General features: G+C 32.8%; 3 protein-coding genes and 7 pseudogenes across 7 annotated transcripts in view; 4 read left to right on the top strand and 6 right to left on the bottom strand.

Annotated features, from left to right (window-relative positions):
- Nucleotides 1-17,323: 17,323 nt before the first annotated feature.
- LOC111312598 (subtilisin-like protease SBT3 pseudogene) lies at nucleotides 17,324-20,057 on the bottom strand (annotated as a pseudogene). The gene has a single exon (XR_016346036.1). The product of XR_016346036.1 is annotated as a subtilisin-like protease SBT3 pseudogene (transcript).
- Nucleotides 20,058-38,548: 18,491 nt separating this feature from the next.
- Nucleotides 38,549-41,078, bottom strand: LOC149520583 (subtilisin-like protease SBT3 pseudogene; annotated as a pseudogene). The gene has a single exon (XR_016346029.1). The product of XR_016346029.1 is annotated as a subtilisin-like protease SBT3 pseudogene (transcript).
- A 1,364-nt stretch (nucleotides 41,079-42,442) lies between these two features.
- On the bottom strand, nucleotides 42,443-44,888 carry LOC111312597 (uncharacterized; annotated as a pseudogene).
- On the bottom strand, nucleotides 43,953-49,717 carry LOC111310836 (subtilisin-like protease SBT3 pseudogene; annotated as a pseudogene). The gene has a single exon (XR_016330117.1). The product of XR_016330117.1 is annotated as a subtilisin-like protease SBT3 pseudogene (transcript).
- Nucleotides 49,718-50,921: 1,204 nt separating this feature from the next.
- LOC149520582 (subtilisin-like protease SBT1.9) lies at nucleotides 50,922-52,870 on the top strand. The gene is made up of 3 exons (XM_089748016.1): nucleotides 50,922-51,054; nucleotides 52,225-52,352; nucleotides 52,409-52,870. The coding sequence occupies exons 1-3, from the start codon at nucleotides 50,922-50,924 to the stop codon at nucleotides 52,868-52,870; spliced, it is 723 nt and encodes a 240-aa protein (XP_089604142.1).
- Nucleotides 52,871-52,878: 8 nt separating this feature from the next.
- LOC111310835 (subtilisin-like protease) lies at nucleotides 52,879-54,348 on the top strand. Its single transcript, XM_089747991.1, has 2 exons — nucleotides 52,879-53,729; nucleotides 53,838-54,348. Exons 1-2 carry the CDS (start codon nucleotides 52,879-52,881, stop codon nucleotides 54,346-54,348), a joined length of 1,362 nt encoding a protein of 453 aa, XP_089604117.1.
- Nucleotides 54,349-56,368: 2,020 nt separating this feature from the next.
- On the top strand, nucleotides 56,369-58,627 carry LOC111311365 (subtilisin-like protease SBT3 pseudogene; annotated as a pseudogene).
- A 2,359-nt stretch (nucleotides 58,628-60,986) lies between these two features.
- LOC111311364 (subtilisin-like protease SBT1.7 pseudogene) lies at nucleotides 60,987-63,143 on the top strand (annotated as a pseudogene).
- Nucleotides 63,144-65,274: 2,131 nt separating this feature from the next.
- Nucleotides 65,275-68,563, bottom strand: LOC111312595 (putative serine/threonine-protein kinase At1g01540). Its single transcript, XM_022913006.2, has 7 exons — nucleotides 67,689-68,563; nucleotides 67,412-67,516; nucleotides 67,129-67,251; nucleotides 66,848-67,018; nucleotides 66,625-66,754; nucleotides 66,310-66,519; nucleotides 65,275-65,740 (listed from the first exon to the last, which is right to left on the bottom strand). Exons 1-7 carry the CDS (start codon nucleotides 68,357-68,359, stop codon nucleotides 65,564-65,566), a joined length of 1,587 nt encoding a protein of 528 aa, XP_022768741.2. The 5' UTR covers nucleotides 68,360-68,563; the 3' UTR covers nucleotides 65,275-65,563.
- A 3,006-nt stretch (nucleotides 68,564-71,569) lies between these two features.
- LOC111310834 (transcription factor bHLH95-like) overlaps nucleotides 71,570-72,089 on the bottom strand; it is a 4,305-nt pseudogene continuing 3,785 nt past the window's right edge. Inside the window, exon 2 of the transcript XR_016346002.1 lies at nucleotides 71,570-72,089. This exon is cut by the window's right edge and continues 321 nt beyond it. The product of XR_016346002.1 is annotated as a transcription factor bHLH95-like (transcript).

Raw genomic sequence — 72,089 nt, 5'->3', positions numbered from 1 at the left:
GGGAAAAATAACAATGTTTAGAAATCCCACAAATTGCAATTGAGAGATATACACTAATACTTAATTCTATTATTATATATCATTCTGGTATTTAGAAATAAAAGTAGTGAATTTTGAATTAAAGTAGTCAAATATTTGATGATATTTTTCAAACTCGAAATTTTTATGTTCATTCGAACTTATTATTAGTTAATTTCTGGTTATATTAATCTAACTATTAAAAGATACTACTTGTTTCCCAAGTTAAAGAAAAAGAGGCATTAGAAGACTATGCTGCACAAATTTTCACTTGGTAAAAAGCATAATTATTCGGTGCAAAGTAAATTCCGTACTCAAAGACTAGATTTTATTGATACCTTTCATTTCATGCCTCTTCTTTTTTGGGATAGCAAAGACTAGATTTATCTTCTTTTGACTGTTTTATTTTCATATGGTATATCAGTTACTATTTCCCAATGCAATTTCAAATGTCAGTAAACCAAAATGTAACAAGTACCCACAAGAAAATTAAAATGTTTTGCATGTGAGTATGTGACCATGAAAATATATGTACATTTTGCCAAAACAAATGGCAAGAAGCAAATGTCAGCTTCAAGTCCCTATATTCAATTATAATGTGAAATGCTTCCTCATGTCTGAGAAAAAAAAACCACCTTCTAAAACGTGCTATTGCTTGCTCAATGTCTCTCTCTTTTCTCTTCTCCAAAAACTTTCTTAATTCTTCCCTCAATTGTTCACACCTTCACCAGGGCCTTCTGCAACTGCAAACAACTGCAAAACTGCACAATTTTTTTTGCAGTGGCTGACATGGGGACAGTCTTTTTTGTTTATTTTTGTTGATGGTTCTGTGCATGTTGCCATTCTCGTGATTCCTGTTTTGTTCTTATCCTTGATAACATATTACTAGTACTATTTATTACAATTCATGACTCTTCTTCCTCTTGTTACATACACCTTTCTGGGAATATAATTTCCTGTGATACTATTTCCAAACTGACCAAAAACACTAGATTTTTCCCCGACGAGAATAATAGAGTTATAGTACTTTGGTCTCTGGTACTCATCTTTTTTTAATCAAAGGATCAAATTTTACAAACCATAATTAGTTCAATGTTAAGTAGAAATTATGGCAGATTAATTACCTCCTTTGATTAACCTAATCATGTAATTAATCCATAGGGGTGAAACATGAGATATTGAAATATGGTGGGTCCATTAAGAAATACAAAAATGGGTCCTATCTCATTGATGAAAATGAGCAGTTTATGGACAAGGAACAGGTTACAGAAGCAAAGAAACAGTTTTTGAAAGGTGATGAAAAAGAAGGTGAAAACCACAAAAAAAAAAAGGGCTTTTTTTTTTTTTAATTTCTACCGGGAAATCGATTTTGTTTGCATTAAGACATTCATCATATGTAAGAGACGTGATAGGGCCCCACGAATAGTATGGAAATCTAGAGAAGAAAGGCTGATCTTTTACTCTTTTTCTCTCCAAACAAGTTGTCAGCAACTTAGACACAGATCCTACCGAGCCCACCTCCATCACTACCAAAATCTCTCACACACACACACACACACATTTCCCTCTCTCTTTCTCTTCCCTTTATACTTCCACTCTACAGTTTGAGGAGCCAAGAAGATTCTATTCCAATTTCTAAAACGCAGTGAAAGTGAACCCCACTTCCTCCCCTCTCTCACATGACCACCGCCGATTCCCTTTCCAAAATACTATATATATTTTCCTTTTCTTCTTCTAGGAGATAAATGATTGTGATAAACAATACAAATATATACAACAAGGTTTCCAATATATTTAAATATATAGCTTTGAATATGGGAATTTCAACGAAAGACAACTTGAAACACAGAGCGAATATGGATAAAACTAGTAATAATTATTTTAAGGGAAATGAAAAGGGGTTGATGACTCTTAAGTGTTGGGATAAATAAAATTTCGGGGTTCGGGTGTATTATTTTATTTGATCTTCTTCCAACTCTTTTTTTTTTTTTTTTCTATTTCTAAAGTGAAAAAAGAAAAAAAAGAAAGAATCAAACTCTGTTTTCTATACGACAACGACAAGCTACAAGGTTCTTTCTTCTGTCTCTTCTTGCACTCTCTTTTGTCTGCTTCACTGTCTGTTTTCCTCAGCAGAAGCGAGGGAGAGAGAGATTGAAGACATTAAGACAAACCCCATTTGCCATTTTGCATTTGCATAAATTAATACTATATATTACATGTTAGAAACTGATCAGGTATATTAAAAAATAGCACTATATATATATATATATATATATATATATATATGCACAACAGCATCAAATCTGTGAATTGTAGATAATGAGTGGTCAAAGAAAAGGTTGAACTTAAAACCTGTCCAAAGGCCAGGATGGATTTTGAATTGAAACAAAAAACTACCTATAAAATTGGGGGAAAGGAAAAGAAAAAAAATGGGATTGAAATGGGGGTTTCTGAAGGGGGTCACGAGGGGATATGGAACCCCACGAGGAAATGGTAGAGAATGATATAAATGGAGAGGACAAGATAGGCAATTGTCTTTTTAGTGCAGATATATAGGCAGGGATTTGTCCTTAATGTTCATTTGGGTGATTGACACCTCTGTCCTTCTAGATTACACAACTCTTCCAAATTTGCACCAGACTAAGAGAGAGGGTATACCTTTCCTGCTGCTGCTCTAATAATAATGCATGCAAATATGTAGAACGTGCTATTCTTTTTGCCCGAATTACCCTTCCCCTCTTAACCGTGTTAAATCTCATAGTAAATTAAATAAACTAGGATTGAGTTCAAACTGTTGGATATTTTCGATATGTTGATGAAAGTACATTTTATTTGATAAAAGAATTACTAACAATCTCTCATTATTAAAGGGAAAAATGATATTGCCATCTTGATATAGATGCACATGCATGCGCACTTCAAGAATCAACAAACTATTGGGTTTACAAAAAGAATGTGTAAGTTCTTATTTGTCCCCAATTGCAATTGCTTGATTCTTGTACTTTCGGCAATCGATGCTAACAGGTTGCAGCTAGCAAATGCCTTTTATTCCATTAATCCTTTTAGTCATTCAGACTCTTGGGTTTACTTCATTTATGCCTTTAAGTTTGATGACTTTCTAGAAAGCCAGCGATCATCTCGGCAATTAAGTTCACAAGTTTCTAGAAACTAAAGCTTATTTCAATATAAAATCCCTTCTTGTTTCACAATTTTCTTTTTTCATTATCAATACCAAACAAAAACAATAAACGCGAAGTTAATCATTAATATGGATGAGAAAATTCTTTAAATATTGCTTTTATATGTTGAATGCTTGTGGTCCATCATGGTCTCCATTTTCCCACAAAGGAGAACTTGCCTAACAAGTAACAACATAGCCATTTTGTGTTCTTTCCACAAAAAAGTTTCAAGATATATTTATATTTGGAGGCTTTAATATTAATTTTATTATGTTGATGATTGTGCTTCAAATTTAATTTGTAGGATTTCAAAATGGACTGAGACAATGACCAAGATGAAGAGAAAAGAAAGTTGTTTTTATGTGATTGATGATTAGATATAAAGGAATCTGTTTATGAAAGGTATTAGAATAATGGAGGATTAGGTTCCCATGCAAAAGTTGTGTTTTCCCTCTAAATAAAGACGTTAAAAAGTAGCTTCCTTCACGACTAATATCGCTTTAGCAATGGGTCCGAAAGGGGGTTTCCCTATCGAAATTTTAGACTTGCATGGCATGTTGTTTCTTATCACTAAAAGAAAGCTCATTTTAACAAAACACTTTATAGAGTTACATTAAAAGGAGAGAAGAACAAGAGATGTCTTTCCTCCCATTATCTTTCCTTTTTCTTTTCTTTTTCCTCCTTTTTCTCCCCTTCTTTTTCTTCATTCCTTTGTTAAAGACATGAAAAATTCAACTTCTTCTACGTGAAAAGGCTATCCCCCTACTATAAACGTGTGAAACTTTGTCATGTACAAAGGTAATATAGATTGATACGTAAGTATATTCTACATAAATGATGAAGATCAGAATTTACTCATAAAGAACTTCAATTCCCCCACACAAGAAAGAATTTGAAGACTTTTTTTTATGAAGGAATTCCAACTCTAAGAATAATAAAAAAAAAATTATAGATGTTGAAATTTGAATATGCTAAATGTCACATTTTAAAGATGAATACATAAAATAACTGAATTAATCTGGCTATAGTTTGATGTGATATGAGGGTGTTGTCCTTGAATTCCACTAGTGAAAAAATTTTGCTTTAAATCAGTGCCATGATGGAAACATGGCCGACCTTGCATGTCAAGTATGGGCCCAAATTAATTAAGTTTTTAAAACAAAAAGACATTACTAACATTAACATATAAATCTATGTATGACCTAAACATGATTAGCCAGAAAAAGCTTTAGTACCTTAATGTCAAAAAAGAGAGTAAGAAGAAGGGAAAGGAATGGTGGGTTTTTTTGTATAATTTCGGATAGAAGAGGGGAACATAAAGGCTGTTGGATCACATGCACATCACATTCTTTTTCTTCTTCCTCTATTCTCTTCTTTTTATACTGTGGCTGATGAACGTTAAAGAAAAGGTGATTAACAAAAAAAAAAAAAAGGACACACAATTCAAGACTGCTGCTACTCCTTGCTCCTCCTCAATCCAAGGGATTCTTTGTGTTGATCAACACAAATTCTGGGTCCCCCCATCATCTTCATCATCATTTCATGCATATATATGAAAGTCCCACACCTTTCACTTTCTATTTTACTCTTGGCAAAGCATTTGCTTAAAAGTGCCATTTTTTTCTGTTCACAGCCAATAATTTAGGATATAGAACTTGGCAAAATTCTGGATTCTCGCCCTCATCGAAATTCGACTTGAATTATTGTAATTTGATCGGATGATGACCAACCGGTTTCTGGGAAAATGCAGTCATATACCCTCGAATCATTTTTCGTGTTGGGTTGATCCGGGCAGTCCAGTTCCCTATCAGTTTCTTTTCATATTTACCACAGTATTATTCTTTTATTACTACACATATTTTTCATCATAATCATACAAATATTATTGCCACCTAATTATCCACTATGCCAGTCAATCATGTCGACCAAAAAGCTTGCAAGTCACTCTGGTCTTGATCATTCCATGAAAACTGACCATCCATAGATGAAAATGATATACCTGCATTACCCACTGTAGTTCGACTGTCGCGCGCGCCCCTCGCAACGTTGGCCGGAAATTGCTTCAAAAACCAACACTAATTACTATTTGTTGATTTTTTTTTTTATAGACAATATTATAAGTAACATTGTTTTATGATGGTATTTTTGAAAAATAAATGAATAAATTGATTTTTTTTTTAAGTTAGAAAAATTAATGCAAGAAAAAAAATAATTATATATACATATGTATGTTTGTTTTTATGTATATATAACTTTTTTTATTGCAATGTTGGAAACTCACATTCGATTTACAAGAATTTTATCTTTTTTTATTTGAGGATCTCATCCCTCGATAAGCTTCGCAAGCATGAATTCGCATCTGTACATTTATATATATATTATGTAACAAAGGCTAACAAATTGCTAATTTATTGGAGGTGCTACAGAAATTAAGTTTTTGCTAATTTAAATAATTAAATTCTCAATATATTCTAGGTTTTAAAATGTCTAAATAAACTACCTGGAAGGTGGAAGTTTATACTCACTTGGTAACTAGATTAATCTGGGACATATAATTACTAAATTTATTTAATTGAATTCTACAATAAAATTGATTAACTGGCTTCCCAAAGTGACCAATTTAAAAGCTCATCAACTTGATCAAAAGAACTGGCTGCCAGTCATTAATTATTAGAGAGGTGACATTTTCAAGGCTAGCAAGTGGCTCCCGCGGATGAGATCAAGGAAACTAAAAGGATAATAACAGTTGCTAGAAGTCCTCCGATGAAAGCTATATTGGAAGAATATTGGACAAGGACGTTAATTTAAGGTAGTTTCCTCCCCCTAGGACCACCGTTGCCAAACTGTGGCCAACAAGCAATAGAAGGGGATAAGACTTTTCTTTTTCATTGATTCATTTCATGTACGGAACCAAGAAGGTCCATTTCCCACGTACTAAGTAGGAAAATAAGGCAATATTTACAATCGTATGGGAAGTTGGATCTTGAATGGTGGAGCTAAGAAGTAAAGTTGCTATTTGGATGACTGAAGCAGAGATGCTTCTGTAACTAAACCTCAAATTTTGGCTGTATACATAAATTCAGCAACATGGGTATTTGCTGAGGCTGTTTCAAAGCTGATATAGTGACATTTATAATTTGTAAAACCAAGATAGAAAATTTTATCTTTTTTAATCACAGAAGCTATGTATTCATTTCTTTTCTATATTTAAAGTTATCTGAAGTTAAATTCTGATAACTAGAATTATCGTTTAGTACTTTATCAATAAATTATTCAACTGATGTCGGATTCTGTTTTCATTAATCGTTAGTATATAATAGCAGAGGAAACAATCTAGTAGTAAACTATAACTGATGTAATAATTAGATTATAATATGGGGAAGCGGTGAAGAGTTGCACATGGTACAAAAACAATGCATTTTTTCAGGGAAACGAGGAAAGACAACACTTGAAACTATGCAAATGCAAATATTCCATTTACATTAGGGGACCCCTTAAGGAACTAAGCAGAGAGTAACTAAGGTGGAGCGCCTAGTACCCTAGGCAGATGCTGAGGGTATCACAAGATACATGTTCAGTTTAAAAAATGGAATAACTTTGACAGTGTGAGATCACATTGGAGTCCCCCTCCCCCCCCCCCCCCCCCCCAAAAAAAAAAAAAAAATATATATATATATATATATATATATATATAAAATTCACGGATGTACAAACATCTGATGAGAAAAAAGTGAAAGGCAAAAAAGAGAAAAACAAAGTGGAGGTAAGCCCCATTAGAGATAACCAAAGACCCCACAAAGAAAAAAAAAAGAGATAAAAAAACAGCTTTATAGGGAATAAGGAGGAGGTTGGATGATTGAACTGGACTGAGAAAAAGTGAGAATGGAATGGAAAAAAAAAGGTAAAGGGGGGGGGGGGGGCAATGACAGGACTGAGATCGACTGGGATTTGCGGTGGGAGGTGGAAGTGGAAGTGGAGGTGGAAATGGGATAATGATAATCATAATAATAATAACAACAATAATGGATAGCAGATCATAGTTATAATCATGGGGGAAGCATATTCACTTTCCTCTTTGTCATCACTTTCTAAGGCATGATTAGAAAAAAGTTCATCAATCTTCTACCCCTCCCTTAAAGAAAATCATTCTCTTCCTTCCCCTCCACTTTTGTCCAATTATTCTACACCAAATTATAAAAAAAAAAAAAAATTTGTTTCCCAAGACTTCTACATATACTAAATAGAATATTAGTGGAGAAAAAGTTTGGGGTTTACTACTATTATTTTAAGATGTTTGTACTTTGTACTCCATCGACTTTGCAATTGATTTCTCAGCTCAGCTCTTTGAATTTTGAAATGAGGGGGCTCAGCTTGATATGTTTGGTGTCTATCTGCATGGGCCTTGGTAAAGGTGACAATGGCTGTTCAACTACTAGAGTACTTGATATAAACTTGTTCACAACTGCTCATTTGAACACCAATCATAACGCTGAATGGTTGGATTAGAGTAACAGGTTTCAGACAGAAACAGCAATATTTCTTTGGCTTGTATCTCACTCTCTCCCCCTTTTCTCCATAATGTCTTGCGGTGCTCACTTTTTCTCAGTTTGATTAGGCATAGGAAGCCATCTTGTCTGAGTCATATATGGGGTCAGACCTTATATATATTCAAGTAGAATTTGATGCTTGTTTGAAAACAAATGTTATCTAATACTTTACTTCTAAGATAAAACCTTCAGAAATGATGAAGATATTAACGTATAATAAATAGTAAAGCAGGCAACATCAATTTTTTAAAAAGAGGTTCCCTATATCAAATCCTTCTTTTTCAAAATGCTAAAAAGATTATCAAAAAGACAATCGGTGCGTTTGTCGTTTGTCAGCAAGTGAAAATCACATTTTACATTTTTTTTTTTTTTTGCATTAAATGTATAATGACTGAATTTTATGTACTCAATGCGATATCCAAATTTGTTTACAATTTACTACCATAGGCTAAAGCCCTCTATATTGCATTATTTTGGGTTGACTTAAGCCGTGGAGAAACAAGAAAAAGATACATGGAATGGAATTGGTGGCAAATTGGTAATGAAGGATGTGATATCCAATCTTGGAAGTTCTCGAAACTTCACTGAAACGTGGCCTACTTCTTGAAGAAAGGGCTTTTCCATGGGTTAGCCCAGCCAAGGGGCCGATCTATATTACCTCAAAACCGTAGAAACCCACCTATTCAAAAGCAGCTTTTAAGATTGCATGACTGGCTAAAGGTTAAGCAGCGAAGTACAGGGTTCAAACATGGATGCCCCAAAATCTCGACTGTGCAAGCTAAAAAAATCAAGGTCAAGTTTGCAACTAATATGAAGTGACTCAATATTTTTGAGTTTTTGCAGTTCATGGCTAGTGGTTTGATTTAGGGAGTACAATATAGTGATGTCGAAAGGCATGTTCGGCGTATTCAACTTTGCTCTATCACTCACAATCGTTTTACAGTACTTGATGGTCAATCATATTCCTATGATCCTATCAGCGCAATGCTTTCTTATTTTGGCTTAGGATGGAGAGATCAAATTCAAGAAGAGACGTCTCCAAAGAAAGGAAAGATGCAAACTTTAAGAGTCGTGCAAGCCAGGCTATAACAAAAGGCGTCATCCTATGGAGAAATTAATGAGAGTTTTACTCAAAGCCTAAAGAAAGACAAAAGAAAAGAACCCCACTGTAAATACTGTCTATATTTTCATGTCTGAAACAGTACTTTTCTACCTTAACTGTTGTTGAAGAGGAAGTCTTTAGTGCTAAATCCTACGATCTCATATTCTTTTGAAACTTTCAGAATGTAAATAAAAGATATATATAGTCACATTCTAGAGCTGACAAAAGGAAAAAGAAGAAGAAAATATCAATTAGAATTGGTATTTTTGAGCCTTATCATACTCAAATGAATTTCAATAATTAAATACTTTTTTTTTTTTTAATTTTTCACTTATAGATATGAAAAATAAGAATAAATTTTCAATTTCTTAGTTATCTTTCAATCTTCTAAGACGACAAAATTCTATTGGAAATACTATATAAATACCATAACGGCAGGGATCTTAACTTTGTCAACGAGGGGTCTACAATAAACCATGTGAGCTCATGTGGAAGGATACCTACTCGACGAATGTCTCTTGACACATCAATAGTTCTGCCCCTTTTTCTATCTTCATTTTTCTTTTTTTTTTGGATAATAAGATTTTGACAGATATTTTTGTTACTTTATGGTTAGACTTTAGATTAGTTAGATCGTTGGATGCCTTCATTTATGCTTCGATGCCTTCATTTATGCTAAAGAAACCTTGTAGATCCTATCAATTTATTGAATGTTAGTGATAGTAATCAAGATTCAAATTCACAATCTCAAATATAACCAAAAAAAAAAATGGTGATCCCTCACTCCCCACTTTTTTTTTAGATGTTTAAAATTTAATTCCAAATGGAAGATCCAAGAAAATAGATGTTAGATGATTATTATTATTATCCGCGAAAACTTGTCAGGGTTCCTTTCGAGTCTTGACAAAATCCTCGGCTCTTGAGAGTAGGGAATAACTCTTGGGCTTAGAAAAGCTTGAAATCCGGAAACTTCTAAGTTCCAATGGCCAATGGGCTTCAAAGAATGTGTACTGCTAGCCTTCCAAGAGGACCTTGTCGAGATCATCCTTTTGGGCCCAAAACATGTATTTTCGTCCGAAAATATCATTATCAATAGAAGATTGGCTTCCTAACCTGAAAAATAATACCTTTCAACCTGGATTCTCTGAATACTTGAATGGGCCTAACACCATTCTCATCCCTTACATCCATATTCTATGACATTTGCCAGCCGAGTCCATCATATACTAACAAACCTAAAATTCCCCTTTGCCCAGTCAGGCACATTTCGATTAGCTTATATCTGTGGAGGATTATCCGGTTGACCGGATCGGATAAAATAAAATCCACAATGCTTGGAAGAGGGAAATCTCTACGTTTCATCTCATAATCTTAACTGACATGTTGATGAAATAAAAGTTGCAGGTTTTGGGGCATCTATCCTGTTAAACTGAAATCTTTTGCGCTTTCCCTTTTCGACTCTTGAACATGAAAGCATGGGCTTCAAATTATCAACGGAAAGCCCAAGAACGTGGAAAAAAGTTTTCCTGCCCATAGCTGAAATTTGGCGTTTCTATTGCAGCATTCAACACGAACAATAATGCCCTTCCTTTCCATTTTTAAATTCCTTTTTCTGGTCAAGATAGATATGTGGAATTGGGTTCGATAGCATGCTGTTTGTTTACATATAAGAAAACAATAATGTACTTCAAAATTACTAAACAATAATCAATATTTTATCCAGAACAAGAAAACAATAATTTCCTCCATAATCATTGATATATATCCACACAATTGAGTCCTTGGGTTCTGGAAATAGTGTAAAAAAAAGTGCTTCAAACTATTGACCCGGATCTATTCTAAAAAAATCTGAGGCATTTCAAATTATTTGTTGATAGGGACAGACTCAGAAAAAACCTCTAAAATTATTTCGATTTTGGACCTTGAAAATATAATTATTTCAAATCTTTTGTATAAAGTAGCCAATTAAGGATAATGATTCAAAATAAGGTGACACATAAAGAGTTAGGGGGCATTGATTGGCCTAAATGTCTTCCGGGAATTTGGAAATCAATAAATGCCTATCTTCACTCCTATATAAGCTATAATGCAAATTAATGAAAAAGGAAAAATGAACTAAGATCCAATGACGACGTTTGAAAAGATTTTATTTGTTGAATTTCAGTATAGATCAGTATATTTTCTACATATGAAACTCTTAGATTGAGAGAGAATCCAATTCATCCACTCCAAACAAAGAGACATATAGGAGGATTTCCGATTCTGAAAATAAATTCCAGGAAGTTCGCATAAATGAAATATCTTAATAGAAAGGAAAGGCAGCCCTGGATGTGGTCAGTTATAAAAGTAACTGATCGAAAATTTTTTCTACAATTATTGTTCTTGATCATTAATAATGATTAATGTGTTATAACAAAGGTGGTTGTGATATCCTAATCGCTTGTGGTTGAATGAAATATCCATTATTCGATTTTATATATGGCAGCTACAACATATTCACATTCATATCCCTCCTTCTGAAAGAAAAGGATTGAAAGAGTAAATTCGGCCACCTCGTCTCTCCTTTCGTGTATTTTCCATGGACAATTTTGTGTAGGTCACTTCATAACAAAAGATATTTTGTATATTTCTGGCGTGAGAATATAAACATAGGGAAACTTTTCTCTGTTAGTATGATTTTAAATGCTTTATGTCGAAATTATTTGTCTGAAATGTTAGCTTAAAGAAGGGAAAAGAACTCTCAACAATTTCGTGGAGATCTCCCAACAATTTGTTTCTTAGACTCGTAATTGTAGACATGGGACCCAAGTGAAAAAAGAGGATGCAAAAATTGCTCTTTTGTTAGGATACGTGGGTCCAGTTCCATGTCATTGGTTTAGGTCAATTAAAAGACTTAAATGGTTTTTTGTTTTTGACTTAAAGAGCTCTATTTAAATAAAATCTTAAACAATAAAAAGGATTGTGTAATAGAGAAATAGACAATAGTGTCGAAACCAAGAGGAAGAAGAAAAGCCAGAAAAAATAGAAAAAAAAAAAAAAAAAAGAAAAAGGAGAGTTGATTGAAAAAAAGTGATACGTAGTTCAATTGAGTTTAAATTTTATCAATAGGTTTGTAATTCAGAGTTTTACATTCTGAACGATAAATATTGAATTTGAAGCTCTCTAGAAACAAATTCAAAATATATTTATTGAGTTATTTATTTTGTGAGATTTCTCTAATTGTCTATCTAATTGTTAATTAGCTCCAGTTTTGGCTAAAGAAAAATTTTGTATATTTATTATTTGATAATGGAGAGTTTTCTGGTGATCCATGATTTTTTCTTTTTACACTAGAGAATTTTTTACATAAATCTTGGAGTGTTTTATTTTTTTTATATTTTTTTATTATTGATTGTTGTCTATTATTGTGAGTTTATTCTGATATATTACTTTTGCGTTGTTATGTTTATTGCTTCAGATCTAACAAGTGGTATCAGAGTAAAGATTATTTTGAGATATTGATACAAAAGCAACTTAAGACAGAAGTAAATTTTATTTGAAAACATAAAGGGTGATACAGTTTCTATAATAAAATTGATAGCATTAAATTATTCAATTTGAAAGCATATGGTGGAGGATCATCTATATTACAAAGATTTGTATAAGTTGATATTGGGTGATTTGACTAAACTAGCAGATATGAAAGATAAAAACTGAAAGAAGTTAGTTAAAAAGGCACTAGCTACAATAAAAAAATGAGTTGATATCAGTGTGTTCTATTATGTAATGCAGGAGATAGATGCCTACATTATTTGAAAAAAATTGACAACATTATATGAGAGAAAGTTTGTTAAAAAGTTTACAATTTTACAGTACAGGGATGGACGATCGATTACAAAACACTTAAGTGATTTTCAAGATATATTTAATCAGATGACTACTATAGAGCTTAAGATGGATGATGAAATGAAGGTGTTATTTTTTTTGGGTTCATTGCCAGACAGCTAGAATACTTTAGTTGTGACTGTTCTTAATTTAGCTTCTAATTATAAAGTGACATTGGAGATGGTAAAGAATAGTATGCTTAATGAATAAGTAAGGTGAAAAGATTTAGACCCTGGGAATCAAGCTTTGATTATAAAGAACAGGGACAAAAACATCGACAAAGGTCAGAACTCAAAAAATTGTAGTAAGTCTAAATATAGATCCAAGTTTAAAGATAAAGTGAAGTATTTTCATTGTGGTAAAATATGTCATATAAAGCAATACTATAAAATCTTGAAGTAAGAGCAAAAAGTTGAAAAAAGTAAGAGTTTAGATGATGGTAATATTGCAACAGTGAATTCAAATACTGATTTAGTTACTTTAATTTGTACACATGATGATTATAATCATATTGGTAATCCCAACATTTAATGGATGGTTGACACAGGAGTGGCATATTATTATGTTCCTAAGAAGGAGTTATTTACAACTTATAAAGTATGAGACTTTGGTTACATTAAGATGATAAATAAGAGTGTGTCATAGATTGTTAGGATTTGTGATATTATTGTACAAACTAGTACAAGTTGCATGCTAATTTTAAGGGATGTTAGACATGTTTCGAATATGAGAATGAACTTGTTTGCTATTAATGTCCTTGATAAGGAAGGATATGAAAGTCGACGAAAGAATGGGTAGTGAAAGCTTTTCAAAGGATCTATGATAATTGTAAGAGAAAACTATGCTACATAATGTTTAAGACGTGGATATAATTGAATGCAAACCATATAAATGTTATTGAGGATGAGATACAAGTTTTGGTAATGAAATGACAACTAGATAAATACAAGTTTTGGTAAGACAGTCTCTCATTCTCTTGACTAAAGATATATTTCTTGATTCATGTGATCATTATTTGTTTGACAAGCATCATAGAGTTTCTTTTCATAAGAGCTTTTAGAGAAAAAATAGATTGAAATTGATTCATTCTAACGTATGTGATCTCATTGAGGTTGAGTAATTAGGTGATAGTAGGTATTTTATTACTTTTATTGATGATATTTCATGTAAAACTTGGGTGTATATATTAAAAAATAAAAGCTAAGTATTGCAGTATTTTTAAAAATTTTATCCCACGATGGAAATGATGATAAGGCTTCTCTTAAAGTATATTTAGACCAATAATGGTAAGGCATACACATCGAAAGATTTTGAATAGTATTGTTCAAAGCATGAGATCAGACATGAGATGATAAAACCTGAAACATCGCAGTATAATGGTATAGTAGAAAGGATGAATTGCACTATTATGAAAAAAGTCAAATGTATGTTGAGGATGAAAAAATTATCGAAGCCATTCTAGGGTAAAACAGTTAACACAACTTGTTATTTGTATAATAGATCACCATCAATTCCTTTGGGCTTTTACATTCCAAAAAAAGTATGGACAAAAAAGGATGCTTCATACTTTCACTTGAAAATTTTTTATGTAAAGTATTCATGCATGTGCCAAAAGAGTAGAGATTAAAGTTTGATAATAAGGTCACATAATATGTGTTTGTAAGATATAGTGATAAAAAATTTGGCTACAGAGTATCGGATCCAGTAAAGTGAAATATAGTTAGAGATATGTTCTTTTATGAAAAAAAATCATAATAGATATTGAAAAAAATAAAAAAATTACACAGTTACTGTTGAATGTGATGTTTCAACATTGACAAGGGTTTTATCGAAAAAGAGCTACAGATGATGGAATTGAGTAAGAGACAGAACTTAAGTATACAAATAAGCCAGTCACAGTTAGTGATATGTCAGATGCAATCAATTTTTAATAGGGGAACAATCTTCTCTACCTGAACAGTGTTGAATAAGGATAGCAGTTCTCTATACCAAAAAGTATGGAGTAGAAAGGGCTACCTTCAACATCAGGTAGTGTAAAGTCTCAGCTTATGAGATTTACTAGAAAGTACAAGATATCCATTAGGTATCCAAGTTTAAATTTTATTTTAGTTACCAATAGAGGAGAGCCAGAGAGCTTTCAAGATGTACATATTACTCCAAATAGAGAGCACTGGTTAAAAGCAATGAAAGAAAAGATAGAGTCATTACAAAAAAATGATACATATAATCTTATTGAATTTTAAAAGTGAAAAAGTTGCTGAAGAATAAATGGGTGATCAAGTTGAAAAAAGATAATGACAAGCTAGTGATGTACAAAGCTCAATTACTGGTGAAAGGTTTTTATTAGAAACTTGGCATCGATTTTGATGAGATTTTCTCTCCAATTGTGAAAATGAGTTCCATTTGAGTGGCACTAGGATTAGCAGCTAGTTTAAAATTTGAGCTTAAACAACTTAATGTTAAGACTGCATTCTTGCATGGTGACTTGTAATAGGATATTTATATAGATTAACCTGAGGGTTTTGAAGTGAAAAAGAAATAACACTTAGTTTGCAAACTAAAGAAAAGCTTTTATGGCTTTAAACAAGCTTCACGACAAGCTATAAAATAACAGCAATGGATCTTTGTGTGTATGTCAAAAAATTTTTTGATGGCAACTTTATTATTCTCTTATAATATGTTGATGATATATTGATTATGAGATAAGATACTGATATGATTCGTAGGTAGAAAGCATAATTATCTAAGTCATTTGACATGAAAGATTTAGACCTAACAAAACAGATTCTCAGTATAGATATTATATAGGATATGAGAGCTAGAAAACTATAGTTGTCATAGAAAAAATAAATTGAATGGGTGCTTAGTAGATTCAACATGTAACATGCTAGATCAACTAGCAGTCCATTTACCAACCATTTTTATCTAAGTAAAAAATCTTATCCAGTAACTAAAGAAGAGCAAGTAGCTATGTCTAGTATTTTTTATTCTTCTGCAGTCGATTCTTTGATGTATCTTATTGTTTATACATGTTCTGACATTACTTATGTAATTGGTGTAATGAGTAAATTTTTTTCTAATTTGGATAAAGTTAACTAGGAAGCAGTAACATAGATTTTTTAAATATTTGATAGGCACTTTAAAAATATACTTGAGTTATGAAGTTTCATAACCAGTTTTAGAAGGGTTTATTGATGTTGACATGACAGGTGATCTTGATGATAAAAAATCTACTTCAAGATATTTATTTACTTTTACAAGAAGAGCTCTGTCTTGGTAGTTTAAGTTACAAAATTTTATTGCCTTGTCAACTACAAAAGCTGAATAGATTGCAGCAACCAAAGCAGGTAAAAAAAAAATTTGGATGAAAACTATCTTCTTGAATTGAAGTTGAATAAAAAAAGTATGTAGTATTTTGTGATAACTAGAGTGCTTTAGATCTGAGTAAGAATGTCATGTACCATGCTGGAATAAAAGTACATTAATGTTAGATATCATTAGTTATATTTGGTGATTAAAGAATAACAGATACTATTGAAAAAAATCCATACTGACGAGAATGTAGTAGATATATATGTTAACTAAGATACTTCTCAAGAAAAAGCTTGAGCTCTGCAGTAACTTAACCTAAATGGATTCTTTGGCCAAGGTAAATTTTAAATAAAACTGTTATGGTGATAAATCTCTTCATAATGGGACTGAAAGGGGAGATTATTAGGATATGTGGGATCTAGTCCCATGCCATTGGTTTTGACCAATTAAAAGGCCTAAAGCATTTTTTTGTTTTTGACCTAAGAGAGCCATACTTAAATAAAGCCTTAAACAATAAAAGGGGAGTTGTATAATAGAGAAATGAAGGTGGTGCTAAAATCAAGAGAAAGAAAAAAAGCCAAAAAAAAAAAAAGAAAAAAAGAGAAGGGAGAGTTGATTGAATGAAAGTTGATCCATAGTCCGATTGAGCTAAAATTTTGTTAATAGGTTTATGATTTGGAGTTTTACATTCTGAACGGTAAAAATAGGATTTGAAGTTTTTTAGGAACAAATCTATGTTGTATTTGTTAAGTCATTTATTTGGTGAGATTTCTCCAATTGTCTCTCAAGTTATTGATTAGCTTTAGTTTTAGTTAGAGAAAAATTTTATACATAAATTATTTGATAGTAAAAATTTTTTTTATGGTCTATGCTTTTTTTTTTTACACTAAAATTTTTTTTATGTAAATCTTGATGTGTTTTTTTTTTTATATATTTTTTATTAGTAATTATTATTTATTACTATAAATTTATTATGATTATTGTATTTACTGTTTTAAGCCCAACATATTTTTCCTTTGGTGGACGACTGGACTATATGTGAAGTAGATTCGATTACTTTTGTATTACTCACTGTGAAGATACTGAAATTAATCAATAATCATTCAGCTAACAGGATATGATCAAATATTGACTTGATTAGCCACCTCCAGACAAGCAACAACCAGTTAATCAATGCTATTAATTATTGTCCACAAAGCATTGATTTTAAGTTGAACTTTTGTCTTTATGTCAAAAGTTTCAATTTTCAAGTACTGTAGGGGCTTTTTCCTCATTTACTAAAAACATACCCATAATTAAAGTTTTAAGAGTCTAAAATTGTTTCAATTTCTTTCATTAAATAAGTTTGTGACAGCGAAAGTTACTGAATTGGATCAGCCTGCAACTAGCAAGTTTAATCTCAATTCCCAGGACACCATTTGCTTTGCTTAATACTGTAAATTCTTTATTCAACATAGAAACTTGAAGATCACATTTTAGGAAACGAGTTTGTCATTTTTCTATGATGTAACTTGTGGCGACTATTGGACTTCTAACAACGTGTTTTCTTCCGCTATCTTCCCAAGTGAGATAACCAAATTTCACTGCCTCATCCAGCTGTCTTGGACCTTCTATACTCAGCTTGAAGTTTTTCTTCTCGTTTTTTGCATTGAAAACCAACGTGTCTGGTTCAACAGTTACCTTAACTCCCTTGAAGGGTGTTACCGTAGCTTTGTAGCCGGAGCTTCCTTCTCCAACATTGGTCACTGTTCTTTGAAATTCCTTCACAGTTTTTGAATTTGGTTTTGCATTCCTGTCATTGAAATACGCAATAAAAGAAGGGTAATTAAGATCTAGAGACGGGTTGGAACAGTTGTTTGAAGATGATTTTGTGATGATTTTAATTTGTTGTTCTGTGAAGTTTAGCCCGCAAAGAAGATTCACGTAATCTTCGACGGTAGCATCGTATATGAGTCCGGGATCTAGTGCTTTGTTGGGATTGATTTGGCCGGCTCCCATGGCTAGAGGATTGGCAGGTTGGAGATTTTCACCTATATCCTTGATAGGACTGCCCGTATTATCAATGGTATCAGCTGTAGTCATCAAGGCTGATCTGATGGCTGCCGGGCTCCAATCAGGATATGCTCCTTTCAAAAGTGCTGCTACTCCTGTCACATGGGGGCATGCCATGGATGTACCTGAAAGTAAATTGAAGTTGCTAAACAAAAGGTCCTTTTTTACAAGGGCAACTCCGATATTTGGAGGCCATGCAGCTAGGACTAAGTCACCAGGGGCCATAACGTCAGGCTTCAAAACAGATGGACAGCTATAGGATGGCCCTCTAGAGGTATAGCTAGTGACAGTTGGTGAAGGTTTAGTACCCAGGAATGTTTTTTTAAATTCAATGCTGGCTTTTGGGTCAGTGTTGCTCTCAATGTAGTCCACCACGGTATCACCGTCGTTTTGTTCCAAGAAGACGGCTGGAAAAGGGCCCTGGGCGTATGAAGTTACATCACTGTTATTTGTTATGAAGACACCAGCAATATTTCCTGCAACTTGAATGTTGTTAAATTGGTCATTCAAGGAATCTTCTTTGCCTGGATCTTGGCACACAACAATCTTTTGCACAATTTTCCTCAATTCACTCGTATTGTCACATGCGTCCATGAAAACAATTGGAAATTCGTTTGACGAGAAATTTCCTGGATAGAGAGCCACACCATTGACGGAATCTTTGCTTCCAAGACTTAAAGTTGCGCCAAAGTCTCGATCCATTGTACCAGCAGCGACAGTTATAACCCAAGGCGTTCCGTTGTGTAGAGTCTCTACATCTGGCCCTTCGTTTCCTGCAGATGTAGAAACGAAAATATTCTGCTCTATGGCGGCAAACGTGGCTACTGCAATAGGGTCTTGATACAATTCAAGCCCATCCAAGCCCAATGACATGGAAAGAACATCAACACCGTCAGCAATTGCTTGATCAATTGCAGCAATTATATCTGTCGTGTAAGCTCCCTCATCCCAGAGGGCTTTGTACATGGCCACCCGAGCCCCTGGGGCCATTCCTCTGGCAGTTCCCATGGCATAACCAAAGAATGATGCATCTGGCACATAATTTCCAGCAGCAGTTGTTGAAGTGTGGGTCCCGTGTCCTTCTGTGTCGCGTGGAGAATTCATTGATATGGTGATATTGGGATCGTGGGCAATCAAACCTTTATTGAAAGACCGCGCACCAATGAGCTTTTTGTTGCACATTGAGGAGTTGAATTGGGTGCCACTTTCACATTCCCCTTTCCATTTTGATGGAACATCCGTCATCCCCTTATCATTAAAGCTTTCGCTTTCTGGCCAAACCCCTGTATCAATCACCCCAATAATAACGTCTTTGCCAAAATTTGACACCGGCCAGGCACCTGTGCCAGAATTCAGGCCAAGAAATTTGAAAGAATGAGTGGTATCAACCTTGGCAGTTCTGTCTCTAATGGAAGAAACATAGCCTGGAGTGTTTTTCAAGGCCTCGAGCTCTGCCGGTTTGAGACTTGCACTAAAACCTTGAATAACATGGCTATAACTATAGATAAGTTTAGAAGAGGGGGCTTTAACTCTCAAGTTAGATGATAAAGATGCAAGGGTGGCCAAGTACCAGCTTTGCTGGCCGGAGAAGGCTTTGGGCATGGCTGATAGGTCCATGTGGACAATATAGTTGTCACCTTGTACTAGCTTGGTAAAGATAAATGAGATACTAAAAGAGAGCCAAACATACAGGAGTTTGGTTTGATCAGCTGCCATGGTAGAGGATTGGAATTTGGCAAGCGATATTTTATTTGAGGAATATCCTGATTTTGGTAAGCTTATATAAGGAATTGAAAGGCGTGGGAACTTGAGGTTATTCTTCACCATAAAAGTCTTTCAACTTGTCCGAATGGTATCCAAATAAGCGACCTCTAATGTCTCCACTACATACTTTTCTACTATGAGCTAGCTTGCATTAGGGTTGATCGATGCTCCTTATCCATCACCTATGGTCTACCTAGGCTGAGCCCTTTTGATCAGGAAAATTCAGTTGGGAGCTCACCTATGGTCTAACTGGATAGGGAATGGGGCCTGCATAACTAGCATCTGCAAGGACCACCTAGCACTATTAAAGGGTTTAGAATTGTTCAGAAGCTCACATCCATGACTATCGCATTCTCAAAAGAATAATAAACCTTTGAGTCTCCTTCTGTATTGGCAGCTTAATTCCTTCAAAAATGGTTTTGTATATCCCGGTTGAATCTGCTTTAAAGAGTCAGTTTTTGATGATATCAGCTAAGCATGGGGAAAATTTGATACCTACTATATATATATAAAAGAAAAAACAACGATGAGTGGAGGTCCTAGAGCCCACCATGTGCGAGCTCACGATGGAACAAATCCTATATATCACTCAAGATAATCTTGACTTGTTCATGGTCAAGTGAGTTTGTCCATATGGAAAACTTGAAAAGACTATTTGCAAAGCATATGCAATTGTCACGGGTAAAAAACTTAAGCTTCGAATCCGCAAGATTTCGGGATCCAGATATCTACTCATCCGACGTTTCAGATCAACATAACCGTCACGGTTCATATCCTTGTGAGATATTATCCGTTCTGACCCTCTAACCTCACGATTTGATCCTACAAAAAGTACCTCATAAGACAAAGGTAGTATGAATATTTTTATACCCCAATGACCATTCTATTATATTCGATGTGAGATTCAGGACTCTTCTTTAGGTCTGTGACATTCTCCCCTATCCAACCTCGTGACGCTCTCGTCACGGAGGCTGGTCACCTTGCCTACCTCCCTCAAAGTGCTTGACGTGGATCGAACGATATAGGGTTGACTCTGATACCACTTGTCACGGATCGAGATTTAAGCTCCGAATTCGTGTGACTCCGAGACCTGGGCATGCATTCATCTGGCGTCCCAGATCAGTCTAACCGTCACGGTTCACACTCTTGTAAGGTATTATCCGCTCTGGCCCCCTTAACCTCACGATTTTGTCCTATAAAAGGCGTCTCATAAGGCAGAGGTGGTGCGAACCCTTTTATACCCCAATGACCCATTTATTATATTTAATGTGAGATTCATGACTCTTCCTTAGGTCCGTGACACAAGAATGTAATTTTTTTTTTTTGGGAGTTAAAAAATTACATTGTCCATTTATCAAAAATAAACTCAACATGATTAATTTTTGGGATTGCTATATGCAATTTTTAAAAATATTTTTAAGATTAAAAATATTTTAAAATTTTAAATGTAGATAATATGATTTTTTTAAATTAAAAATATTATATATTTTAAAGGAATATTAGTTTCAGACTCATGCGCGATACATGTGTAATTTTTATCTTTAAAAATTTATCTTAATAAATAATTTTTTAATATTATGATAATAATGATAAATACTAATAATATAATTTTAATTTTGGTATAATATAATTTGATAACTTTTTATATAATTTTGATTTCGAGAACCTGTGATAAAACTTTGGTTACCTTCGATACAATTTTGGTAATCTTTAATATTAGTTTGGTAACTTATAATATAATTTTGATAACTATTGATATAATTTTGATAATTTTTGATAAAATTTCAATAACCTTTTGATGTAGTTTCAGTAACTTTTGGTACTTATAATATATATTTGATAATTATTAATAAAATTTGTATCATATATTTAACAATAAACTCTCGTAAGAAAGCGAGAGTTCAGTTTCAATATAAGAATTTTTTTTTTATACAATAACATTATTATTTTATTTAAATTAAAATTTTTTACTGAATTTTTTTATTAAATAAATTCATGGTTTATTTATCTTAACTTCCCAAGATGAAATTTGTAACTTTGTTTTTATTAGTAACCAAGATTTAAATCTTGATAACTTCAAATATAAAAATTTACTAATGATTAATTATTAAGTTATCATTAATTTAATATTATTTTATTAGTAATTTATTACTAAATTATTAATGATATACCACTAAATTATTAATGATTTATTACTAAATTAGTATTGAAGTATTACTAAATTATTGATAATTTACCATTAAGTTACTAATGATTTATTATAAAATTATAGTTTATTTACTATTAATTTTTTAATAATTTACTATAAAGTTATTAATTATTAACTAATTTAATTACTTATTTACAATTAAATTATCATCAATTTGTAACTAAGTTATTACTTATTTACTACTAAGTCATAAATAATTTATATATAAATTATCAATGATTTACTATTATATTATTATTAATTTACTATTATGTTATCATTGATTTACTATTATGTTATCATTGATTTACTACTTAATTTTTTATAATTTACTATAAAATCATCATAGATTTATTATTAAATTAAGCATGATTCATTACCAAGTTATTACTAATTTGTATTAAATTACTTATGATTTATTATTAAGTTATTATTAATTAATTATTAAGTTATCAATAATTTATTACTACTAAATTATATTAATTTACTTTTAAGTTTTCAATAATTAACTACAAAATTATTCATGATTTGCTACTAAATTTATCAATTAATTACTATTAAACTAAAACTGATTTACTATTAAGTTATCACTAATTTACTATTAAGTTATTATTAGTTTATTCTTAAGTTATCGATGATTTATTACTAAGTTATCACTTGTTTTTATTAACTTATCATTGATCTATTAATATATTGTTATGCATTTACAACTTCAAAACATGGAATTTAAAAAGTCCACTAATAATATATAATATAATTTTTTGTATATAATAACACTATTATTTTATTCAAATTTAGAATTTTTTATTATTTTTTTATTGAATAGGTTTATGGTAAGTTTATCCTAACTTTAAAATAAAAGTTTTGACTTTGTTTTTGCTAATAATCAGGGTTTAATTTCTGAGAAGTTTAAGAATAAAAAAATTATCAATGATTTATAATTAAATTATCGGTGATTTATTAGTAAGCTATTAATAATTTATTACTAAATTATCAAAAATTTATTATTAATTTATGAATGATTTGCTATTAAGTTATCAATGATTTACTATTAAGTTATACATGATTTCTATTAAATTATTGGTAATTTACCATTAAATTATTGATGATTTATTATAAATTTATAACTAATTTACTATTTAATTTCTAAAAAGCTATTAATGATTAACTAACTTACTACTAAATTATCACTAATTTAAAAATAAGTTAATTACTATTATGTTATTAGTAATTTATTATTATGTTATTAGTGATGTATAATTAAGTTATCAATTTATTACTAAATTATCAATGATTTACTATTATATTTTTATATATTTACTATTATATTATCATTGATTTGCTACTTAATTTTTTTATTATTTACTATAAAATTATCATCAATTTATCACTAAATTATTTATGATTCACTACCAAATTATTATTGATTTATATTAAATTATGCATGATTTAGTATTAAGTTATTGATGATTTACTATTAAATTATACTGATTTACTGTTAAATTTTTAATGATTAATTACTAAATTATCAATTATTTACTATTAAATTATTATTGATTTACTATTAAGTTATTTATAATTTACTACTATTAATTAATTACTACTAAGATGAAATTACTTTACTAATAAATTATCTCTAATTTACTATTAAGTTATCATTGATTTATTACTAAGTTATCAATAATTAACGAATAAGTTATCATTTATTTTTTATTAAGTTATCCTAGATTTAGTATTACATTATTATGCATTTACAACTATATTATAATTGTTAGACCATTAAGGTATTATGCATTTATTATTATATTATTACTAATTTACTAAAAAGTTATCAATTATTAGTTACTAAATTATCATGAATTTACTATTAAGTTACCATGATTTTGCTATGAAATTATCAATAATTACTACTTAATTATATTGATTACCTTTAAATTTTTAGTTATTAATTACTATATTATTAATTATCTACGATTATGTTATTAATTTATATATATTAAAAAAAGTAATCATAATATATGTTAGATGATATAATTTGTTTGATAGAGAAAAAAATTAATAAAAATTTAATTGTAAATAACTTGAAAAGCATGAATAAATGATCTTAATTTACTTTTATAGTTTAACACGTAATAATAAATTAAAATCATAACTTTTTATATTAATAGAAGTATCAAAACTAAATAAAATAAATATATACAATATTTATTAAGTCAATATTCTAAAGATATTTTTCAAAATTTTTAGCTGATGGTAAAACAATATGTATTAAGATAAGTTTTATTAATAATTTGCTTGAATTATTAGTATATTTGTTTTTATACATGTCATCAAAGTACAATTGTATATACAAAATGAAAAAATTTGAAGTACTCTGTCACCAATGAAAGTAATAAATTTTTGTCTTATTTTTCTATCTTTAATTATATAATTTTGGGTAAAAATTTTGTTTTATATATATATATATATGATAAAAGTACTAAGAACAAATTTGCTAAATAAACTTTATAAAAATTAAACAAACAACAATTTTAAAAAATATTAAATTCACAATAATTATATCCGCATTCTCCATAAAAAATTTATACTATAAAATAAAAAGATTATATATTTTTAATTGTTACTTCATTCTTATTACCATAATTCAAAGTAACTTTCTTGATATTTTGATATTAACCAACTTCTCCATTTGAAAAAAGTAAAGAATATTGTAAGATGTTATAACAACTCAAAAAATGTTTAATTTTATGTTGTGTTCCTAAACAAGTATAAACTATGATATCCCTCTCAAATAAAATGTTTGAATTGTTTTCTTCAACCTATATACTACCAATTTAATTAACAATGAATGATTATGAACTTGTTGATCTAAATTAATATTTTTGTAATACGAATTTTAAAATTCTTAAAAGAATATATATTTTTTAATCTCTATAAGACTTGGGCATAAGGATTTTCTTTTAGAATTATCATTAGTATTTTCATTACTTTTGCACTTAAATTTTTATTATGTTGTGCTTTTATTCTATTTTGAAATTTATTACCAGTGTTATAAAAGTATAGTTAAAATAACATAAATTAATCAACTCAAATTTAAAACAATTTAAAACTCGATTGAGTATAAATAATGTTTTTACTCATTTTAAAATTAAATTTAATTAAAATAATATAATAAAAATACTTATAAAAATAAACTAACTTTACTCGATTTCAATTGCTTTTAAAAAATCAACAACTTAATAGTTATTTAAAACACAAAATGATTGAATATAACCAAAATTCAAATTGAAATAGTAACTTAATTAGAATTCAATATTTCTTATCTATCTTTAGTAACAATTTAAAAATTCCTTATTTAAGCTATTTTATCTTTCATTTTCAATGTCTTTTTTTATTATTTTTGTTGTTAAATTAATTAATTAATTAATTTTAGAAGTATTTCTAAAGTGAAATTGCAATTATAAGTAATTGAGTATACTTTTTTTTATTTGGATTTAAACTTCAGTTTTTAAACAAAGAGAAGCATGAATCAATTATTGAGTCAAATTTGTTCAGATATATAAGTGAATAATTGAGTACACTATGAATAGAAGTAGATGCTAAAGTTTGATTTATAATTGGTTGTTAATCATAAGTCTAAACTCTGACTCCAAATTATGAAAATACAAAATTCAAAAAACATAAAATACAAAATACACAATTAAATAAAGATTTATAAAATGAATTTTGCTAATTAATTCCATAAATCACTTTAGTAATAATTAATTTGATGAATTGCAATTCTTTTGAAGAAATATTGCCTAATATAGAAATCTTAAAATTTTTGATACAATAGTAAACATTCTTCAATTGATATAAAGGAGAAAATGAAATAGTATACAATGTTTCTCTTAATAAAAAATGTCATAACATATAAATTCGTAGACCTACTATTAGACATAGGCTAAAAAGGTTGTCATTAATCTTTTTTGTTAAAGTGTGATTGGTCACCTGACAGAATAATAGATTTTACTCCACAAAATCAAAATTTAGATACGAGAGTACGGTTATACATGAGAAATGTTATAGCACATTCATAACACTCATCCAAAATAGGGTACTAGTCTAATTTTAAGTTATCCGAGCTTTAAAACGTATTTAAAATTTACAAAATAATTTAATATTAAAATTTTTTTTTAAATTATTTCAATATGTTGATAATAATTTAAAAATATTTTCTTACATTATGAGTATTTAAAAAACTTATTTGTCAAACATTGAAGAGGCTCCATCGTTGGATCCATTTAATTTTGATTTCAAAAATAAATACCTATAAATCGAATTTATAGTTGGAAATATCCTTCAATCTATTGGTAAAACTTTTTGTTGAAAATTATTATCCAATTTGTTGGTACGATTTTATGCAAAAAGACATGAGATATTATTTTATTATTTTATTTTTTTAAACTTGATTTTTTAAAGAAAATTATAATGTTTTCCAATATTGGCCTTCCAATCTTTTGGTAAGGTTTTTTTGAAATAGAAAAAAAGGTTATAAGATTTTTCAATATATTGGTAAAATCCTATTATAAAAAAAATGATTACCTTTCAATTTGTTGGTAAGACTTTTATTTAAATATGTTTTTATAAAAATATATTTAAAGAATAATAAATAATCAAATAAATAAATAAAATAGTTAAATAAATAAAATTAAAATTAAAGAAAAAAACATGAAAGCTAAGCGATTAGGCTATGTGACTTACTAGAATAAATTATCACAATTTCAGATTCTGTAAATAATTCTAAAAAAAAAAATCTACTGCCAGAAATTGTATTGTTTTTGAATGATTTTCCTTTTCTATTTTCTCAAAAGTTTTTGTATTATCTTTTTCTCTCTGTCTATGTGTGGTTTCTGTTCATTTATAGGGATTGAATCCCTTTAATTTTAAAAAATAAATTGATAAAATCTGGGATGTGATTTGATTTTAATCTATGATTAATTGTATGATTTTATTTTATTTATCAATGATTGCATGAATTAAGCCCAAAGATTCATCCATAATCAACTTTGAGATTAAATCCCTAATTCCCTGTTTTCTAATTTCCTTTCCTTTTTTTGACTTTTTTTTTAAATAATAAAATTAAGCAATAAAATTAAAATTAAATCAAATTAAAATTAATAAATTCTTGTTGGGCCCAAAATTTTATAATTGGGCCTAATCTACGATCAAATGTCCATTTTTTATGCCGAAAAAACTCTCGGATATAATAGCGCATTTACAACTACCTCTCTTTGTACAATTTTTGTAAAATATGAATTGCACAAAGACATAGACAATCATTATATCCAGTTCAACTTAAAGATCTTCTAAACAGAGGCATGCAATTTTTTTTAAGTGAATCAAGAAATGGGCTCATATAAGCAAGGCTAAACAATTTTAAAAAAAGAAATGGGCTCCTCTAAATAGAAGCAAAACGACTTTAAAATAAGAAATGAACTTTTCTATACAGATGCTAAACAACTTTAAAATAAGAAATGAGCTTCTTTAAACAAAGGTAAAATGACTTAAAAATAAGAAATTGGCTTTTCTATTAAGAAGCTAAATAACTTTAAAATAAGTTATTGGAATTGAATTGTAAAATCAAAAAAATAAATGACCTACACTGATTTGAGGTAAAAAATAATTGACCGGGACTAAACCACAAAGTCAAAAAAATAAATGACTTGGATTGAGTTGAGGTGAAAAATAAATGACTACGACTGAACCACAAGTCAGAAAAATAAATGATTTGGACTGAGTGATGTAAAAAATGACTAAGTTTGAGCCTATATTGAGATACGAGATCAAATGATTCATAAATTTTTAAAGATTATGCCTAGAGATCTTATAGATCGTCTTCAGATATCTTTGAAAAAAAGATCCTCTAAAATAGAGAGTTCATAATTTTAAAATTCAAAAAATATTCTCCTTGTCCATTTTGTTCAAGTCTAGAAAAACTAAAAACTTTTAACTTGAAATCTAAGGATTTACAATTTAGAAATTCAAAGGTTCATCACAAAACTTCAAAAATTCGCAAGGTTCTATAACAAAAATTTAAAAATTTTAAGACTCCAAGATTCGTAAAAAAATTCATAACTATTTCAAAATTTGTAAATTTTAAGCTTCGCAAAAGTTTTCAATTTTGTAAGAATAAAAAATTTGCAAGACTTCAGATTCACAAAAATGAAAGATTCATAAAAATTCAAATTCACAAGAAATTTAGATTCACAAGAGATCCAAGTTTGCAAGAATTTCAAATGTGCACAAAAGATTTACAAACTTTAATTCATATACAAGATTAAAAAATTCACATTCAAAAGATTTTTGTTAGTGATTCACATCCAAAATTTAAAGTTATATATTTGAAAATTTCAGGAATTCACATTAAAGATTTCAAGGTTTATAACCAAAATTCAAAAATTCTCATTTAAAAAATTTTGGGATTCATATTCAAAGTTTCAAAAGTTCTTTTTCAAAAACTTTATGGCTTCACACCTAAAGATTCTCATTCGAAAAAAAAATTTTAGGGTTTTGCATCCAAAATTTAAAAAAATCTCATTCGAAATGCTTTATAGTTTAAAATTTTTGAAAAATTTTCCTTGACAAAAAATTTTATCATGAAAGATCTTTCTCATTCGAAGATTTAAAAAAAAAAAAAATTCTCTCCAATCAAAGTCAAATTTGGTATACAATAAATGTCAATACAAATGTCTTCTACATGTTGCAAATGTAACAATCTAGATTTTTACTAAATGATGCAAATACATGTATTTAACAATAATGCAAATGTTATACTATGATTCAAATGTTCTATATATGATGCAAATGTAATTATCAAAGATCTAAAAAATAATGTAAACACAATGTATGTAATGCAGATGTCACTAAATCAATGCCATAAAATTTCAATTATGGTAACAAGATTATCAAAACTCCACCATCTCATATATTCTTTCTCAGCTTTTTAATATTACTGATCTCAAACAAATACCATTATTCAATCCATGTTATTTTTTCTATCTGGTCACAACTCACAGGTTATGTTGATTAATCCATTATTGTGTTCATCACTAGATCACCTTATTGGCCCCTTTCAAATCATCTTCTCAGACTCTTTTCACTTTTGTCATCTTGGATTTCTTTCAAAATGATGAAAAAATCTTTTATGGACATTGTCATTCACTTATTTATGATTATTCTAATTCATGACAAATATGATATATTTCTCCAATTCATTCAAGGAATGCAAACTTGGTAAAGAACAAGAAAAATGAGTATTCATTATCGAAAGAAAATTTGGTTAAAAACAAATTAGAGATGGATAAAAGCAAAATAATGTGACTATTTAAATGGGATATCAACATTCAGAATAATGACTATTTAGACAATTTTAAATTCTAACTCAGAATTCTTTCTAAATAATACATTTGATCGATATTCTCAATCTTTAAACAAAATTCATATCCTAAAGGCCTGTAAATGAAGTTGTTTTCTCGAGTTTCTATTTTTTTTACATAAATTACCCTTTCGAGTTTTCAGTTTAAGTTTTTTTTTTTATACATCTCTTTTTTATCTTTTTTTTTAAATTTTTTTTCCTTATAGTCCATCAATGACACCAAAATCTCAAACAATCCAATAACAAAATTGCCTTAGTTCAATTCATAATTTTTCAGTTCAAGTATTCACATTCAATCATAATAAACTTTTAAGAGATGTAATATGAGCTAAGGTGAAGGATTATGAAAGAAATAGATAAAATAAGCTCAAACTATATTTGAAGGGTAATCAAAACCAAAAATCAATTTTTTTCGTGTAGGGCACTTTGATATTTTACCCCATCAATTTTTTTTCTTTTTTTTGTATTTTTCATCATTTTTCATGAAATATTTAAGCAAAAAAAGGCTTTGCCCCCGAAATCACTAAGAATCTCCAATTTTCAAGGTTTTTAAACTTTGCACCAATGTAGGGTGATTCTTGGTTAAGGTTTTTCAAAAAAATTTTCTAGGTTCAAATGAAAAAGCAAAGGATAATTTTATTTTTTGTGAAAGGTAGAAGAAAGATGGTTATTTATCATTTTCAATATGAATACTCTCAATAAATAACATTGATTGATCACAAATAGACTTGTGAACAAACTATTATAAAGATCATGTACTACATTAGTTTTATCTTTCAACGAGCAAAATTCTTTACCATATGTGTTTTCTATTATTTAGCAGTCTTAATAAATCAACAATCTCAATTTATCTATCATATCATGATGAATGATGTTTTTAAAATCAAATCCTAAATTATTATTATGATGGTCTAAACATTCATTATTTGGAATCAAAGAATGGATATGAAAAAAAGATATGAGAAGGTAAAAGTATAAAATGGTAATTCATACGAAAGAAAAAATGTCATGAAAATGCATCATATCCGTAATTTTTATTAAATAATGAAAAACAAAATAAAATTCAAATACATAAAAGCAATCATTATCCTAAAACAATCCTAAGATGATAAGTAATTTCAATCAATCTTCCCAAAATTATATCCTAAGATTATCAGATAAAGGGCATTTATAGACATTTAGATTATCTGATTCTTTGAAACTAATAGAACCTATTCAGATCAAACTTTGCACCTTATGCTTGAAAGCAGGGCATGTTTCTATAGAGTGACCTATATTTTCATTATGGTAGTCACATGTGACATTAACATTATATCATTTGAGATAAGGTGGTTTCAATGGTTCTAAAAAGACTGGGGATACTAGGTTATTTTTGATCAATTATGAGAATAACTCAGTATAGGTTATGAGAATAAGATCAATACGAGCTTTTTTTTGGTTGCCCTAGATCTTTTTAAATTACTCACTTGATTGTAATGCCTTGAAATTGGCGTATTAACAAAATTATGCTCATATGTAAGTGCTTGAATGACTGGTTGATAAAGACTTGGAGCTATGTTATTCATGATTGGGTAGTGAGGTTGGTAAGAGACTTGTGCAATATTATTAGCTATCGATTAGTAAGTAGGATAAACATATAATGGATATGGAGCATAACTTCTGAATTGTTGCCTATCAAAACTCGCCGCATGGGTTTCAACTTTTTTTCCTTAGGCATCCCACTTTTTTTGGCACTGTTGGCCTCTCCTTCCTCAAGCTTGTCACTCTTGATGAAATTTTTAATAATCTCTCTTGAGATCACCATATCTGTAAAACTTTTTGTTGAGTTCCCTATCACTTTCTTATAATAAGGTACTTTCAATGTGCTAATAAATAATATTATCATTTTTTTTCAATCAGAAGAAGTTAAACTTGAGTAGCCATATCCTTCCGTTATTAGGCATATTCTTTAAAAGACTCTATAGATTTTTTTTCCATACTTTGTAAAGAAAGACGTTCAAAGGTTAAGTCTATTATGTGACAGTACTGATTAATAAAAGCTCGAGTAAGCTCATTTTAAGAGCTAATGCAGGTTCGATCTAGTTAAACATACCACTTTGTAGCTGAACCAGTAAGGCTGTCTTGAAACACATACATTAATAGCTTTTCATCACTAACGTAGATAGTTATTTTTTAACAATATATAGTGACATGTATGTTCGGGCATATAGTACCACTGTACTTTTCAAACTCAAAGATCTTTAACTTTAGTGGGATTACGACATTTGAGACCAAGCAGAGGCTGACTACATCCATAGAGCCATAAAAGTTTATACCTTCGATGGCTCGTAGTTTCTTCTCTAGTAAGTTCATCTTAAACTTTAAATCCCTTAAACTTTTAATTGCCTTCAATTTTAGCTTTTTATTCTTCTTGAGATCATCTAAGTTAAGGACCTAGATTGACTCTACTACTTTTCAGTGAAAACAAGATTAGCAAATCTTTGAAATTACCCATGAGTTGGTGTAAATGGCCTTCCTATGTAAGTGTACTCTATAAGAAATGTCAATTGTTATGGTGATATACCTTGAATAGATTGGGCTTGATATCGATTGTAGCTAAAAAGATACAATGAGTCAACAACATCTTACAATAAAAGGTCTATAGGTTAGCTTTTTTTTCTACAATCTTTCCTTCATTTAGCTTGTTTAATTTTTTTAAAATTTTGCTCAACTCCCTTTTGAGCTCTTTTTGGGCTTTTTTTAACTTTTCAATGCGATTTGCATTATCATGCTCAATTCTTTTGGCTTAGGTTCGAGTGTTATACTAACGGTGAGTTAGTTAAGTTATTTTTAAACCTTGCTATACCATAATTATGGTGCATATTTAGAATGATGTTTATGGAACCATCCAATTATGAATGAGATTGAATACAATAAAAAGGATTTAATGATGTAAATGCATGCATATACAATACAAGAAAAGGGTTAGTAAACATGATATATACAAAGAACAATATAATATATACAAAAAATAGTGTAAATGGTTAGTATGCAAATAATATATACAAAGAAAAATATATAAATTCATAAACAGAATATATGTCTTATCATGTGTCTTATTTAGAGTTTTTCAACACAAGAAAAGGCATATCTCTAACTTAGGTTTAGATCTTTAGGGTTTATTTACATGCTAGGTTCAAAAGTTTGACAATCTAAGGGTTCTCAAATTATTTCTTACATCATTGCTATTATAAATTAGTAAGGCATCATGATCATTACCAATTATAAGCTACAAGCAAAAAATGTTCAATTTGAGTGAGAGTTTTTCACTAGCCCATGTGGAGACATAAAATCTCATAAAAGCATAAGTATTTTACTCCCTCCTAAAAGATACAACTCGGATGTAGAGTTTATGTTATGCATGTGTAAATGAATGACATATATATAAAATGAATAAACAAATAAATACAAATAAGAAAAAAAATCTCAAATTTATTAGGTAAGGCTTGGATAACAAGAAATCATTTATTAGCCTAACTTTTGATGTCCTCAGTGAAGTTGTCAAACTACCATAACATATAGATCCATGGACCTACCAATAGACATAGACTAAAAGAGTCGTCACCAATCTTTTTTGTTAAGGTGTGATTGGTCACTTGACAAAATAGTAGATTATAGTTCATGAAATCAAAATTTAGGTCTGAGAGTATGGTTATAAGTGAGAAATGTTATAGTATTCTCATAGTACCCATTTAAAAGATAGTACCAATATGATTTTAAGTTATCCAAGTTTTAAAACATATTTAAAATTTACTAAATAATTTAATATTAAAAATTTTTCTTAAATTACTCCAATATGTTGGTAATAATTTAAGAATATTTTCTCACTTAAAAAGAATTCAAGAAGACTATTTGTTATGCTTTGAAGAGGCATTGTCGTCAGATTCATTTAATTTTACTTTCAGAAATAAATACTTATAAACCAGATTTATAGTAAAAAATATCCTCTAATCTATTGGTAAGACTTCTGTTGAAAATTATCCTTCAATTTGTTGATAGGATTTTATGCAAAAATACATGAAATATTATTTTATTATTTTAGTTTTTTTAAAACTTGATTTTTTTTATAAAATTATAAGGCTTCCCAATATGTTGGTAAAGCCATATTTTGGAAATAAAATATTGGCTCTCCAATCTATTGGTAATGTTTTTTATTTTTTTGAAATAAAAAAAAAGTTATAAGGTTTTTCAATATGTTAATAAAATCTTATTTTTTTTTATAAAAAAATGATTACCTTCCAATCTATTGGTAAAACTTTTATTTAAATATATTTTTATAAAAATATATTTAAAAAATAATAGATAATTAAATAAATAAATAAAACATTTAAATAAATAAAATTAAAAAAAATGAAAGTTAAGTGGTTGGGTTGTGTAGCTTACTATAATAAATTCTCACGTTTTTAAATTTTGCAAAGAATTCTAGGAAAAAAAAAAACCTACTGTCAAACATCATATCTTTTTTCTGAATGATTTTTCTTTTTTCTTTTCTCAGGTGTTTCGGTATAATCTTTTTCTCCTTCTATTTGTGTGTGGTTTCTGTTCATTTATAGGGATTAAATTCCTTTAATTTGAGAAAATAGATTGACATAATCTGGCATGTGATTTGATTTTAATACATGATTAATTACATGATTTTATTTGATTTATTAATGATTGTATGAATTAAGCCCAAAGATTAATTCATAATCAACTCTGAGATCAAATCCCCAATTCCTCATTTTTTTTATTTCCCTTCCTTTTTTTAACTTTTTTAAGAAAATAATAAAATTAAAATTAAATCAAATTAAAATTAAAATTTTTTTTGTTAGGCCCAAAGTTTTACAATCAGGCCTAACCTATGATCGAATATCCATTTTTTTATGTTAGAGAAACTCTCGGACAGAATGGAGTGTCTACAAAAGAGTTTCATATTAATCCTAAAAAAATTTTAAATTAATACATTGTATATTTTTTATTGAAATATCATGTAGCACTAAGCTTTTTTCTTATATGGAGAAGATAAAGCTATACATGACCAGTCAATTTTGTCTCATTTTTTTATTTAGGATAATTTTTCATTTGTGCTTCCATCAATTGAATATAATAATATGTTCTACCAATTGAAAACTTAAATTTTCTTTTATTTGAATATTTTTATTATACATTAAATTTTTATGGAATAGGATCAACTTACATAAAAAAGTTTTTATTAAATAATTTTTTTTCTTTTTGGCTTTTCTCTCTCATCTATTGGATTTATTAAAATTAATGGTTAGAAAAATAAGTAAGAAGGAGTAAAAAATTTTTTTGGGTGTAAGTTGATTCTTCCCTAATTTTTATTATAAAAAAATATTAAAATACATAATTTTAAAAAATAAAATAAAATAAAATAAACTTCTAACCTTAGTACTTGTCATGTTTTCTTAAGAAAATTTTAATTTTCAAAATAACAAACTTGTTATGTAATACCTATACAATTTATAATTATTTCATTTTTAACATTAACAACATAAATTTTTATGAATAAACTTTTTTTTGGCATAAATATGTTCAAAAGATAGTTTCAATGAATTTTGTCTCACTTTGAAAGAAATCACCAAAAACAATTAATTTTACTTCATTTGATAATTCTTTACTTAGAATAATTCATGTTCAGTTATTCAATCACCTAAATGAACAAAAAAAAATGAATAATTTAATCAATTGAGAAAGATTAGATAATCTTGAAATATAAATTAATCATATATATGCATATTAACATAAAAGTTAAAAGATAATTAAATTAATTATTATTTCAATCAAAGTAAATAATTTTTATAATAATTTGATGAGACCCAATCCTAAACTATTGTAGCTCTACCACCTTTTAAATTATTTAATTCTACAGGTGAAAAATTCAATTAAAGTGTTCAATGAATTATATAGTACTAATTGTTGGTAAATGGTATACATTTGATTTATATTTGATTTGATATTTACTTTTATTTATGAAAACAACAATTATTAAATTTTAGAAGAAAAAAAATACAAAAAAGAAATTAATTATAGATGTTAGACTTAACTGTAAGAATGAAATGTTAAAAAATTATTTTAAGGGACTAAAATGATTTAATTATGTTATCAATAATCAAATTAAATAATCAATTCATAAAACATACAAATAATAAAATCATTAGCATATATATAGTTAACAAATCTATTAAAACGAAAAAAAAATGAAAGGTAAAAAATAGAAAAAAAATGCTTCAATGGTTTAATTATGATTATCTTTAATGGATTTGTTTATTAATATAAACTACATATATAATTGTTTTTAAAACGACTAAAGAAATAAACTTCATATAATTTTTCTATTCTTATGTACATTAAACTTTGTTTTAGTTCTATTTTTATTTTTATTAGATTTGAAAATTCATTCTAATTATTAAAAAAGTGTTTAATAATAAAAAAATAATTTAACTTAAAATTTATAAAAAAATCTAACAATATTTTAATCAATTACTTTTGACATTTTGGAAATTAAAATTTTATTAAGGTAATTTTAATTAATCACTTGTAGCACTTTTTTAGCCTAATTATAAAAATCTAAGAATAAAATAGAAATTTTATTTAAATTAAAATTTATAAAAAATATATTAAAAATATTTTAATCAATCACTCTTAACATTTTTTAATTAAAATTTTAAAAATTTTAAATTTATATAAACACTATTTTTAATTTTAGTTAATTTAAATTAAACTTAAATTAATTAATAATTTTATATATTTAAGGTTAATTTGTTAATTTAAAAATTTATAAAAGTATTTAGCTCGATTATTTTTAATACTTTTAAAATTTATATTTTTATACATAAAATAATTTTTAAGAAATGCACGTAACATTTCTCTTTAATTTCTTTACTTTAGTTTTCTCTTGTAACAACAAACAACTCAAGGTATTTAAAAGGAATTTTAGATTGAACTGATAACATTGGAGTTTTTTTTTTTTTTTTTTGGGACAAATGCCTTTAAGTTAACTCTTTAATCTTTTACAAGGTTTTTTTTTTTTTTTTTTGCCAACAATAAAAAGAATCTTTTGCAAGGGTTTTAGCATGGGCGCTCATCTACGTAAAAGTAAGCCTAGCCCACTCTTCAATCTCAAGCTTTGAGTGGTGAATGATGAATCAAGCAGCTAAGAGGCAATTCGACCATGGTACGCAACACAAACCCACATCATGATTAAATTATGATAATTAAATAATTAATTAATAAATTAAAATAGAATTAAATAATTAAATTTAAATTTAAAATCTCAATTATTTTAAAGCTTCTTTCTTATCACTATCAATACTTCATTGACACCAATATAGAAGTTAAATACGTAAGCTATGGATAGCTATTAATTATTTTAGATGGGTGGTGGGTGGTGAGTGGGAACCAAGGGTCAAACACCAGGCTTAATGTGGGCATTTTCCATTGCTTTTATTTGGCGATAAACACAGAGACCTGTTGCTTGTGGTCCTTAAGAATTGGGTTTATTGACATGATTGTGAATGTATAGATATGTCAGTTTTAATATGAAGGAGTTAATAGTTTGAAGATAAAACAATTTTATAATATTAAAATTTAAATTTAATACTCATTAAATTTTTTATAATAAGTTTAATAAATTTATTATAAATTTAAATTTTATGATAGTTTGAAGATAAAAAAAATTTATAGCAAATTTAAATTTAAATTTATTACATCCTTGTAGAAATATCAGCGCATGAAAATATCGAACTCAAGATAGATAAAGGTTGAAGTTATATAAATAATCCTCTTTATTTGTATTAAATTTAAAAAAGATTTTGCCAATGACTTTTTTTTTAGAGGAATCTCTCTCTCTCTCTCTCTCTCTATATATATATATATATATATATTTGAGAATTTGAATTTAAAAAAAATAGATTTTTACTTGTTTTCATATCCGGAAATTATTCCACATTATTATATATAGCCCCGGCCATAGTTTTTAATACTTTATAATGACATGAATTTATTTCTTTAATTCCAGTGATAGGGATAATTCAACAGCCTCAATATATAAAAAAAAAATTATTTGATTAGTTCATGAAAGCAGTAATATAACTAATTTATACTTCATATAGCATTAAGTACTGGAAAAAAAAAGCACTTTGGGCGTATGCAGAACAAGAATATTTTGTTTTTTTCCTTTTTTTTTTTTTTTGTTTGTAACTTTGGCTGCGTAGAATCATTTATGACTGGCTTAGCTCTACTGAAACTGCAAAGAACATTAGAATTATAGCATATGATTTGGCCTGAAAACAAAAAGGGCTGCTTATCCTTCTTATCATCTTTTACTCAATTTTTTTGCTTCCTTTTTTGTATTTCTCAAAGCAAACAGATCATTAGGGATAGGTTCAGTTGGGATTGTTTTTCTTGGGGAGAAAGATCTTCAAAAATATTTCTGTTGAAAAAGGGTAACTGGTGAAGCTCTTGTTCTTGATAAATGTTGGAAGTAGATGGCTTGGCGTATGTGAATTCGAAAAGAGTTTTTGATTGAAGGAAAAAAAAAAATAAATCTAACACGCATGAACATGTCTTTCCCAGAAGAAACTTCCTCACAAGGAATCTTTGCTGGCACGCTAAGCAAGATAGAAAGTTTTTTATTATTATTTTTTTATAATCGTTACAACAGTGCCAAATCAAACAAAATAAAGGAAAAAAAAAAAAAAAAAGAAGGTTGTCAATTTTTGAAAAAGGTCAGTTAAAACCCACAATTTAGAAGCAAAGTGCTTTCAGGGTTGCTGGCAGTAGCCAGTCAATTTCTTAAATAATTGTCCCATATGGGAAGTCCTTTCAGAGCAAAACTTGCAAGATATCAACATGACTGACATATTTTTGCTCATTTTTTACATTGTTGAAAGGCATAGATGATCGATAATGTCGTCAAAGAAATGGCTTGTGGACAAAATTGAATCCTTGGAACTGATTGGCCTTAATATAAAATCATAAGAAATGAACTTTGGGAATGGAGATGGAGAAAATAATGGTTATCCACATATCGCATCTTAATAATTAAGTATTGCTGAAAATTAGACATTTTGAACTAGAGAAAATGTTAACTATGAATATAGACGGTGAAAAAGCATATTATTCAGGACTTATATTTGCTTAAACTATTTCAATTCTTGTACTTAGACATTAATCTTAACCCTAAAGCACCTAATAAATCCTCTCAGGAAATTACAACAGGTGACACAACAACAGGGCTCCTGACCTTGTGTTTTCCATTTTCTTCAACCCAAACAAGTTCTCCAAATGAAACTTTCCCCTTCTTGTTACTGCTGTAACTTATAGTCACACTAAAGCTTTGCTTCTCATATGTTTTTCCAAAGACCAATGTCTCTGGCGAAACAGCAATTGTTGAACCCCCAGGCTGCACTATCTTAACCTTGTAAGTTGTAACGCCTTCTCCCACATTTGTCACAGTCCTGCGGAATATTTTGCTTGTAGTTTTCGTGACATTAGGATTGTATAAAGCAATAAAAGATGGGTAATTAAGATCAGAAGATGGATTCAAGCAGTTGTAGCTCTTTGATCTTGTGATGGTCAAGATTTGTTTCTGGGTGAAATTCATGGCGCACAAAAGATTCACGTAGTCCTGTGGGGTTGCATCGTAGATCAAACCTGGATCAAGTGCTTGATTTGGATCAATTTGGCCTGCTCCCATGGCTAAAGGCGAAGCAGAAGACAAATTTTCATCGCCATTGTCCCTGATTGGTTTCATAGTGTTATCTAATGGATTTGCAGTAGTCACCAAGGCCGACCTTATAGCAGCTGCACTCCACTCAGGATGTGCACCTTTTAAGAGTGCGGCTATACCAGAAACATGCGGACAAGCCATGGATGTTCCAGAGAGCATAGCAAAGTTACTAGATAAGACTATATAATTCCCTATCGTAGCTGCATAATTGTTCGGATTATAAGCAGCCAAAACAACAGAACCGGGTGCCATTATATCTGGCTTTAAGATTCCAGGATAGCTCGGTGAAGGACCTCTTGAAGTGTAAGATGCCACGGCTGGTGCAGGCTTTGTCCCTAAAATTGTCTGTTGAAACTTAATGCTAGCTGTAGCATGCTTATTACTTGTAGCATATTTGATAAGAGCAGGTGCATCCTCAGTGCTAATCACAACACCAGGACAGGGCATACTGTCTAATTCAGGTTCATCAGAAATAAATATTGCTCCTTGCGCCTTTGACATACGTGCTATTTGAGTATAGAGAGAACCGGTATTGTCACATATGATGATCCCATCCGGGGCGTCTAATAACAATAGGCTTGAATTGCATGCTGATAAACTTTTGTTGTAAATCAATGGAAAGTCTTGAACTAAAGCACTCGCAGGAAACAAGGTCCACCCTGTCATGGTTTTCCCATTTCCTAGAGACACAATTCCAGCAAAAGAACGATCAATGGTACCAGCTGCAACTGTTATGACCCATGGGATTCCATTGTGTAAGGTCCCTAAATTTGGCCCATAATTTCCAGCCGATGATGAGACTACCACACCTTTCTCCATGGCAGCAAAGGAAGCAATTGCAATGGGATCCTTGTACAATGGCACTTTATCAAACCCCATAGATATTGAAATCACATCGACACCGTCAGCAATAGCCTCGTCCATACCAGCAAGAACATCAGCTGAGTAGCGCCCCTCATCCCATAGGACCTTGTACATGGCCACCCTGGAACGTGGGGCCATACCTCTTGCCGTACCTTTAGCATAACCGAAAAATGATACTCCATCTTTGACATAGTTCCCAGCAGCAGTGGAGGAAGTATGTGTTCCATGACCAGCAGTGTCTCTAGCAGAATTCATGCTTATTTTGATTCCGGGATTTGCTGCAATCACACCTTTGTTGAAGTACTTAGCTCCAATTAACTTCAAGTTACACATGGAGGAGTTGAATTCCTGTCCTTCCTCGCATTTATCTTTCCACCAGGATGGAACTGGAGTCATGCCATCATCATTGTAGCTGTTACTCTCTGGCCAAACACCAGAGTCAATAACACCAATAATGATATCTTCCCCATAGTTTGAAGCAGGCCACAGCCCGGAGTAAGGGTTGAGAGACAGGAATTCAGGGGTATGGGTTGTGTCAAGAGTGACCCTCATGTCAGTATAAGCTGAGACAAATCCTGGAGACTTCTTTAGTCTTTCTAGTTCATCAGGGGATAGAACAGCGCTGAAACCATGAGCTCCACTATCGTAAGAGTATAGGAGAGATGGTGAGGATCGAGGGTCGTTCGATGAGGCAATGTTTCTTGATTTCAGAGAATCAACTGTGGAGGAGTACCAGCTATGATGACTAGTAAAGATTTTGGGCATGAAGGACTTGTCCATATGGACAATATATGTATTTACTGACTCTGCCTGAACATGGAGAGTGAAAAAAAGAGATGCCAGGAAGACAGAGAGCAGACAGTTTAGATGACAAATCCCATTTAAAAACCCCATTTTTTTCTTGGACAACCAAGATCAATGCCCTGCTTTATTTATATATGGAAGCGAATGTCTTAATGTGGTTTAGATGGAAGCTACTGAGTCCTAAAAATTGTTGAAGAAAAAATAAAATTTGAAGATAACTACCAAATAAGACGGTTTCCATTTAATCGTGTCATTTTTTTCCTTCTCTAGGATTAAACGGTACCCGAACGGCACTATCAATTAGCCGTCAGCAAGAAAAACCAACTCACATTATAGCTGACAAGGCCCACTTTTTGTACGCTGTTTTTTTTACATAATTTTCTTTCACTTTTTCTTCATGAATTAATAGGGCTCGAGACCCCTACCCGCGTATCACCATCCCCAAAAGGCCAGGACGTAACCAATCCGGCCAGAGCTCGTTGGTTTCCAAGCATTAATCATAAATTGTAACCCAAGTTATCATTCATTTTCTCGTCATGGTAAACGGTACCCGATTAGCATTATCAAGTAGCTGTCAGCTAGAAAAACCAAGTCACATCATTTATTTTCTCGTCATAGTAAACGGTGTCCAGTTTTTGTATATTGTTTCCTTCACATAATTTTCTTGCACTTTTCTTCATGAATTTATAGGGCTCGAGCCCTATAAATTATTTTAAAATTTATTAATTGCTATAATAAATTTGTCAATTTTTTTTTAGATTCTTATTATTAACTTAATTATATTTCTCTATCATTGTTTTAAAAATAAATTATAAAAAAATATCTTGTGATTTGAGAAGGATGGCTGGTGTTTCCACTTATTCATTGTTTTGTGAATGATTTCCAACTTACAAAATTGGGAGATTGTAAGATTATAAAAGAAATGTATATTCCTCCATCTCAGGAGTCATAAAACAGTTGTAAATAATGATGGCCATTCCCATTCTCTCAAACTCAATTTCTTCCATTTCATAAGTTTCAAGGAAAATCAATCGATAAAACTAGAGCTAAAAAACATACTTGGAGATTCATCTAGAGAATCCGGTACTAGTTTTTGAATTTTTAAATTAAAGTAATAATAATATTATAACTAAATAAAAAAGTAAATTTAGAAAATAAAAACCTTACCATATGGCAAGTATACAACTCATCATGATCAGATTAAAGTTATATATAAGTACATAAATTAATAATAATATTATAATAAATAAAAATAAATTTAAAAAATGTATCCAGTGGAAGCGTATAACTCATCAAATGTCAATTAGTGGACCTAGGGAAAATAATTTAGGATTTCAATGGGACGAATCCATCACTGTATACTGATATGATTTTATTGCTTTTCCTTTCATTTGCAGTTCACAAGGACCACTGCACCTTCAAACCACCTATATTTTGTGAGCTGTTTAATCATTAATAGCCAATTCTTCTAACAGAAAAGATTAGGAAGGCCCGTTACTAAAATTAACAGTACAAGAAAATCGACTATATAACAAAATTGTGGCCGAAAAACATTAAGTATATTACACAATCTCAACTTTCCTTGTTTTGTTTAAAGAGGAGGTGACAATTTAATCAGATTCATCATAAAGAAACAATCCACAAGAATAAATTTTAAACACAAGTGAATAAAATAAAAATCTCATAAGGTGATAACCTCTACTGCCTCGCACAGAATTATTCTAGTTGGTCAATGCTTGTGTTTATTCTTCTTTAGTTTGGAAGAAATCATTCCATATTGTTTGCGCCATGACTCTGATATTGTAGATACTTGACACGCTTTTTCTTGCCCTGTTTAGATAAATGCTTCATACCACCATCTGAATCCTCCAATTTTGCATTCTTATCTTCCTTGCCACCACCAAATCTTGAAGTCGATTGCTCAGCAGCATCTCTTGACCTCTTCTTACCGGCCTTTTTAACCACTTTGCTTCCCCTTTAAGAAGCTCCTTACTCAATTTCTGCTGGTGCCTCTTACTATTGGGACCTTCCATTCCTTATCCATATATGGAGCAAGATTCTTCAAAGAAACATCCTGGTTTGACTCTTTCTCATCCAATGCTAAAATATCTTTAGGCTTCAACCCATACCTATTAGGTTTGATCTTGACATATTTCAATCTCGTTTTCAAGTCTCCAATTGTATCCTCATAGTCCAAATCAAATACAGCTTTCATCATCTTATCATACTCCTCAGGATCAAATACCTCCTCCAAATCCTTTGCACTGAATGGACACTCCTCATCTTTCTTAATGCGTGCAATCTCCATAACCTTCCTCATTCTATTCTTAATTTCTTCCTTCTTCAAATTCTTCAAATGCTTCAGCTCCTCCTTTCTTTCCATCTATGCAACCCTCGTTCTCTCCTCCTTCCTTTCCCTCTGTGCTTTCCTCTTGTTCTCCTTCTTCCTCACTGATCCCTCTACTTTCCTAGAGTACCCTATCACTCTATCCTTAGCATTCTCCTCATGCCTGAAGTTATACTCCAACTCATACCCCTCTTGCCTCTCAATCTCCTCCTCATCCCTAACTCCTCATCCACTACCTCATTATCAATCACGAGATTACCATCTTTCCTCTTCTTATCTATCCACATATTGTTTTTAAAAAACTCCTCCAAGAACTTTGTGTTCTCATCCATTTTCTCTTCCCCAAAATATTTTTCCAACTTCTATGAAAATTCTCCATCATTGAAATCTTCTTTTTGCTCATCACCTTTACCCTTTTTTTCCTTTACTCTCAAGAAATCCCCATTAGCCTTATTGTCAAATTCTTGTGCTGCATCCAAAGTAGTCTTCTTTATCCTTTCTTGTTCTTTGTCATAAGTCTTTACCTTCTTTTTTTGCTGAACAACAGCATCCTGTTCCTGAAAATCCGGCCCTTCTTCAATCACGTGCTTTGCAACCACATCTTTCAAATACATTGCTTTCTTATCTTCCATTTCTTTCTGTTCACTTTCTTCTTGTTCGGGGCTTTCATCGTCATCAGACTCAAAAAGCTTGACATCTTTTTCCTTCAATCTAGGGTCACGACTTCTCACCTAACATCGAAATTTCAAAATGAAAAATCATTATTAAATTGAAAATTTTCACACCAACGTAGTAAAAGACAATAGTTATCTCATATTAATACAAAGTCCTCAATTCAAAAGCATAGTCTAGATACAAGAAAATATACATTACTCAGGGCCACTTAATTCCTATGACTGTTAATATCATTAGTAAAGACACATCTTGTATACACTTTAACATCCATAAACAAACACCTGATATATTAACAAAATACTATACTTATGATATCATCTTATCCTATCTTATCATAATCTTATGCACCAAACACTCGCTTACTGCATTACATTGTTTAACATGTTCCAAAGATCAAGAATTACTACAATTAAATTAAAATCATAATCAAAGATAGCTTAATATTTTGTCCACCACAATCTTTAACAAAAAATTATGCATGGACCATGTTAAACAATGTCTGGCTCATTCTAGCAGAATTCAATGCCCTCGTTATGTCCCCTGCATGGTACTACCTAATCTGGTCCCTAAACTGCCATAAGTCCTCTGTTGGTTCCCAACTCGCCTCACTGTCTGTAAGTCCCTTCCAATGCACTAAGTACTCATGTATTGGCTGGTAATTCTTCTATCTCACCTCTCAGTCAGCTATGATGCTGTGGACCTTTTTCTCATATGAGGTCTTTGTTCCCAATGTTGCACGTTTTGACTCTGCCCATCCTGAATCTCTCTTATCCTCATGAAACGACTTGAGCATGCTAACATGGAACACTGAGTGTACCTTCAGCATGGGTGTCATATCCAGCTTGTAGGCAACCTTGCCTACCCTTTTGACTACTCGAAAAGGTCCCTCATACCTCTAAACTAGATCTTTGTGTAGCGTCCTGTGACGCACAATGGGATGCAGCTTCACCAAAACCAAGTCTCCTACCTGAAACTGCACGTCCCATCTATTCTGGTCTGCCCACTTCTTCGACTTTTTTGCTGCCTTGTATAGACAGACTTTGATCAAGTTAGCTTGCTCCTGCTAAGCCTTGACAAACTTGTACGTTGTTGGATTTGACCTTGTATAACCTGCAACAATCGAACCAGGTGTTAGTGGTTGTTGACTTGTCACAACCTCAAATGGGCTCTGGTTCATTGCCTCGTTCTTTTGCAAGTTGTAAGAAAATTGGACAACATCTAGCAGCTTTGGCCAGTCCTTTTGCGTGGCACTCATATAGTGCCTGAAGTAGATCTCCAATAGTCCATTCACGCGTTCAGTCTGCCTATCGGTCTATAGATGCTTGCTGGTGGAAAAGTTCAAGTCTTACCCCAACAACTTGAACAACTCAGTCCAAAACCTATCCATAAAACGTTTGTCCCAATCACTAACAATGGTTCTCAACACTCCCTAGTACTTAACCACGTTTTTCAGGAACAATCGAGCTACCTCCTCAGCTGGACATTCCTTGGTTGCTGGAATGAAGATTCCATACTTGGAAAACCTGTCCACCACTACCATGATGCTTCTGAACCCTTCTGCTTTGGGTAAACCGACTATAAAGTCCAGAGAAACACTTTCCTATAGTCGCTTTGACACTGACAATGGCTCTAAGAGACCGCTTAATTTTTTGAGCTCCACCTTGTCCTATTGACACACAAGACAAGTCTTCATATAGGCCTCCACATCATCTCTCATGTGCAGCCAGTAGTATCGATCCTCTATCAATGCCAAGGTGCGGTTCACTTCTGGGTGTCCAACCCGCCTTGAGTCATGACGTTCTTGTAAAACTTTTCTGCAGAGCTTCCCATGCTATGGTACAAACAGTCTATTGCCTCTAGTGTACAACAAATCATCCTGCATCAAAAATTGCCTAATCTTACCTTACTGGGCATACTCCATAAGAGTTTTGGCTATAAGATCATGCATAAATCCATCCTTGATGCGTGGCATCAGTGACCCCTCTGATTAATGGCAGCAAGGTTAGCCTTTCTGTTCAGGGAGTCTGCCACCAAGTTCGCCCGTCCTTGCTTGTACTCTATCTAGAAATCAAATTTCGTAAAAAAATCTTAACATCTCGCCTACTTAGGGGATAGCTTCTTCTGCGTCTGGAAGTAGTTGGTCACCACATTGTCTGTCCTAACCTCGAACTTCGACCTCAATAGGTAATGACGCCAAGTGCGCAAGTAGTGCACTACTGCAGTCATCTCTTTCTTTTGGATCGTGTACTTGCACTCAATCTAGTTCAGTTTCATGCTCTCGAATGTGATTGGATGTCCCTCCTACATTAACACGCCCCTTATTACGTAGTCTGATGCATTCATATGCATCTCATATGGTTGGCATGGTCTAGCAAGGCCAAGATTGGCTTATCGATCACAGCCTGCTTCAGCTGATTAAAGGCTTTCTGACACCTTGCACTTCACTTCCATGCTCTCTCTTTCTTGAGCAAGTCAATCAATGGCATGGCTATTACTGAGTGGCCTTTGATAAAGCATCTGTAGTAGTTAACCAGCCCAAAGAATGACCTCAACTCAGTGACCTTGGCTGGCGATTTTCACTCAATGATGGCATGCACCTTGCTTTCATCCATGCATATCCTATCACCTTCCACTATGTGGCCTAGGAATGGGATCTCTTATTAGGCAAACGAGCACTTCTCCCTTTTGACAAATAGCTTGTACGCCCGAAACACCTCGAACACCTACCTCAAGTGGTCTACATGCTCTTCCAATGTCTGGTTGTAGATTATAATGTCATCCAAATAAACCATAACAGACTGATCAAGGAACGATTGAAGTACCTTGTTTACAAAGGTGCAGAATGTTGCTGGGGCATTCGTGAGTCCGAATGCATGACCAAGAACTCATACAAATCATACTAAGTGACACATGCTATCTTGGGCTCATCTCCCTTCACGATCCTGACTTGGTAGTAGCCCGACCTCAAATCCAGCTTGGTGAACTACCTTGCACTCCCAAGTTGGTCAAACAAGTCCGTAATGAGTGGGATATGATACTTGTTCTTGATGGTTAGCTTGTTCAAAGCTCGGTAGTCTATGCACAGCTGCACCGACCCATCATGCTTACGTTGGAATAGAACCGATGCACCATATGACGCCTTGGATAGCCTGATAAAGCTAGCATCAACTAACTCCTTGAACTGCTTCCTTAACTCCTCTAACTCTGGTGGGGACATTCGGTAAGGGGCTCTAGCTGGTGGCTTGGCCTTGGGCACCAGCTCGATCTTGCGGTCCACCTCCCTTTTAGGTGGTAATTGACTAGGTAGCTTTGCGGGCATCACCAGGTGCACGGGCCTTAACCTCAGGTGCGCGTGCTGGTGAGCCTGATGTGCTTGGTGCCCCCACCCAAGACGTGACACTAGGACTTACCTAAATTACAAACATACTAACCACTAAAAAAATCCAAATGCTATCATAAAAAGCAAGATCATAATCAACAAAAAATTGACAAGCTACTCAAAAACAACACCAATTACGGCTTAAAATAACTAAAAAAAAGTATTTGAAAAGAAATTCCTCGCCCTAATTAAAGCTTTAAAAAAATCTTCATCTTCCTTTCTGAGAGTAATTTGATCGCTGTAATCTTCTTCATCATCAACTTCTTCAGAAGATTCTTCATCAGATTCTTCCATGTCTCCTCTCTTCTTCAACTCCTCGTACTTAAAAATGTAATTGATCGAGTTCGAGTTGATACAGTATTAACTTAAGCTTAAACTTGGTTCGATATTCGAGACTTAAAACTCGGTTTGAATTCGATTAAGTTTTATTTTTTTAACTCTAGTTCGATTCGAGATAAAAATCGAGCTACTAAAAAATTAACTAAAAAATAATTAAGAGCAGAGGAAGTATTCAAGCAGTTGTAGCTCTTTGATCTTGTGATGGTCAAGATTTATTTCTGGGTGAAATTCATGGCGCACAAAAGATTTACGTATTCCTGTGGTTTTAAATCGTAGATCAAACCTGGATCAAGTGCTTGATTTGGATCAATTTGGCCTGCTCCCATGGCTAAAGGCGAAGCAGAAGACAAATTTTCGTCGCCATTGTCCCTGACCGGTTTCATAGTGTTATCTAATGAATTTGCGGTAGTCACCAAGGCTGACCTTATAGCAGCTGCACTCCACTCAGGATGTGCACCTTGTAAGAGTGCGGCTATACCAGTAGCATGCGGACAAGCCATGGATGTTCCAGAGAGCATAGCAAAGTTACTGGATAAGGCAATATAATTCCCTATTGTAGCTGCATAATTGTTTGGATTATAAGCAGCTAAAACAACAGAACCGGGTGCAATTATATCTGGCTTTAAGATACCAGGATAGCTTGGTGAAGGACCTCTTGAAGTGTAAGAGGCCGCGCCTGGTGCAGGCTTTGTCCCTAAAATTCTGTTGAAACTTAATGCTAGCTGTAGCATCCTTATTACTTGTGGCATATTTGATAAGAGCAGGTGCATCCTCGGTGCTAATCACAACACCAGGACAGGGCATACGGTGAAATTCAGGTTTATTAGAAATAAATATTGCTCCTTCCGCCTTTGACATACGTGCTATTTGATTATAGAGAGAACCGGTATTGTCAGATATGATGATCCCATACGGGCCGTCAGATAACAATAGGCTTGAATTGTATGCTGATAAACTTTTGTTGTAAATCAATGGAAAGTCTTGAAGTAAAGCACTTGCGGGAAACATGGTCCATCCGGTGATGGTTTTCCCATTACCTAGAGACACAATTCCAGCAAAAGAACGATCCATGGTACCAGCTGCAATTGTCATGACCCATGGGATTCCATTGTGCAAGGTCCCTATGCCCCTCATTTCCAGCCGATGATGAGACTACCACACATTTCTCCATAGCAGCAAATGAAGCAATTGCAATAGGATCCTCGTACAATGGCACTCCATCAAACCCCATAGATATTGAAATCACATCGACACCATCATCAATAGCCTCGTCCATACCAGCAAGAACATCAGCTGAGTAGCGCCCCTTATCCGATAGGACCTCGTACATGGCCACCCTGGAACGTGGGGCCATTCCTCTTGCCGTACCTTTAGCATAACCAAAAAATGATACTCCATCTTTGACATAGTTCCCAGCAGCAGTGGAGGAAGTATGTGTTCCATGACCATCAGTGTCTCTAGCAGAATTCATGCTTATGTTGATTCCGGGATTTGCTGCAATCACACCTTTGTTGAAGTATTTAGCTCCAATTAACTTCAAGTTACACATGGAGGAGTTGAATTCCTGTTCTTCCTCGCGTTTACCTTTCCACCTGGGTGGAACTGGAGTCATGCCACATCATTGTAGCTGTTACTCTCTGGCCAAACACCAGAGTCAATAACACCAACAATGATATCTTCCCCATTGTTTGAAGCAGGCCACAGCCCGGAGCAAGGGTTGAGTGACAGGAATTCAGGGGTATGTGTTGTGTCAAGAGTGACCCTCCTGTCAGTATAAGCTGAGACAAATCCTGGAGACTTCTTTAGTCTTTCTAGTTCATCAGGGGATAGAACAGCGCTAAAACCATGAGCTCCACTATCGTAAGAGTATATGAGAGATGTTGAGGATCGAGGGTTGCTCGATGAGGCATTGTTTCTTGATTTCAGAGAATCAACTGTCGACGAGTACCAGCTATGATGGCTAGTAACGATTTTGGGCATGAAGGACTTGTCCATATGGACAATATACGTATTTACCGACTCTGTCTGAACATGGAGAGTGAACAAAAGAGATGCCAAGAAGACAGGGTGCAGAAAGTTTAGATAACAAAGCCCATTTTAAAACCCCATTTTTTTTTCTTGGACAACCAAGATCAATGCCCTGCTTTATTTATATATGGAAGCGAATGAATGAGGTTTGTAGTTAAAAGCTACTGAGTCCTAAAAAATGTTGAAGAAAAAATAAAATTTGATACCAAATAAGACGATTTCCATTTAATCGTATTCATTTTTTTTTTCATTCTCTAGAATTAAAGGGGACCCGAATGGCATTATAAATTAGCTGTCATCATGAAAAGCCAAATCACGTCATTTCTGACGAGGCCCAGTTTTTTTACGTTGTTTTCTTCACATAATTTTCTTTCACATTTTCTTCATGAAATAATAGGGCTCGAGCTACCCGCGTATCACCATCCCCCTAAGGGGAGGACCCAACCAACCGGACCAGAGCTTGTTAGTTTTCAAGCCTTAATCATAAATTTTAACCCGAGTTATCATTTGCTTTATCGTCATAGTCAACGGTACGAATGGCATTATCAATTAGCTGTCAGCAAGAAAAGCCAGGTCACATCATAGCTGCAAGGCTCAATTTTTGTACGTTTCTTTATTTTTTTTTCACTTTTTCTTCATGGATTAATAGGCCTCGAGCCCACAATTGATCCCTACCCTACCCACGTATCATCATCCCCCAAAGGGGAGGACACCAACCGGGCCAGAGCTCGTTGGTTTCCAAGCCTTAATCATAAATTTTAAACCCAAGTTATCATCTACGTTCTCGTCATACTAAATACATACAGGAACCCAAAAAAAATACAGCAGTATGATTTTCAAATAAATGCAGCACATGTTTCATTAATTTCGATTCACATTTTGTGCAATAGAGGTGATCACAAAAGGTTTACTATGAAAAGATGTGACCAGCGTCTTTTTCACTTCCTTTGTTTTTCTTTTCTTTTTTCTTTCCCTTACCCTTAATTTTTACATTTGAATGATTGTTTATATCAGATTAATGGAATTCAATGTCATGAACTTGATCTATAATTTTCTTAATTTGAAGTCTAGATAAACACCCTTTGTTGTAGGAATTGCCCTATTTTATCTTATCACTTGCAGCACTACTTCGATAATTGAATTTCATTTGTTTAAAGAAGCCAACTGTAAGAATCCAATTCTGACACAGCTTGATTCCCCCCAACTTTAATATCATCTTTGATCTGGATAAATCTATAGGCTTGTTCCTGATTAACTGTTTATGTTTAGAACAATGAGACTTCTTTGTTCTGTTTTTGGCTTAGTTTCTTGTTCCCCTATTTCAAGTTCCATTCCAGATATGAAATTTATAGCTTTATCCCAGGGCTTGAATAAGTCAATGAATCCAAAATTCCATTCGCAAACAGGTCAGAGAAGGAAGAATTAATGGAGTAAATCTGTTTTATCCACTGTTCATTTATTCTGACAACTAATGATTCTACAGAACACATGAACTTGACTAGAAATTTCAAATTATTAAAGTGTTGGGATAAGCATGCAAATGGCGTTTTAATTTTTAAATATTAAAATTAAATATATATATATAGTACATCATATGTTGCAATTATATTTTTTGTTTTTTGTTTTTTATGTTATGTTTTGAGTGTTATATTTTTTATTAATTATATTATCTTAAAAAGGTCTTATGTAAATGATATTTTATTCTTAATTAAATTTAATTATTTTAAATGTTGAAAAATTTTTAGATTTCTTTTTAATATTTTGGTAGAATTTTGAAAAAAAACTTCCTTCCCCTCAAGAATATTCAAGAAAGCCATTCATTTTCTTGAAGATACTTCCTTATAAATTAATTTAAAATTTTATAGAAAAAAGTTTATTTTTATTTTTATTTTACCTATCCTTATTTTTACTAAATATTTTACTAAAAATAAATAAATACTTTTATTGAAAAACACTTTTAGTAAAGTTCTAAGAAAAATCATCACCTAAAAATTTCAAGCACTATACTTGCAATTTTCTTTTAATAATTTCATTATTGGAAAAATTTTCATTTATTTCTAACTTTTTTTAATTTATATGATACAAATAAATAAATAAATTATAACAAAATTCACAATTTTATTTGTCCAACACAAATTTTTAGTTTTTTTATGTTGTCAAAAGATTAAAACATATTTCCAATATAAAATTTTAAAATTTTGTGTCAATAAATAAACAAATTAATAGATAAAAACCATAAATTAACAAATAAGAATTTGAGATACCGACAGAAGCAAGCTCCCAAAATTGAGATGAAGACAGAAATAAGAAAACGAGTTGAATTTAAAGTTCGTGAATCATGACAAGCAAAATGAGAAAGAGACAAATAGAAGAAACTTAGGAGACGCAGACTTAAAGTTATTGTATATAATAATATTTATGCAGGTTTTTGTAGGATTGAACATAAATAAATTCGGGAAAGAAAATCATAAAGTTCAAACTTTCCTGTTCTCTCTTTAAAACCATGCATAGAACGATGAGGTTCAGCAGATGCTCACCGAGTGCTCTGTTATGGTTATTGTTATTGTTCCTACTAGGTAATGCAGTGTCAAAACCTGAAGAATATAAGACGCACATAATCCATATGGACCAGTCTCAGAAACCTCCATCTTTCTTAACCCATGAGTCAAGGCATCGATCCATCATACGGTCTTTGTCCAAATCTGTTGATTACGAAGAACTATTTTTATATTCATACAACCATGTCATGCATGGATTCAGTGCCAGGCTCAAACCACCCAAGTATCCGAAATCAAGGAGTCTCCAGGTCATCTTGCCATACACGAAGAGTCCTTTGGCAAGTTGCTTACCACCCACTCTCCACAGTTTCTTGGATTAAGGCATTCTTCTGGCTTATGGCCTGCTTCATCATATGGTGAAGGTGTGATCATAGGTCTCATTGATTCAGGTATTTGGCCTGAGAGTGAGAGTTTCAATGACAGAGGGATACCACCAATCCCTCAAAGATGGAAGGGAAAGTGCGAGAATAGTACAACTAGCCCTTTTCCTTGCAACAAAAAGCTTATTGGTGCACGTACATTTATCAAATCAATTCAAGCAAGCAATTCGGACCAAGCAGACAATTCACCGAGAGATTCACTTCGACATGGAACACACACATCATCTACTGCAGCGGGTAACCATGTGCGAGGTGCAAGTCAATTTGGATATGCCAAAGGCTAGCCAGAGGAATGGCACCTCTTGCACATCTTGCCATGTACAAGGTCTCAAACACAAAAGTTATTGCTGAAAGTGATGTTCTTGCCGCTATGGACCAAGCAATTGCAGATGGCGTGGATATCATGTCATTGTCTCTTGGTTTTGAGCAGACACCATATTTCAGAAATGTCATAGCCATAGGATCTCTTTCAGCAAGTGAGAAAGGTATTGTTGTTGTCTGTGCAGCCGGTAATCAGCTAGCATATAATTCTACACAGAATGGCGCACCATGGATTACAACGGTTGGTGCTGGTACTCTCGATCGAAGTTTCATTGCGACAGTGACTCTAGGAAATGGTCTAAACTTTGAAGGAAAATCAACATTTCCAGAGAGTGTCTTAATAACAAATGCATCTTTATACTACGGAAAAGGTGATTCTTTGAAAACAACATGCCGGTCAGAATCATTAAAAAAGCATGAAACTGCTGGAAAGGTAGTTTTCCGCGATTATGCTGGAATTACCATTATTGCAGAGCAAATAAACGTGCTTTACAGGATAGGTGCATATGCAGGTATAATCTCGACAGAGCTAATCCCTTTTGGTGCTTTAGATGATCTTAGCATTCCCATCCTAGTCCTGCCTACTTCTTCTGGAACTTTGGTTCGAGAGTATGTAACAGGTGACAGTAAAGCAGAAGTGAAAACCATGAGGTTTGTGCTTACAAGTTTGGGTACAAAACCTGCACCAGAAGTGGCTTTTTTCTCTTCAGGGGGACCGGATCCTATCAATCCAGCTATTTTAAAACCAGATGTCATTGATCCAGGTGTTGACATGCTGGCTGTAGTTCCACCATTTCCAAAAATAAGAATAGGCGACTATGTGTTGGTGACAGATTATTCATTCAAATCAGGCACATCAATGGCAACCCCCCCATGTTGCTGGAGTTGTAGCTTTGCTGAAAGCTGTGCACCCTGACTGGAGCCCTGCAGCCATCCGATCAGCTTTGATGACCACTGCCTACACCATCAACAACAATGGAGAACTACTTTGACAAATCAATCGTATCTTGGTCCTGTAACACCCCTAGATTATGGTGCAGGTCATATCAACCCGAATAAAGCATTGGATCCTGGACTCATTTATGACATGGATACACAAGATTATATCGATTTCCTGTGTGGTTTAGGCTACAATGACACGGAGACGAGAGCTGTTCTTAGACAAAGTCAATGGAACTGCACCCAAAAGGAAACTGACCTGAGCTACCCATCTTTTGTTGCCATATTTAGTGAACAAGCCAACTCTCCGAAAGTAAAAAACTTTTCCAGGGTCGTTACTAACGTGGGGGATGATCAGTCAGTTTACCAGGCAGTCGTAGGAAATTCTGATGCGATGACAGTCAGAGTAGAACCGAGCACTCTGACATTCACAAACAAATACCCAAATCTAAGTTTTGTTGTGAGCGTAGAGATTGGTGAAACAGATTCTCCACAGACTTAATGGTTATATCAAGTGGATTGATCAACGCAATCTCACCGTCTCAAGTCCTATAGTGGTCATGATTTGCTGATATTTTATTTCTCCTTTTAACCATTATCTCTATGAAAAATAAGATTAAAGGCATCGATAAGTTGCTTACTTGCTTCAATTCTCTGCCATTAATCAATGCTGGTTGTTGGTTTTTGTATGTTTTAATTGCCACTTCATGTTGCCACTGATGTCTTTTAATTGCCTTTCTTTTTTTTTTTTTCCTAAAGAAAAGAAAAGAAATATGACAAAGTGATGATGCGGCAAAAACACTAGTAATTGGGAAATAATGTAGAAGCACAAGTATTTAGGAAATAAAATAGTGATTAGTTTTAGAAAACAGAATATATTTTTTTATTTTTTGAAAAATGAAAAATATGATTTAGAATGTGTTTGATAATTGAAAATAAAAATAAAAAAATATTTTTAATTTTGAAAATAAGCGATATTCATTATTTTTTTTTCTTTATGTTTTGAAAGTTATCATATTTGAATACTTTTTAATGTTATTAATTAATAAATATATATTATATCTATAATTAAATGCTATTTATAATGATATCATTGAGTATTTTATTTATTTATTTATTTTATATTTTTTAAAAATAATTTTTATTTTCATTTACTAAATACATTTTCTAAAAAAATAGAAAATAAAAATTATTTTCTAAAAAATAAAAATAAAAATATTTTCTTAAATAAAAAAGTGCTCCTTTTTTTTTTTTTTTAATTTTCATGATTACATAAAAAACCTGTAATAGCGTAATATCCTCCTTAAGTAGATAAGGATGAGAAGATCAAGGGTTCAAAAAATTAATAAATGTGAGGTTTTAGTCACTCGAGGGTTTGTCGCTCAATTGCTCAATATATACAAGCCTTTTTTTTTTTTTTTTGAAGTCTATGTTGGGATTTGGTTAGGCAAAAGCATCTGATTATATATATCGCAACTGTAAGGTAAACCCCAGCACGAAGTTAAATTTGTATGGTGATAATGATTTTCTTCTTTAAAATGAGAAAATATAAAGATTTTAATTATATCTTACCAGACTTTTATTTTGCCACACATTGGGAACCATATTATCTACATTGGATCAAAATTATTAAAGGCAAAGTGTTTTTCAAACAGAAACAACACCCCCTCCAAAAAAATATATTCAAAATCCCAGGTCAGGTATCGTACTATTACCCTCCCTCTCTTTCAGAAAGATTTTATGATCAATTAAGGATTCTCATCTGTCTAATCATAAAATGCATTTTTTAGCACCGTAAGAGCTTTCTAATAGGCTCCCACATGGACTGTAAGTCCTATTATTTTATTTTGAGATAAAAAAAGAGTTAACATTCGGCAAATTTTTAGTATAAATTTTTAGTTTTATAACAGGTGTTAATTGATTGACATATGTTTTATTTTTATTTTTAATTAATTTTTTTATTTTTAAATATATATTAAAAAATATATATGTCACTTTTTTAATCTCACTTATAAAATTTAAAAATTTTAGTATTAATATATTTCATAATTTTTTTAAAATGAAGAAAATCCAAATTATACAATTTTACATGCAGATACATAGAAATAGCGACCAAACTATGGTTTTGTTAATAATTGCAAGGCGGGAGGAACAAGTAATCCTCATTTGAAAACAAAGCACCATTAGCGAAACCAAAGTCCATTTCATTTTATGGAAGTTACTCACCAAAAGAAAGGAACAAAAAAATTGAGATACCAACAACCATAACCAACCAAAACTGAGATAATGACAGAAAAACCAAACAAAAATCTTACCGGTTTATACAAGGTTGAAGTTAACATTCATGAGCAAAACTTCGGAGAAATCGAACATAACTGAGTTGGATTTAACGTTATGCAATTAACGTTGTCCTTTGTTCCGTTTCTAACATACATGTATATATATGTGGGAGTGGGATAGACAACCATCAAACTCAGGTCTTCCTAGTCTATAGTTATTAGCCCATCCGCAAGACTAGAAAGATGAGTTTCTGCTATTACCACCTCCGCGTTCTGTCGTTACTACTGTTTTTGTTTCTTGGAATCAACAATGCAATGCCGGAACTTGAAGAATACAAGACTTACATAGTCCATATGGACCATTCACATAAACCATCGTCATTCTTGACCCATGAATCTTGGCACCGAGCCACCCTGAGAGCATTGTCAAATCCGGTTGATGACAAAGAGATGCTGCTTTATTCATACAACCATGCCATGCAGGGGTTCAGTGCCAGGCTCACACCATCTCAAGTATCAGAAATCAAGAAATCTCCAGCTCATATTGCCATACACGAGGAGAGATTCGGCAGGTTGTTCACCACTCACTCCCCTCAGTTTCTTGGATTAAAGCATTCTTCTGGGTTGTGGAATGCGTCATCATATGGTGAAGGTGTGATCATAGGAATGATTGATTCAGGAGTCTGGCCTGAGAGTGAAAGTTTCAACGAAAAAGGTATGCCACCAATTCCCACGAGGTGGAAGGGCAAGTGCCAGAATAGTACAAGTCATTTTCGTTGCAATAAAAAGCTTATTGGTGCCCAAGTATTTATCAAAGGTATTCAAGCTGCTGGTAAAACAGACTCCCGAGACGATTCACCAAGAGACTTCTTGGGACACGGAACACACACATCATCTACTGCCGCTGGTAACCATGTACCAGGTGCAAGTCAATTTGGATATGCAAAGGGCACAGCCAGAGGAATTGCACCACGTGCACATGTAGCTATGTACAAAGTCTCATCTGGAGGATATATTGTAGAAAGTGATGTTCTTGCTGCTATGGATCAGGCGGTTGCAGATGGTGTTGACATCATGTCATTATCTCTAGGTTTTGATCAGACACCTTATTTCCAAGATATCATAGCCATTGCTTCTCTTTCAGCAATTGAGAAGGGGATTGTTGTTGTTTGCTCTGCTGGGAATGATGGAGCACCTAATACTACGCACAATGCAGCACCATGGATTACAACTGTTGGGGCTGGGACACTTGATCGGAGTTTCTCTGCGACAGTGACTTTGGGGAATGACCTAACCTTCGAAGGAAAATCAGAGTTCCCAGACCGTGTTATAGTTGGAGATACACCTTTGTACTATGGAAAAGGTGATTTTAACAAAACAATATGCAGCTATGGAGCATTGAATGAGAGCGAAGTCTTTGGAAAGGTTGTCATCTGTGACAACACTAACAGGTTTAGCATTTTTGAACAAGCGGACGAGCTTGCAAGAGTTAGTGCAGCTGCAGGAATACTTATGGAAGCTTGGACCCTTTATGGCGTTGATGGACTCAGCATTCCCAGCCTGGTTTTACCAACTTCTTCCGGTGCTTTGATTAGAAAGTATGCCATAGGGGCAGCTGGTGAGGCAAAGGTAAAAATCATGAGATTCGTGCTCACAAGTTTCGGCACCAAGCCAGCACCACAAGTGGCTGAGTTCTCCTCAAAAGGACCAGACCCACTTAACCCAAACATTCTAAAGCCAGATATTATTGCTCCAGGGGTCCGAGTGTTGGCTGCAGTCCCACCAATAATTCCAGTCGGAATACTTGGCAACCATGAATTGGCTTCAGATTATGCATTATTTTCAGGCACATCAATGTCAGCACCTCATGTTGCTGGAGTGGCAGCTTTACTGAAAGCTGTTCACCCTGAATGGAGCCCAGCAGCTATCCGTTCAGCTTTGATGACCACAGCAGATACTATTGACAACAATGGAACTACTTTGACAAATGAACTGACTAACCTTCCCGGAACACCTCTAGATTTTGGGGCAGGTCATATCAATCCAAACAAAGCCATGAATCCCGGACTCATCTATGACATAGATTGGCAGGGTTATGTTGATTTCTTATGTGGCCTAGGCTACAACGACACAGAGATGAGAGCTATTCTTAGACAAAGCCAATGGAATTGCAGCCAAGAGGGAACTGACCTAAACTACCCATCCTTTGTTGCCATATTTAGCAAAAATGCTAGCTCCCCAAATGTAAAGAACTTTACCAGGGTTGTGACAAATGTGGGAGATGACCAATCAGTTTACCAGGCCATTGCAAAAACTACCAATGGAATGTCAATCATTGTAGAGCCAACCACTCTAACCTTCACAAGCAAATATCAAAAGCAAAGTTATGTTGTGAGTGTACAGATGGATGGAAAAGCTCCTCCAGTGGCCTACGGTTATCTGAATTGGGTTGATCAAAATAGCCACATCGTTGCAAGCCCTGTGGTAGTCCTGAATTTCTAACTGAGATTGTTAGCATAATTATTGATCTCTAAATCCTGTTATTGTTTTTCCTCTTGTTTCTTATCGGGTAAATCTTGAAGATTTAAGCCTTATGACAGATCAGTCACAGATTCATGTTGAAATAATGTTCTTGGTAGAAGACAAATAATGCTTCCAATTTCTTAATTCTATATGAACAAGCAAACCTGAACTGGAATTTGGAGATCTATATTATTCATAACAACCACATATATTGGCAGTAGAATCATTCAGGAAATTTTATTCTTTTCTAACGAAAAAAATGAACAACAAGGATCTGTCTCTTAACCTTGTCCAACGAGGATCTGGCTATATATTATTTTTGTTACAGGGAACAAAAAACCCTAGGCCCTCAAGATTATCAAGAAAACATTTTGATATCTACATGGATCATTGCCAAACTGATAGGTATAAATGCCTAATAAAAGCTATCACTGAAGGTTCCTTCTGTCTCAAACTAATGAAGTGTAAAAGGAATCTATGCTAACTCTATAACTCGGTTTTCTGCTTTATTCTGGAAACGGTGAAGCAGTACAACAATGTGAAACATATTGGCAAGGATTAATCACCAGTCACCACCTTCTAGTTGCTTCTTTAATTCTTGCACAGCTGCATGACATAGAAATAGATTGATATTAGCTAGTTCACGAAGATTCATTAGGCAATCTCGAACTTGATGATCTAATAATAATTTGTTGAATTGCAAATATATAGCTAGAAAATAAAAATAAATATATCGGTTAAAATATTAAAAGTGCTTTGGATTTTAAAAAATAGAACTTTATTAAATAAGGACGTCAACCGAGAAGGGTGTGTGTGGGAAACCGTTTCCAATCCCATCATCAAAATTTTATATTATACTTATTTCTCATCTTCATACTCTTCAAATTTATTCTCATCTTCATTTTCACGATTATTTAGGAAGTATGAATAATCTTTAAATTCGTAATTTTTTTAAAAAAATAAAAATAATTTTTTAAAAATTTTATTTTGTATATTTATATAATTTTTTATAAAATATATATTAATATATATTTTTAAAATATAATTATATTAATTCTAATTAATTAAAATAATAATTTATATTATCTAATAAAAAATTTATTTACTAAATATGTATATATCTATATGGTACAAGTGTTGGTACAAACAAATGCTATATTATTCGTTTTTATTTTTATCTTTATACTTGATGAAAAAATTTAAAATCATCTTCGTCTCATCATCGTAATATAATATTTATCTTTACTTTTATTCAAGTAAAAAATTAAATTTTTCATAGGATATGAATAAGATTAATATCCTTAATTTTATACTTTTATTGTATTTAAATAAATCTTTATTTTTTTTATTCGTATCTAAATTAAACTGGTATTTTATTTTCAAAAAATTGTTATTTCAAATAAAAAATTATTTATGTTAAAAGTTTACATAATTTTAAATTAAAACTTAAAGATTTATTTGAGAGCAAATTAAAAATTAATTTAAATATGCGTTTATTTAAGTAAAATAATAAAATTGAAAGAAATTTTTTATTATTTTAGCCATATAGCAAAACTTAAAATATGAAAAATTCAAGCTTGTTTGTGACCACTGTGATCTAAGCTAAGGTTGAGTATGCATTTGTGGAGGGTACTTCGAGGAAGCGAACGAGAGGCTGCAAAGTAATTTGAGTAAGCGGACGAGAGGTTGCAAAATGCAAACCAACGGAACGTCCTGGGAAAAGACACAGATGAAAACTGGAGTTGATCCGAAGAACTAATGCGGTGGCAGACGGTGATAAACAAGGTGGAGCAAGGCTAAGAAGGGCTGATGCTAATAAAACAATTGAGATTGAAAGAATTATAAAGATGACAAGCAGATCATAAGCTTTTGAGAATGACTTATGATTTTTTTATAAAAGACAGAGCAGAGAAATCATAGTTTAAGAAATAATGGGAAAAAGAAATGCTCTTGAAAATGAAGAAGGCTCAAAGCAAGAATGTGTATTTTTCTCCTAAAAGTTAGTAATTTATCAATGGAGTAGAAGATCCATATCATCAGACAAACATCTAAGCTAATAGAAGCATCAAACCAAATGAACCAAACAAATCTCTGTTGAGAAGCTAACAATAGTAAATGAACAAAATCCAATCTGTCTCATATGATTATAAGGTTGAAGTTAACGTTCGAGAAGATACCAAGGGAATTTGACACATAAAAGAAATCAAATATAACAAACATACAGACTTGAAGTTAACGCTCTGCAATTAACAAAGCTGTTGCATTCGGCATTCATATATGTAAGATCAAAAACTATCGAATTGAAATCTTCCTGGCCCATGCTTTGTTCTATGAAGCAATGTCTAGGAGGATAAATTTCCACAGTTACTCACTCTTTGTTCTCTCGTGGCTACTTTTGTTGTTGTTGCTTGAAATCAACAATGCAATGTCACAACCTGAAGAATACAAGACATACATAGTCCACATGGACCATTCTTATAAACCTGCTTCTTTCTCAACCCATGAGTTATGGCACCGCTCTAATCTTAGATCATTATCAAATCCTGTTGATGAAAAAATGTTTCTCTACTCTTACAACCACATCATTCATGGCTTCAGTGCAAGGCTCACATCCTCTCAGTTATCTGAAATTGAGAAATCTCCAGCTCATCTTGCTACATATCAGGAATCATTTGGCAAGCTATTCACAACGCACTCCCCAAAGTTCCTTGTACTAAAACATAACTCTGGCTTATGGCCGGCTGCTTCATATGGAGAAGGTGTAATCATTGGTGTTCTTGATACAGGAATTTGGCCGGAGAGTGAGAGTTTCAGTGACAAGGGAATGCCACCAATACCACAGAGATGGAAGGAAAAGTGTGAGAATGGCACAGCCTTCAGCCCTTCAGCTTGCAACAAAAAACTCATTGGTGCTCGATCATTTAGCAAAGGAATCCAAGCTGCAGTAGGAAATATCTCCAAGGAATTAGACTATGACTCACCAAGAGATTTTGATGGGCATGGAACCCACACATCATCCACAGCTGCAGGTAATCATGTACTCTGAGTGAGTCACTTGGGATATGCAAGAGGCACAGCGAGCGGGGTAGCACCACATTCACACGTTGCCATGTATAAAGTTTTGTGGGAAACAGATTCAGGAAATAGTGCAGCAAGTGACGTATTAGCTGGGATGGACCAAGCAATCGCAGATGGCGTGGATATCATGTCATTATCTCTTGGTTTTGACCAGACACCTTATTTCAATGATCTCATTGCCATTGCTTCTCTTTCAGCGGTTGAGAAAGGGATTGTTGTTGTTTGTGCTGCTGGTAATGATGGAGGTCGTAATTCAACATACAATGGAGCACCGTGGATCACAACTGTAGGGGCTGGAACACTTGATCGCAGTTTCACTGCCGCGGTAACTCTAGGTAATGGGTTTACTTTAGAAGGAACATCATACTTTCCAGAGAGCATTTACATTAGCCATAAACCACTGTATTATGGAAAAGTTTATGAAAATAAAGCAATATGCAAAATGGGAGCACTGGATTCAAAAGAAATTGCTGGAAAAGTAGTCATCTGTGACAACAGAGGCAACATTGATATTTATGGTCAAATGGAAGAGCTTGACAGAGTAAGTGCTTATGCAGGTATATTAATGTCAGACTGGTCAGACTTAGATCCCGAAGATTACTACATTCCTAGTGTCGTTCTGCCAACAAGTTCAGGAATGTTGGTAAGAGAGTATGTAATAAATGCAAGTAATGCAGAGATAAGAAGCATGAGGTTCATGTTTACAAGTTTGGGTATAAAACCTGCACCCCAAGTGGCTGATTTCTCTTCAAGAGGACCAGATCCAATTAACCCAACTGTTCTAAAACCTGATATTATTGCTCCAGGAGTTGATGTCTTGGCAGCAGTAGTACCAAATAGGGCTTTCATGGAAACAGGCAACTATATGTTGGTGACAGACTATGCATTATACTCAGGCACATCAATGGCAGCACCCCATGTTGCAGGTGTGGCAGCTTTACTTAAAGCTGTTCACCCAGAGTGGAGCCCAGCAGCCATCCGATCAGCTATGATGACCTCCGCATATACTATCAACAACAATGGAACTGCTTTGACAAACCAACATCTTGACCTCCCTGGAACACCTCTAGATTATGGGGCAGGTCATATCAACCCAAATAAAGCCATGTGTCCTGGACTCATCTACGACATTGAATTCCAGGATTACATAGACTTCTTGTGCAGCCTAGGCTACAATGACGTGCAGATGAGAGCTGTTCTCAGACGAAGTCAATGGAATTGCAGCCAAGAGAGAACTGAACTAAACTACCCATCTTTTATTGCAATATTTAGCAAAGATGACAGCTCTCCCAAAGTAAAGAACTTTACCAGGGTTGTGACTAATGTAGGAGACGTAAAATCCATTTATCAGGCAGTTGCAGCAACTTCTAGTGGAATGACAATATTAGTCAAGCCTCCTACTCTTAACATTCACTGAGAAATATCAGAAGCAGAGTTTTGTTCTGAGTGTTGAGATTGATGAAGAAGCTCCCCAGGTGGGCTTTGGTTATGTAAAGTGGACTGATCAATATTCCCACATAGTATCAAGCCCCATAGTGGCCCTCAAATTCTAGGTAAGGCCTTCTATCTATACATTCGTCACACTGTAATCAGGAAATGAATGTCAGTTCAGATTATGACTATAATAATTTCAGGCTTTTTTTTTTGGGTACATAAAAAATGCATAATTCATTAATCACATGACAAAGTTACATCAGTAAGTGTTTCTCAAATTATCAATTTCAGAATGGGTTCAAACTGAGCAAGAATAAGAGAAATATTGAACGAAGTTCCAAACAGATCATAGTCATATAGAAAGAATAAAAGCAAAAAAAAACCGAGCAAGAAAAAAAAAAAAAAGAAAAGATGGGTATGAAATTAAGCTTACACTGATTCAAATGGGAGGAATTTTAACTGAGTTATCTCCGAGGCGGAAGAGCGGAGCCGGAAAAAACAAAGGAAAAATCGGTTTCCGAGAATTCTAGCCGTTAAGTCTAATTAAGACTGAGCGAACAGGTGTCATTAAAAGAGTCCAGCTGTACTCTCGCCGTTGTACCCCTGACGGTGAGTACTACACTCATCTTTCAATTTACGCCTACGGCTGCAAGCCCACCGCTATCGGAAGATTAACCCTTAAGCCCAAAAGGCCCAAACCATCTCCATTTGTCCAAAACAAAATCTCAACGGCTAGTCTTTTTCACCTTTATTATGGGTTTTTCACTTTTTCTTCATTAAAGAAAAATTATTTAAAATATAATCATATCTTCATAAATTTTGTAAATTATATTTGCGTTATGGAGAGTTCAGGTTATGTTGACAAGAACCTTAATTGAATGATTAAAATAAGAGTTATGACATATTTTAAGGTTTGAATTCAATTAGTCTAAAAAATATTTAATCTCGATCCGTATTAAAAAAAAATCAAAGGTTTTTTTTTATTTAAATGAATTAGAAATGATGATATGACATCTTACAAAATATTATACCTAGAGAAGAAAAAGGAGGCTATCCAAAATATTTTTAATGAAAATTTCTCTCATTTGATGAATTTTTTTGTTATTGCATGGATATGTCGTGAATCATTATTGCAGACTCAGTCACAAAGAAACGTCGAAGGAAGAACATACCAATAAGGGGGAAAAAAAACGAAACAAAAGTTTGTGGGGATGATTCCTGCACCAAAAGCAAACTTTCTTCAATTAATGATAAAAATGGGTCTAAAATCTTATCATATTAGACAAACCTGGAATCGTCGTCATTTTGGGTAGGCACTCGATATAAAATTGAGCTTTATATTCTCATGGGATTCTTAATAAGCAATTGGCAAAAGCAAATCTCATAAAGTTTATGTGCGGGCAAACGAGTCAAATTTTTAAGATTTAAAAAACAAAGGGTTATCAGAAAATTTAAAGCCCCCAAAACAGGATATAGGGTCACCGGAAAGCAAAGGCCTAATCAGGAAAGAAGGAAAAAAGGGAAAGTCCCTTCAAACAAACCACACAAAAGGAGAGGTCCAATGATTCCACCCCCTTTTCTACACCTTTAGCTGTCAAGGTTTCTCCTGTCGCAAACAAAGCCCCTACTTCCTTTAAAGCCTCGAGGGCAAAGCAATGGAGATGAATGTGAAATGTAGGACCCAAATGTTAAATACTCATCCCTACTTAACTTGGTGCAAAGAGTATTTTGTCATATAATCATTTTTAATCAAAGGAATTTCTGTTCAAAGTTCATGCATTTGAATGCTCAAATCATGTTTCTTTTATGGATTATGTCCCCATATTACTATTGAAATCTACCTGCTCCACCATGTTGCTGGCCAGCAACATCTTTTATAGCAATCTAATGATGTAGATTCTTGTCGCCTGTCGGCAATTGAGATTACAAAGAAATTAATAGATTCATGTGTACAAATTGGATTTTGCATTTGTTCCTACTTTGGTTCTAATAATTCGGTAATCCCAGTTTCGAATAAGAATTATCAGTTCGTACCAACACTATAATTTTCATAAGCAAGCTTGGGAAACAAGAGAAATGGATTTGTTTACCTGAGTACCTAACAACTAATGAAGTAAACAAAATAATAGTTGGTATTTAGCATTATAAACAGTAACATGGCAACATGTCCTTCGGCATCGGAGCATGGCAAAATATCGCTACTTCTTATGTTAATAACATCATTTTAATGATTGATGAAATATAGGAAGAAACGGTATTACATGCATCTATTCAACACAATCTAAAAAAATAAAGCATTTAAAGACATCATGAATTATACACATACAGAGGTGAAAGTGCTGTTTGCCTGAGCTGGCTCTGGATGAAAATAATCAGCTAAAGAAGTTGGGTCAATTCACCTTATCATGAATTTGCAAGATCTTCAGATTCTTGTTTTCTCCATAACAATCTATTAGTTCGGGCACAACTTTCATACCCACTACTATCACCTGATTCATTTACACGTTCTCGTTTGTCAGTCAATCTATCCTTTACACCATCTTGTAGTGATCGCATGTTTTCCCGTCCAGCTCTGCGGTCCTGAAATTTAAATGCAGCAAGAAATGTTTCAGTTACACATTTAGGCAGGATTTATGTGTTTAAGAAATGTGATTTTGCAAAAGCATTTTCTAAACACGGGTTGGACGAAACTATCATCCAATAGATTCTACAAGAACACGGATACTTGATTTACGAGTAAAAATATGTTTTATTTCCCAATTAAACTAAAGCATCACTAAAAGTTTCTAATCTTCTCTTGATTTTCTCATCAATATCGACAGTAATAATGAGATGGAGTATACATGAAAAATGGGCATTTTTCCCAACCCAAGCAATTTTAAAATATGACTTGTTGCACTACATTGACAAAAACACATTGGCAAACATCTAGATAAAACATATGGAAGCAAAAATTGTATGACAAAATATACCATAAACTAGTTTGTCTAGGAAACGTTTGTACTTCTCCAAGAACTTTTGTATAACCAAAAGTATGGGAACTTTTAAAACTCAGTACAATAATAAGAGATAAAGTTAAGAATATGCATCTTGTAGATAATGACGTTACTATCATAAGGTACAAGCATCAATAATCAATTTCAACTTACATCTCTAAACGGGAACTCATCAGCTTCAAGCATATGAATCACATGGCCCATTTTTGGCCTTTTCTGAGCATTTGGGTCCACACAGCGTAAAGCGACTAAAAGGGCTCGTTTCAGTGCCCTGGAAGAGGGCTTTTGTGGCAACCTTGGATCCAAAACACCCTCTGCATTCTGGTTGGTAACCATCGATTTAAGCCACTCGACCAGATTTACCTAAAAGTTGAAAAAACTTACATTGAAAAGAAAAAGGACCAAGAAAAGCCATCTAGAATTGATGATCAGACAACATTATCAATTGACTTAATAATGCCTACAAACCTCTCCTTGAGGCCGGCTGTAATCCACCGGATTTCTTCCTGAAATTATTTCCATAAGAAGAATGCCAAAGCTGTATACATCACTTCTCTCATTTAACATGCCAGTGCTAGCATATTCAGGAGCCACATATCTACAAAACAGAACCAGTACTAATTGATCAGCCATGACCATATCACAACATTAGATAACCAAGAAGATTTTCACAAAGAGAAGTTCAACTAACCCAAATGTTCCCATCACACGAGTTGTCACATAACTCCTCTCTGAACCCAAGAGCTTTGCTAGGCCAAAGTCAGAAACTTTTGGATTCCACTGCTTATCAAGCAAAATGTTGCTTGACTTGATATCACGATGAACAACCTTAGGCTCAAGTCCCTCATGCAGATATGTCAACCTAAGTCAAATTTTAAATTTAGCAGACAACAACATTGTTAGCAAACATAGGGGGAGAAAACCAAGGACAATTCAAGCTCTGTTACCATTTTCGGCCAACCAAAATTTTACCCTTTTGCAGTTCCAATCACTATATTCATACGGATCTCCCATGTAAGAGGGCTGCAAGGCCCAACATCTCCATGAAGCCATTGTTCTAAATTCCCATTGTCAACGTACTCATAAACAAGCATCCTACAACCACCAATTCAGTATGTTAGCACTTAGCAAATTCTAGCATGATGCGGAAATTTTGCAATTCGTAAAAGTTGGAAGCATTAACATAAATTACAAACTTTAAATGCAGCAATTTAAGACCTAAATGGAACAAATAACAGAGTCAGTCAGTAAGTACCTATGAGCTCCTTCCACACAATAACCAAGTAACCTCACCAAATTCTTATGCCGTACGCGTCCAATTGCTTCCACTTCAACCTTAAACTCCTTTTCAGCTTGACCCCTAAAGAAAAAAACGAGAAAAACCCAAAACAAAAATCAATGTTCCCCAACACGAAACTCCATGCAACAAAGCCTCCTCTCATTTCTGAATAAGTTACACTAATCCAACAAATGAATGAAAAACTCCCAAATAACCTCAAATTTGACTAAAAAGGTAGGCTTTTTTTTTTTACCTATTATTTAGCAGATTCTTGATAGCGACTTTAGTATTATCTTCCAAAACGCCACGGTAAACAATTCCGTAACCGCCTTCACCAATCACATTTTCAGCCGCAAAATCATTAGTAGACTCCTCAAGCTCTCTCAAAGTATACCAATGTCCCCACCCCAAGTGGGAAACTTCCGGAACCGCCATAATCGCCATCCCCTGATCACCAGACCGTGCCTCACCCGATCCATGACCCGACCCGGTTCCAGGTTCAGGATATGCAATCCGATGATCCTTTCCTATCTCAATGTGAATTCTGTTGCGCCCAGAAACAGGGCTGCTGTCCTCTTCTGAATGAAGAACCAATACAGACTCGGATTCTGGAAGTGGGTCCGGGTTTGAAGCTTGGTTAAGCTTAAGGTCCTGGTTAGAATGACGAGATCGGCCTACCCGAATTTCCTGAATCTCTTTAGAAACGTTGGGGATAGTAGGGTTATGAGTAGGCTTAACGTTGTTGTTGCTGCTGCTGCTGCCGGTAGCTTTGTTTTGGCGTTTAGAAGTGAACCAAAGGGAGATAAGGAAGAGAAAAATGACAATAGCAGCTCCAACGCAGATTCCAAGAACAACCCATAAACGCAAACCGAAAATTGAGGTGCGTTTTGAGAGCTGATCGTTTAAGAATGAATAATCAGACATTATCTCTGTTGTCTTTTCTTCTTCTTGTTCTTTCAAGTTACTTGCTTTTTGTTTCTTTTGTGCCTAAAAAAGGGTCAAATTCAAGTAATCTTTTTTGTCAAGAAATGAAGGGAAGTAAAGGGCGAATGTGAGGAGGAGGAGCGAGAGTGGAACTGTTGAAGGGAACGATGATATGAGCTCATTAAAGAGAGAGAAGGATGTCTCAAGAGTGGGAGAAGCAGAGTGGGATTTTAGAAGAGGGTGAAAGAAAAAGACAGCAGTAGCTGGCATGATGGGACGTCTAAGAATTATAAGGGGAAAAACTTTGGAAACCAAACAAGCTTTTTTCTTTGGTTTTGGTGGATAATTAATGATCTAATCTTACTATTGGCGTAGTAGAAAATCTATTATAGTCAAAGCTTATATTCATTTCCTGATTATTCCTAGAAAAACTTAGTAATGATTTATTTATTTTTAAAATTTTATCAAAACTAAAATTTTTCGGATAATATATACAATATTTTTAATCATTATATAACTAGCTTTACCATAAATGATTGTATAATCTTGAAATAAAAGAATTTATTTATTTTGATAAGCATAAAATAATTTTTTTTAGATGCAAATGATTAAGGGATGAAGATTTTGTTTGTTTTGGGTTTTTGGTGGGTGCTTGCTTCTTTGGAGTTAGTCATGCGAGTAGATTAACGAAAGAGGAAAAGAAAAAAAATAATAATAAGGAAAGATAAGAGGTGTTTGAGAAAGGATAACGATTTTTTTATATATATAATATACAAAAATACTAACAAAATGGGATGTTAGTAGTGTGGAAAGAAGAGTTGGTGAGCGTCTTTGACTTTGGTTTCTGGGTGGACCTTCCGATTCACTTTTACTTATGCTTTTTAAATAAATATTCTTTGACGCTTTGTCTACTTGTGTTTAGGTCAGGTGTGTTTGGTTGTTGTCGTATTAAACTCTTTCACTGGAATTATTCTTTTTTTTTTTTAATTCTTTCTTGCATATTTATATGCCTTGCAAAGGAATAAAACGAGATTATCTTAATTAGTTTTCTTTGTCTTGTTTTATATATGGAATAATAATTAAATAAATGTTTATCTATGTGCTATTCAACAATTATCATATATATTTAGATATTAAAAATGATAAAGCTAATTCGACTAAAATCCATCCTAATATATCTGGTCTTACAAGAACATGAGAAAATAGAACTGTCGCTACTTTTTGACCAGGAACATGCAAAATTTTTTGCAAGGATGGAGTTGTCTATCTCTTAAATGTGCATGAACGTTTGCTGTCAACGTTATGAGCTATAAAGGGCAATGCGATCCTTGGCTATTCCCTTTGAGAAGTTGAATGTTGGATGGATTTGTCACATGGGGAGAGAAGTCACAATTTCTTAGCTCATATGCCTCCATTAACCAACCCTTTTGCCCTTTGATATGCAAAGCAACAAGGCCGATATAATTCAGTGCAAGCGAAAGGCCGGTTAAAGGGTCCGCCAGCGTTGCCCACCTGACAGTGAAATTTCTTCGACGATGTTCATGTCAACTCCAATAGTTGTTAAAAATACGATTTAGGGGTCATTCTCAAATGTCATCGATGACATGTTTCTCATGATTTCAATGCCTCAACTGTTAGGTATGGCAGTCAATGCGAAGTAAAGCCAAGAACTTTAGCTTCTTGGGCTAGTTTTTTGTTACTTTGTTGCTTGAAGATTAGGGATGTTTTCTTCGAACACAGGAACCCCATGTGCATTTTTGGCATCATTTTTTGCATTATTGTGCAGCAAAGAGGAAAAGGAAAAGATAAAGAGAGGAAATTAATAATTTGACAAATGTGTTTCAGCCACGTTGATGAGATTTCAATAAAGGAGGAAGATAAGTAGCCATGCAAGAGACTTCTTCATCATTTGGCTTCAATAATGTCCCCAGACTTTGAGGCCAAGCTTCAATTAACCTTTCTTTGTTTACAGTAGTTCATTTTGGGAATCACATTCCTCAACCCGGAATTCAATTAGATTTCTATTTCTATGGAAAAAATTATTGGCAGGATTCCCAAATGTCACCTGCAGCTAACAAATCGATCAGCAGAATAAAGAGGTAAAAGATAAGGCGATGAAACAGTACTGGTAAACTGAACTCTGTATGTACTCTTTTTGTCTTCTACATATTTACATCATCAAAATTTCAGTTTGGACATTCAATTATTGCTTGAAAACGATTTGTCACCCAATAGCAGTGGATTTGTTTCACATGCAGACAGAAACTTTCCTCAATTTCCTGTAGGGAAGGCTAACTAGGATTAAGCCCTGTGTGGTTCCCTGAGTAATTGAACAGAACCACCCTTTGCTTATAATGGAAAGTACTGAACAAGCTTTGTGTTGATTTTCTAGTAGTATTATTAACATGACAAGAGCCACAAGTTCATCTCTCCTGCAGCCAGCTTAAATGTCTGCTCCACCGACAGAGCCTCCTAAAATGGTTCAGACGCACCGCCAGCCTAAACCAGGAAATAAAAACCCCGCATTGTCAGGGAAAGTAGTTTAATATGGCAGACATGATTCTTAAAGCATATAAACGCATCAATTACATCTTTTTGAACAGCAGCTATTGAAGTATACCATTGAATCTGGCACCGACTATTTATGGCGTTTCGAATTTCAATGTTAAGCTGTCTTCTAAAATTTAAAGAAAAAAATTTACAGAACCGTTTTGGATGACCTTTTTTGTATCTTTATTCACTGCACTAAGGTGGCATGGACCATGGTTTCTTTCTATGGTCTTTTTGTCTTCAATGTTCATCACATTCAATTAATTTTCTCTAGGATTTACCAAATTTAATGCCCATGGAAGAGCATATAATTTACAGTCATGAAGGAAAATTACAGGCATTATAATTACAAATTTTCATTCCATGTATCCAAAAGATGAGCGATGTCATAAATCTGGTGAATTCTGCCATTAATAAGCAAAACTCAGAAAATCAAAATTTTATTTTTCCCACCTATTAAATTGAGAGAAAAATGCCAACTCTGGCTAGTCAGCATTAGTAATGAATAATAAAGGATATGTTGTTTTAGAAAGAACACTTGAGAGGCTGAGTTTCTTAGGAGTGTACTTACATGGACATGGATCATGTGCATGCAGCGATATTGATCCGAGGAAACGTAAGCAGAAACCAACCCCAACTGATGCTTTTCCAGTATGTACAATTAGGGGTGTAAATGATACATTAGTACTCGCAAGCTACTCGGGTTCGATTCGAAAAAAACTCGAATTCGGTTCGATTATTGTCGAGTCGAGCTCGAGCTCGAGTAGCTCGATTTATCGATCGAGCCGAATTCGAGTATTATTATATCTGACTCGAGTAGCTCGCGAGCCTAATCGAGCTTTTATATTTAAATATATTTTTATTATTTTAATTAATAAAATATTTCGAGTCCGAGTTCGAGTTCGAATTCGAGCATGAATAATCGAATTTTTGTCGAGTATACGAATCGAGCTTATTTTTACATATTAATCGAGCTTAATCGAGCGAGCTCGAGTAGCTCGAATTCGATCACGAATCGAGCTCGAGCTTGAAAAATAAAACTCGATCGAGCTCGAGCCGAGTATCGAGCCCCGAGTTGTGAGTCGAGCTCGAGCTCGAGCCTCTCACTACTCGGCTCGGCTCGGCTCGTTTACAGCCCTATGTACAATAAGGTGGCTAATATCCCTGGCTTCCTCGGTGA

This window comes from Durio zibethinus, chromosome 1 (genome assembly GCF_047325235.1).
Source record: "Durio zibethinus cultivar Kanyao isolate XHJ-2024 chromosome 1, ASM4732523v1, whole genome shotgun sequence".
NCBI lineage: Eukaryota > Viridiplantae > Streptophyta > Magnoliopsida > Malvales > Malvaceae > Durio > Durio zibethinus.
Note: the sequence above shows the minus strand (reverse complement) of the source record. Positions and strands in the feature narration are given on the sequence as shown.

Excerpts from the sequence above, each read along its gene's own strand:
- LOC149520582 (XM_089748016.1), top strand. The coding sequence starts at position 50,922 with ATGAGACTTCTTTGTTCTGTTTTTGGCTTAGTTTCTTGTTCCCCTATT. Across the intron at positions 51,055-52,224 it reads AAAATTCCATTCGCAAACAG|GTAATGCAGTGTCAAAACCT; the intron begins GTCAGAGAAGGA and ends TGTTCCTACTAG. Across the intron at positions 52,353-52,408 it reads TACGGTCTTTGTCCAAATCT|TGCCAGGCTCAAACCACCCA; the intron begins GTTGATTACGAA and ends GCATGGATTCAG.
- LOC111312595 (XM_022913006.2), bottom strand. The coding sequence starts at position 68,359 with ATGTCTGATTATTCATTCTTAAACGATCAGCTCTCAAAACGCACCTCA. Across the intron at positions 67,517-67,688 it reads AAGAATCTGCTAAATAATAG|GGGTCAAGCTGAAAAGGAGT; the intron begins GTAAAAAAAAAA and ends TTTTTTCTTTAG. Across the intron at positions 67,252-67,411 it reads TGTGTGGAAGGAGCTCATAG|GATGCTTGTTTATGAGTACG; the intron begins GTACTTACTGAC and ends TGGTGGTTGTAG.
- LOC111310835 (XM_089747991.1), top strand. The coding sequence starts at position 52,879 with ATGGCACCTCTTGCACATCTTGCCATGTACAAGGTCTCAAACACAAAA. Across the intron at positions 53,730-53,837 it reads ATAAGAATAGGCGACTATGT|CCATCCGATCAGCTTTGATG; the intron begins GTTGGTGACAGA and ends GGAGCCCTGCAG.